The sequence below is a fragment of the Lagopus muta genome, chromosome 1 (genome assembly GCF_023343835.1).
Source record: "Lagopus muta isolate bLagMut1 chromosome 1, bLagMut1 primary, whole genome shotgun sequence".
Taxonomy (NCBI): domain Eukaryota; kingdom Metazoa; phylum Chordata; class Aves; order Galliformes; family Phasianidae; genus Lagopus; species Lagopus muta.
Window position 1 is genome coordinate 25,320,715 of NC_064433.1, and position 72,089 is coordinate 25,392,803.

The 72,089-nt window shown below is 37.1% G+C and overlaps 1 protein-coding gene across 1 annotated transcript; it reads right to left on the reverse strand.

The window, feature by feature from the left end:
• Positions 1 to 9,384: 9,384 nt before the first annotated feature.
• Positions 9,385 to 57,663, reverse strand: MDFIC (MyoD family inhibitor domain containing). The gene is given in 6 exon segments (XM_048956510.1): positions 9,385 to 12,919; positions 25,196 to 25,465; positions 46,620 to 46,751; positions 56,787 to 56,939; positions 57,310 to 57,546; positions 57,549 to 57,663. Coding segments are annotated over 6 exon segments (1,140 nt in total). The 5' UTR covers positions 57,649 to 57,663; the 3' UTR covers positions 9,385 to 12,671.
• Positions 57,664 to 72,089: the final 14,426 nt, after the last annotated feature.

A 72,089-nucleotide genomic window follows, 5' to 3' on the forward strand; every position in this document is an offset into this window, starting at 1 on the left:
TGTCTACTCTGCGACAATCAAACTATGTGTACAGTAATACGTGACAACCACAGCGCTACTTTTAGTTCTAAAAATTGCACACATGCTTTATTAATGCTAACCAGGTACACAATTATCCAGTACATTATTTATTCTTTCATTAGAATTTTTTTGTTGCAAAAAGTTGCTTCAGTACTACATATGGGACTAATTTTTAAAATTTAGCCTGAAGTCAAAAACTGGTATTAGTAAAAAAGAAAATAAGTAAAAACGTATCCTAATAGAAATACAGTTTCTTTTTTAAACCTACACAAGTTTTTCTCTTAGCCTTTTATCAAATTACCTTCTCAGGTCTTTCTAGTTTGCTACCTGAAGGCTGTCCTGGAACAATGGATTTTAAAAACTATTTGGAGGGGAAAAAAGCTTGATTAGCAGGGAATACCATCAAGCAAGCATTGCAGAATAAGAGTCAAAGAAGTAGGATTTATTTTGAAAGCAACTTAAACTATTCTCATTTATGAGGATTGGGCTTAAGTAACAGAAAACAGTTTGTTCCATGAATAGTAGAATTAAAGAAAACTTGCTTCTTTCCAGTTGTACGATTCGCATCTGTCAGCCTAATTCTCTTATGTTTAATACAATGTGAGTTTCAGCAGCAGTTTTTTTGCACAATTACACATTTTTACAATCCTTGTGTGGTCTCTCTAACAGCTCTAAAAGAGCTGAGCAAGTTTTGCAAGTTCCTCATCAGTGGGGTAATAATATGTCTCACTGCTCTATGTGCAGTTTTCTTCATTATGTTTTTTTAACTGCTCCCATTTTTCATTTGGTTTACCTGGGACCAACATGCTTATATTATGTTACTAAGAAGTAAGGAAGGAGACAAAAAAAATGCAAGCGTATATATCACAATGGAATATTAGGACACTTTCACGCTAAGAATAGCAAGAAAACAATTTTTCTATTTGGGAAAATTTCCATAACCTTCAAAACATAGTGTAACAATCTAATAGTGTAACAAACTAATAATTTCCATAGGGATCAATATTCCACTTATTATTTGAGTAACTCAAGAGCAACATATATGTGAAGAAGCAGCATAAGGAAAGCAAACTAAAAAGCAAACAAATAAGGTAGAGTTTGTGAGTTACGTTTCTCCTGAAGTAGGGGAATAGAAAAATCTTGCTGAATCAACTTAGCACAGTGTTGCATTAACCTCTAACTAAGGAGCAGGGAAGTGAAACATGCTCAAAGTCTCTACACACTCCTGACCTTCCACCTGCTCTGTAATTTTCTGCATTGCAACATGTCATGTTAACACACACCAAAAAAAAAAAAAAAGAAAAAGAAAAAGGCCAGCACCCAATTCTTTTCATCAGCCCAGGGGAATCAGACCTTCTAGCTCTGTATTTTTGCTATTTTAACATTTCACAGCAGATTTGTAATGGTTATGATCAGCCCACTGACAGCTCACAACACATCAATCCCAGTGGACAGTGGATTGCATTTTGTCTTGCAAATTTTCCACGAACTTCTATATCATAGATGAACTTTCATTCTTTATTTCAGTGAGAGTGGACTATTTATCTTAACAATGCTGCTCATCTTGCTTTCACAGCCCTTTTATTAACTTTTTTATATTAAGTAAATTCACTTTTTATCTATGATGTTTGTTCTACAGGTAATTCATCTCATCTAAAGTATTTTATTTGGGACTTCAGTTTAGCTTTGCCCTTGAAATTAATATTTAATGTCTTACTTTTTTTTTTTTTTTTTTTTGCAATAGAAATTAATCTTTATTTGAATTATTAGCCCGGAACTATAACCTTCATTCACTGTATTTGAATGTTGGTATTGAAAACATCTGTGACTGCTATGTTACCCCAGACTGCTACTGCAGAGGACATACAATTTTCTGTTAAGGGAATCCACTCCAGCAAAAAAAAAAAAACAAACAAAACCGGTTCTGTAGATTAGAGACACGCTGGTACTTGTCATGCCCACACCAGTAAAGTGAAACGAAGTAAAGAAGGAAAAAGCAAATAACCCACGGGGACATTGCTGAAACTGTTCTGGAAGGATAGCCAAGGAGCAACCTGTCTTGGTGACCCAAAGTACCTGTCCCTGCTATGTCATACTTGCATAGCATGGGGCAATAAACACCACTTCCTCATTAGATTTTATCTCTGAATAAAGGTGTGGTAAGTAGACTGGAATTCTGGTACTTGTATTACAGATCTAGAATACAAAGAGATAATATGCCAATGATAATCTTATGAAAGAACATTTCTTTCTATTCTTTCTACTGTTTGATGAAAGTAATCCTCTACCCATTCAAATACTTAAAATAATGTATTAGCGCTGCTAGACAACAAATATGTGAGTACTACATAGAATCATAGAATCGTTAAGTTTGGAAAAGACCTCCAAGATCACCTAGTCAAACCATCCACCTACCACCAATATTGCCCTTGTCCCTTAGTGCGATACACTACAACCTCCTTTCAGGCAGTTATAGAGAGCTATAAGGTCTGCCCATCATCTAACCTCTCCAGTATGAATGGAAATTAAATTCCAGCCAGTTCAACACTTACTGATTACAAATGTAGGTCACACCAAAAGTAATGCTTCCTATTTGTTTCTGTGGAAACTGCAACAGATACAAAGAACAAAATAACAATATTTGATAGAGGGAATCCCTCAGCAACAAACACTGTTTTTCCAACATAGTCACTACTATTAGACAATTTGCTTATGGAGATGCTCTTTGTTTTGCAGTGTGACAGCTGTGCACGGCTGTCTGGAATGAGGCTTGTCCTACATGTCACTGTCTCCACTGCCAAACTGCACCACCCACCTCTTCACTGTGCTCACATTCAGTGTTTTCTCTCCATAGAGTTCAGCAAGCATCAATAAATGTCAATGAGTGCCACTTTTTCTGCACTGAGGAATTCAACAACACACCTTTGCTTGGTATGCACTTCCATGTCAGGTGCCATTTTGTCAGAGTGCCCCTCTTCTGCCATCTGTCACACAGCATTAAAAGGTAACAGAACATTAGCGGGAAGGTTCAGCCTCTACCATTGGTTGCTGTACCGCCAACATCTTCTTCCGATGTCTTGGGCCAACAGAATAATATAAGAGGCATGTGTGTGTGTGTGCATGTGCACTAATATACATACATACACACATACATATATATATATATATAAATTACATTTTTTCTTTAAGTCATAAGTAAGTGTGTACATAAGCATCTATGCATACACACAGACAGGCTTTCCAGGGTATCTTCCAGAAAAGCACTCAGGTTCGAGCTAAGATTATCAGGAGGTATGTAATCAAATGTTGCCTAAATAGTTTGTTCTACCCATTATATATTCACAGATATAAGCAGATAAGAAATTGGACAATATTCCTTTGCCTTTTGATTTTAGTGCATTCTGCACCTGACAGAATTTAAAAAACCCCAAACTTTAGAACAAAGTAATTTTTGCCTGTGAAGATGCTGGTACAGTATAATGATGTTCCAACTCAGTCTTCTGTTTGATACTGACTAGATTAAGCTCTGTAGTTCTCTCCTTATAAAGCAATTCCATGACACTAAATCATTTCTGTGGGTCTATTTCAGACTACTGATATTTTTCAAACACAAAAAGAGAAACTGGGTTCCTGAACAGAAACGCTTCCCTGCTCTATCTCACTGCACTACCCATTTAAAAGTGTAAAGGTCATCAAGAAAGGCCAAACCATTTCAACTGAAAACCAGTGTTCATTCAAAGAGTTTCAAAATCTTCTTTCTTTGAATAGAAAATATTTCCTTTGTCTTTCTTAACGTGGAAAAAAAACCTCTCAGAATACGTCCCTCCTATGAGATCCAAATTGCTGTAAATGAGCATCTTATAATACAGTACATATTTAATTTACTATTCCATCACGTATTGATTCATCCACAAATTTTGCTAGAAAATTTTCCGGATCATTGATGAAAATGTTGAATAGTGCCAGGCACAGTACCAATCTTTGCAGAACCTCTCTAAAATCACCGGTTTAACAATTATTTCATCTGACAACTACTTCTTGAGACCTAGCAGTTAACTCATTTTCAGTCTATAGCATATGTATGTATTACAGCATAATCTTGCAAATCAGGATGTCATATGAATCCTAAGTCAGATGTCATAAGAACTCGAGTATATCACAGTAATATGATTATTTTATCTGCCAAACTGTTAATCACATTTGTTAATAACAGTCAAGACTTATTTCCCATAAAACTATGTTGACATGTATTAGTACCTTTCCTATAATTTTTCATTATTTCCAGAAAAAAAGTTTCCAGTGATTTTCCCAAGGAATCAAATAAGATTTCTCTAAATTCTTGTAATTCCCATTTTTGAATATGAAAAATATTGTGGTAATCGACACTAATTTAATAAAGAAAACAACATTCTTCATTATAAAGGGTTTGGGTTTTTTTTTCTGTATAGGTTAGTATGCATTATTCACCAAAGAAGCAATGAGAATCAATAGAATTGGACAGGGCATTTCACTAAAAACATGGAGGATGTTGGTTAGGAAAAAGACACTGAAAGCTGAGATGGTGAAAAACACAGAATCAAGAAATGAGGATAAGCTTTAATGACGGGCTACAGACAGTTTCTCTTTTCATTTGTTAAGACAGCAATCCAAATAATCACCCTGGAAACTGTAAAAAGCTTTCCACAAATCCCAATAACATCTTTTCCATATTGCACATTTTTGATTCTTTTGACTGTTTCCTTTAGAGAAGATGGAACTGAAGTAACATCAATTTTCTTGCCCAGAAATCTATGAATGTTATGGACACAAATGTATTTCTTACCTTAATTCTGTGTGCAACATCTAAGCTTTTTATTTCCAGAGAAGTCCTGTTCAAGTTGTTTTCTCAGTCTTGTGATACTTTGAAACGAGAAGCAAAAATCATGCAGTACAGAATGCTTGAAATGGATGTTGTACTGAAATGTTGTACTTAAGAAGAAAGGTTGAAGAAATTAGAGTGGATTTCTTTGGACTAGGTAAATTAGGCAGAAGTACACAAATTAGTGAAAGGTTAATACAGGAAAGGTTATGACAGGAGAATGGTGATTGTTCTACATATCCATTGGGAATAGAACATGGATATGTCAGCATTAGAGAAATAAGATTAAATGGGATCTTAGAAAGAAGCTTTATTTCTAGAGAAACAACTACTATTTCTAGAGAAACAACTATAGCGCTAGTGCCTACTGTCTCTACAATGCCCAAAACTCCCTTCACTGGAGGTAATCACGAACATGTTCATAGACACTCTTTCGTCTTACACTGCAGAACTACAAGTTCTCTAGAAGTTCCTTCCAGCCATATACGTTTGCATTTCCTCAATATTTATGTGTGCATTTCGGAATTAATGTCTTGCAGTATTAGCCTTCTTTACGAAAGTGATTCTGCAAAGTAATTTGCAGCAAAAGTTAGAAGATGGTATTACTTAGAAACACAATATAATTTTGTCCGTTCACAATAATGTGTGAGATACAACTTCAGTATTACACAATCTGTTTTCAGTAACACATACATATACTATAAAAATGCTACAGTTCTAGTTTCAGATGCTATAAAAATTAATGTGAGCGTTAAAGGATGTGAAACATGTAAAAATATCAATTTAACACCCAAAACGCATTTTCACCACAAGTCTTTGTAGCAAGACTTGCATACGCAATACATGGAATGATTTAAAAATCGTTTTGATACATTATGAATCCCCTGTAAAAAAATAAATAAGTGAAGACATTCTCAATTTTGGTAAATATTTATAGAGCCAAACAATATGAAGTCTATGTAACAATCAAATTTCTAGTGAAAATGTGTGCAAGTAGGTTTATTTTGAAAGGAAAATTCCTACTCCCAGTGTCATACCCAATTAAATTCTCCAGGTAATGACCCCATTTGCATAGAAAGCTGAACCCACAAGTGGGAATTTTAATGGGCACACCACCTGAGTACATTAATTGAGAGTGACACTACTTGAACTAGTTTTGTGCTTACCCCACTGAAAATTCTACTCATATTATTTTTAATGTCAAGCTACAAGTCAAATTTCAAGATGATGGATTTGTTCTTTTTTAAGCATTGAATTTGAATAAAAGAAAGCTTTAATTCTGTTATGCATTGCATAGCTTTAACTAATCTGTAGTTCTGATTCTCACCATTGCTTCATTTTTTTTTCAGTGATTGGAATTTAATTTTATTCATTAATTTATGAATAATTAGATAGAAAATAATGCCTTCAGCAGCTAAATTGCATTTGGATTGCTGTTTAATGTACTTTCACCAGAATATGTGTTACAGTTAAGCTGGTGCTAATAGTTTACTAAAATGTAACTGTGTAAATAAGTTTGATTATTCTGTCAGAAGAAACAAGTCAGAATCTAACATTGCAGTCATGGATACCTTAATTTTTTTAATACATAACCTTATGAAAGCATGGTAGCTGCAAAGCAGATTACTGACACACAGACAGCAGTTGTCAACAGTAGCGAAATACTTGTGCAGTGTTTCGCTCTATCCTTCACACACTACTCATAATGACCTTGAAGTTATCACGGATTCTAAACCATCGCTGTTACTCTACATTAAATATGTAATCAAGGTGTCTCCTCATCAGAGAAGAAACAGACAAGTGGAGCTAGATTTCCTAGGGAGGAAAGCAAACCCATGGTTTGCTTTGAACACGAACAAGCATGTTCTTATTAGTCTTCAGAAACTGAAAGTAGCACAGAATCTAAAAGCTTGTATGACACGGCAAAATCTATTAATTTTAAAATAACGTATTGGTCTTACTCTTGTGAGAACTATTTTGAAGACTGCTGGTTTGCAAAACTGCAGAGTACATCTCAACTAACAGAACTTTCAGTTCCTTATTTCATTGAGCAAGGCAGAATTCAAGTTTGTTTGAGGTTTTTATATTCAAATGTAAAACAAATGAACTACAGTAAATTAGATGTATTCTAAATTTCCAAACACACCAGTTTCACAAGTCTTTGATTAGGAGTTGCATATAGCAGTGAACACAGAGAAAAGAAAGAAGTAACTTACAATGTTATCACAATGCCATCACATAAAAGTCCTTTGTCTGCTCTTCTTTGAATAACAAAGATACTTAAAAAAAATAAGTAAATACACAACAGCAAAAATCACAGTGTGATTAATTTAAAGAAACAGTTACTGTGAAAAAAAAGATGGTTATGTGAGAGGCATACAAACTGGAGTACAGCATATTCACTGTGTGGTCACTCTTGCAACAACTTGGAGATGAGAGAAATTGCAGAAGCCTATGCCACTGATTGAAGAGGAATTGTATAGTGCTTGGGCACCAATTACATACCACTGAGATGATATAAAGAGCTCCAATTACAATGGAGTATTTTGTCAGTTAAAACAGCATATGCATATCAATGAAAATTAGTTAAGGTACTATTAAAGGTATAAAAAGGTACTACACAATCTTTCACCTAACATCACATTTTTATGAGTACTGAATGGTAATGTGTAACAATTGCTATAATACATATACACAAAAAAGGCAACCTGGATTGTATCTAGTGTTTTATTAAATTATTTTCAAGAGAGATGAGCTGATATGCTAAAACCTATATAGAGCTTAAGACTACCTAATCAAACTCAACACCTGCTGTTTTGCAGAATGGAAATTAATAGAAAATTCTCATATTCCATCTACAGTAGAAACAGGCCATCACATCAGAGGTTTGTGAAGGAGAGGAAGGCCATTCTTTTATGTCACTAGCATCAAATCATCGGTAAATAGCTTAAGTGTGTGCTTATGAGAAGGTTGAATTTTGTAGAAGCAATCAACTCCACATTTGAGTTTACTGAGTACAGCAAAGAAGTTAATCATGGAACTGGGTGCAGGGTATTATTTATCTTTTTTCAATATACTGATACTAAAGATTGAGGTAAAGTTGAACTGCTCTATTTGTAAGTGAAAACAACTGACAGAAGGTTTAGAAGATTAAAAACAATACTGTAAGATTATTGCCTAAAGCTTCTGTTGTCACTATCAACATTAAGTCCTTCAACATGTGGTGTACACGTATACACATAGAACAAGAGAGAGAAGATAACAGACATATTTCTCAAATCTTTGATTTAATTCTGGGTCTAAGATTAAGACTTCAGATACCCATGTTTCTTGCACAAGGTTACTAGGCTGCTGATAAAAGCTTTTCTGCAGAAATACAGCAATATAAATGGTAATGTTCTCAAAGAATATACATCATTTATTCCAACCATTAAGATAAAAACAACACAACCATAGATAAAATCTTTTCATCCAGAGACTACACCAAAGGATTCACCATACTCAACATGAAGTTCTTAGCATGAGTATAGTAGCTGAAATAGAATCATTCAATCCAAAAGGTCCCTTATGCTGCTGATCACAATCCTTTTTCATAAAAGCCTTTTTATTTTTTGTGGGAGGAGCTGGGGGGAATATTATGTTATACAGATACTGCTTAGAACACTGCAGCAAGTCTCAAGTGCAGCAACTTGTCCAATTATTTACTATGAGAAGTTTCCAGCATCATCTCACTACCAAGAACTTATGGTACACAGAATGTCTGTCTCATGCTACTTGTGAAAACATCTCCAAGAGGTGTATTTTTATTTTAGACATTCTGAAAACCCACATGCACACTGACACAGTAGAACATTCAAAAACCTTAAAACAGATATAGGAAAATGTGCAAGTTAGTACTGTTTCTGCAGTTTTAAAGTAGCATAAATCTGTTCTCATGTGCTTAAGCCACATGAAGAAATACCTGCTTACATCACACATGAAATGGTCTACTCTAAGTTTAAACAAACTGATTTTTAAATTTAAATTTTTAAAATTTAAATTTTCAATTTAAAGTAGTGGTATTGCATATAAACCTTTAGTTTCATAGCCCACAGAGGCTATTTCATCATCATTATCTATTTACAGTATGTTATGAACCAAACAAACCAATACTCAGCTTGTTTTTAGAAAACCAAATACTGCTGCAGCAGCTGTATTTAAATAATTCTCATTTTGATCAAATTTATTAATGACTGGAATTCCATTTATTAATTACACTAAGACATGAATTTGGCCCCTTAATGATAAACTGTTCCACTGCTGTTCTGTATGATAGAGTGTCATGCCAGGACTATCTGAGCTGTTACAGATCCACCTGTAATTCTGCTCACCTACACTGGCTCAACCACTTTGTGCAAAGCAGCCAAAGGCCAAAGCCTTCAATAAGCGCTGTAACAGAAAAAGCACAAATAAAACACTGAATTATTACTCGCAATAAAAACTCAACAGAATAAGATATCCCAAAGTTTCAAAATAAAGATCTTTATTTCAAAATAGTGTTTGAGAATAGCACATCCAGTTAATATAAAATACAAAAAGCAAGTTACCATTTTTTCAAATGGGGCAGTTTTCAGAGCTATATACTGAAACACTGTACAGGTTCACAAGAACTGTTATAAAACACACAGTTAAGTTCTGATGGTTTAATTTTACTTAAACTATATTTTCACATTTGTCTCCTTCTAATTCTGCTTATTTTTATTACACAAGGTGCTTACAAGATTGCCTATGGAGTGAAAATTATAAAACAGAATTTAATAATATAAATACAGAAAGAAAGTCCTTAAACTATGCACTAATATTCTCTGCTACGAAGATACATTTTACAAAAGTGCTAATATCTCTATGACAAGTAGTAGCAGATTACATTTAAATGACAAACAACTCTCACGTTTTATTTTTTAAATTGTCTGTAATACTTTGATAGTTCTAATCACTACAAGGGCAAACAAACACAGCATTTTCAGTTCTTAGTATTTCACAAAGGAAGTGGGAAAAAAGTAATGTATCTGTATATGTGTGTATGTGTACAGATGTGTAGGAGTGTTTGTACACATGCATGTACGTATAAATAGAGCTCTCGTATTTAGAATTTGTATTTTAACAGGAAATAAATTCTTAATGGTAAATACATTTCTTAGGATCTCATAATTTCAGTGAAGGAAAAAAATATCTGAGTTCCTGTAAGTAGAAACAAGGCTTATGTAAACTGTGTGAATTTTTACATAGAAAAAAGACTCCCTGGATTGACATTTACATTTTCATACTATCTTAACGTGTGGTAAAAGTAATTTTTACTAACATCCAGTATTCACTGAAAGCTTCAAATGCAAATGTGCAGTTTTCCAAACACGAAGCAGGAACTGCTCAGGCAGAGACATCCCAGCAGGACAGGAGACAGGAAGTCCTTTTTCCCACCTCCAGAAGCACAAACAGACAAGAAACAGCCATAACTCACCCCTCTGTGATGAGGACACAAGGAAGGACAGCTAGTGTTGCTACCTAGCCCCAGAGAACATGTCCCCATCACCATTGTGTCAACCACAGGCCTCCGATGGGTGAAGCACTGTCTACACTTTTTCCAAGGTGCATCAAGTCCCAGTGCTCACCGTGATGCCCCCAGTTTCCCCAGAGGCATTATGCCTTACAAAGGCAAAATGCCTCCAGGCACTGCCACTCAACCAATGCACCTCTTCCCCCTTCCCAATGTGGTTCAGACTTTTAGGAGTCATAATTGAGCCCCATGGGCCTGATTCTGAGCTCGGGGAATTTATCAATTTAACTATATGATTGCTTATTAGCCTGCCTATTACCATAATACCTTTGTGCTCCCTAACTGGAGCTACACCAATGGAAAATTCTGACATTAATGGAAATGTACTTAGTTAATGCAACACTGATCTGAATCTGGCCCAATATATAGGAGGAAATAAAACAAAACCAAAAAATATGAGTCAAGAAACAGATAAGACACCTTCTGAGTAAAACTGCATTGCACCAGAATATGCCACAATACTGCAGATGTTAAGGCACCTCCCAGCTTCCTGTTATAGTTGAGGATTTGGCTATTTTACCTTCAGTGATAACTTGCAGTAGTAAGCACTACTAGTCAGTGTTCACAGGGAGAAGCTTGGGTTAATATTAGACAATTTGTTGACTTAGCTTCACATTCCTGCAATATTTAGTTTGTCACATTTACATAAACTGAATTCACTACAGTGGAAACAGACATTAATGGTCAATTCACTTAACAGAAGTAAGGTATTGGCTATTGATGACCTTTTAACAAGTTTACTACATACAATAATCTACAAATGGGAAATCTGGAGTGTAGATAGGAAAGTTACAGTATGTGAAATCAAGATGTACAGGTGGTTTGTGCAGAAAAGTTAATAGTTTACAGATGTAGAGGGGAGAAAGTAGCAAATGGGAAAGAAAATGGGTACCTTTATTCCCTAAATCTGGGAATCTCGTAAACCTCTTTATGTGTTGGACCAAATTCATTTCACAGTTTCAATGACAAAAACAGATATTAACTAGAAGCCCTTAACGGTGTAATAGATAAAAAACTGCCAACCAAATCCCAACTTATCAAACATTTCAGATCATGTTATTTTTTTTTGAAAAGGATACATGTTTCCAAAGTATAAATTTTCTACACAGCTTATTTTTAAGTAACACTTAAAAACGTGTATAAGAATACTGTATTTGCTTTTTGCATATGACAACAGAATTCCTTGATTGATTCAGTATTAATTTAGTCTTTACACCGTGTTTCAATGGTGCTATCCTCTATGGACATTTCCTACACAGTGAATAAATATTAAATAATGCAACACTATCTGTGAAACAACAAAAACTGACAGGATCATTTATGTTTTGACTCTTGAGTAAACTTTTGATAATTTCCTTTTTATAGCCAAATTTTAAAGATTTATTAGTCTATTAGTTTGTTAGTGTAAGGATATGTTTAATGTCTACAGAAATTGCCAAAGTCTCTTTCTAAAAAGAAGCATTTCAAGTAATATTAGTACTGAAGTAAAATATAATTTCTCTTTTCTGTCTTGACTGACAGCAACAAAATCCTGGTATCCTAATAGATGGCAAAACCTACATTTACTTTAGTTTGCTAAATCTTCAGGTATTAGCAACAATGGAAAATATGAAGAATCTCACTCAAACCAATGAAATATTCAAAACAAAAGAAACACTGTCAATGTGATGTCGGTAGCAAAATCAACAGTAGATTACTGGTGCTAAGAATTTAACTTAGATTAAAATTATAGGCTGTTTTCAACCCCTAAGGAGACTGAAAAAAGAACTTAAGAATTCCTGTAAAGGAATGTTATGTATGGAGCCACTCGAGCATTTAAATATTAAAGTAGGTAAAGACAAGTACTTAAGGCTTTGCCCTGTAGTCTCTTCTCTGACCAAAACCAGTCACGAAATTCAAATGGCAACTTTGCCCTCATGTATCACCTGCAGCAGCAGGCCTATAGTTCAGTTTCAATAAAATCTTCCCTTTGCAAAGCCAAAAGAAAGCTGGAATGTAGCTTGAGATTCACATACAAAACTATACAATTTGTGTTAGAATATAGACTTGAGGATTGCTTAAAAAATATATTTATGTATTGGGAATGAGCAGTGCAATACCAGTTGGTTGTGTGAAAATCTTACCTTGTCTCTCTTCAAATGTATTTAAAGAAAAGCTGTCTCCAGTTTTTAAGAGAAAAAACTAGGAAAAGAAAGTATTTCAGGATGGGAAGCAGATCCCACAGCATTCCATGCAGATCTCCAAGCAATCTGAAGATTCACAACATGCATCCATGATGCCACAGTCCATATCACATGGGCAGTTACAGTCATCCCCCATCTCATCCCCACAGCAACAGCAGCAGGACTCCGATGTGCAGATGCCACAGGATGCTTGTCCCAGAACAATGTTACAGAGGGTGAGAAATTCACAGAACAAGCAAGCCAGGATACAGTGAACACAGCAATCTTCACGTGTCCAGTAGAACATCACATTAAAGAAAAAAGGAAAAACAAAAAAAAACATTAATATGTCATTTTAAATGCACAATGTCAGATAAGTAGTTGAAAGATAATGATTCAGAGTAGACATAATTGAGTATCATAAAGAACATGTTCCCTATCTTCAAGGTCACTTAAGCAGCCTTACATCTCCAATTCACTACCAGTTTTGGTGGAAGTTTCCTTTTCCTACACAAGTCTCTTGTCAATCCTTTTAATGTTTTACTTTGTTTCAAGAGAGTTCATAACAACAACTGAATATCAAAATGCATCTCCCACAAGTATTAGTAAGTTACCTGAGACAACTGCAGAAATATTCCACAAACTGTCAGCAAAAAATCTGGTACCCAATAAACAAATTTATAGAACAGCTTCAAACAATTCATACATCAATTAGACATGACCAACACAAACCCAGCTGCAGAACCTTGTTATTTTGCCTTGTCAAATGGCATGTTGTTCACATGAGCCTACCTCTTGAGCCTGTCAAAGTCCCTACGGATGGTACCCCTACCCTCTGCTGTGTTGACAGCACCACACAGCTTGGTGTGATTCACAAACTTGCAGAGGGCACACTCAATCCTCACTGTTCATGTCACCAACAAAGATGTTAAGCAGTGCTGGTCCCAACACTGTTCCTTGAGGCACATCACTCATCACTGGTGTCCACCTGAATATTGAGCTGTTGCCCACAACACTTCAAGTGAGACCATTCAACCAACAGTAAGCATAAAATATCCTCCCATAAGAAACGTACCATCAATGAAGATTGTAAGAGGCAGTGAACAATTATCTTTACACTAGCATGCACAAGTACAGAAATGCAGTTCAAAGTTCAACATCATTTAGAAGATCTTTCCCAAGAATGAAATGAACTACCTTAGCCTACGCTACCACTGCAATGCTGCAGATGGATTTCTCTTTATTACTACAGTCTTACATAAACTAAGCTGGGGAATGCCTGTACTGCAGTGTTGTCACAGTCACGATACACATAATGAACACAAACAATCAAAAGAAATGAAAAGCAAGAAGAACCCTGCCACAAAACTCATGTTACTGTGCAGGAAGTAAAACTGGGAGGAAAACACAGGAAAGACTGATCTATTTTTAAAGAAAGTTGTTGCCTGTACTGAAAAGCTGCTTTTTCTAAGTATATGCTGTCACTAAATAAATGACCTTCACAGAAAACCCAGAAGATACGTGAAAAAAAGCTGGGGAGTATCAGTTCACTGAAGAGGACCAAAGCCATACCAATAGCAATTAATTAGCTGGTTGTCATGGAGATGGTGTTAAATTTGTTCAGGTACAATCTCCTTTCAGATTTTCTTTTAATGTGAAGGAGAAAGATAAATAAGCCAAGAGTTGTATCTAAGAAGCCTTCATATTTGAGGAACTGAGATATCTTCTGTTTTGCGTGTTTAAAACACAGCTGCAAGAAGCTAATATAACAAATTTTCAACTGCAAATATTTTTTTAAATAAAATTCCTCAATAAAACTTTCTGAGTATCAGTACTGAAAATAGGATGCTCAAATAGATAATGTCATCATGTCTGCTTCACATAGGGATATATAGAATTGTAGGGTGAGAAATGAAGTTTTACATAAATTCTAACACAGGTATTTGTTACTGGACAAGAGAAACAATCCATAAGTTAAAACAAAAGCACATGGTGGACCTAAAATATATTTTCCCTGAAATATAAAAAATCTTCACACTAAGTCAGTACTGACAAGGAGAAGCCATGCTAATTTAAATGATGATAATTCCAAGATAGCAACAGACACAAATGTCTTCAGTGCCATGACGCAATCTCTGTAAGTCATTTTTTCTTTACTGACTGAAACACTGTAAGAGTATTTTCTTACTTTTTGATTTCCCTGTGCCAGGACTGTAAAACTCATCTTTACCTAACTATTTTACTTGAAGTGCATAAGCATTTATTAACATGAAGATACCTTTTGTTGATCTCCTCAGTCTTCATTTGTACAGTGAAAATAAAATTTGATCCACATTTCAATGATAAAATTGAAATAATCATGCTTTTATATTCTTCATATATTGGCTTTTAATAGCTAACTATGTTAGCTATTACTAAGCACACGACAAAGCATGTTCTTACCTCACCCTAACTAACCAGCTAAATTCAGAATCGAAACTGTATACATCTGCAATATCTTTCTTTCTGGGTAGATGATCGGAAGAATTTCTTCCATGCATTAAAACTACATCTTAGCTTCTCATCTACTGATATAATACTAGCAAGATGAAAAGATATCAGGCTGGTTTTTGCAGCAGCAGTAATATGAGACCTTAAGGTTTCCTAACATATTACATAAAACTCACACATCCTTCTACAGTACCCTCTTCTGCAGTACTCCAAACTGTCCGCTCCTAAGAACTCACATGGTTTAAAATGCTTTCTTTGGTTGCTGTAGTGGTGTGCCACAGCAAAAGAGACATGGCCATGAAGAAGATACTATAACACACTCACTCCCAAAGAGATAATGACAGTGATATCAGTACCACCTTGGAGACAACTAAAATACACCTCAATGCTTGCACAAGCTGGTAATTCTTCCCTGGTTCCATGACGAACTCTTTTAACACATTAAGACTGTACTTAACTTCCATTCTTTGACCTTACTACATAAAATCCTAACAGTTTCTGCAGATGAGTGAGAAGTGGAACACTTCATTCAAACTGGAATTAAACTTCATTTATTATAGCTGGGAAATAAAATGTAAAAAAGTAAATTTGATGCTCTTAAAGACTACTAACACATTTTCCAGAAACTCTGAACATATTTTAGTCTTTTCTGTTCAGGAAATGATAAAGCAGTATCAGTCATGATGCAATATCTACGTTAATTTGAAAGGTTAACTTTTTTATTTTTTATTTTTAGGAACCAGACTTGTTTCCATTCTTCTTTTTCCATTAGGTATAGTCATGCAAATAAGAATCAGGGGTGCCCTTTTATCAAGGACCAGACTCCATGTGCCCTGCTGTTGATGATATAGCACAGCTGCTGAACAGCTAACTTACAAGTTTTTTGAAATTTAAGTTTTCACCTAAATACTTTCAAAGAGAGAGAACTTAGCCTATTCTCGTTATATAAATCCATTAAGATAAGATTTTCCTCATGACTTACAAACTAAACTGTAACAGTCTCAAATTTCCTTTGCTTTTCAATTCTTCTATCACACTTTTCTCTAATTAACACTGAAGTACTGCACTACAGATGAATGCTACACAAAAAATATGGATGTGGGGTGTTAAACACTAAACAGATGTATATTTTGCACATTAAAACAGAAAAAGGATACGTCTGCCCTTGCTCTTTTATCAAATGCATTTATGATTTCATCACAACACTATCACATTTGTTGACTAACACTCAAGCTCCAAAGGCTCTGCTGAATGGCATAAATTATGTTAGGCTTGGTCTCTCAGCTGAGAGAGTATCTCTCACTAGACCAATCCACAGTAAAGAGAAAAAAGCAGATCCACTTTCAGATATGCAAGTTCATTCAGAGTTATCCTTTCATTTTGAATTGGATGAAAGTAAGACCCAAATTAAAAGAGTCATTCCGTGAGGCATTTTTATACACAGATTTAAGTAAAGCTGTTTCCTTAGTTCTTTGGCACATCTCCAAAAGTGACAGATTTGTTAGGGAACTTTAAACAATGCCAAGGCAAACAGAATCTCAACAAACTCAGTCAAGCTTAGATCACAGATGCAATTCCAGCTACTTTGTGCTGGAGCACAAAAGCGTTTATGTTACAAATAATACTTTAATCGGGATGCACATATCTCAGATATGCTACACTAGCATATTAAAATCTGACCTTAAGCCAGCAGTGTGCCCTTGTGGCCAAGAAGACCAATGGTATCTTGGGGTGCATTACAAAAAATGTGGACAGCAGGTCAAGGGAGGTGATCCTCCCCCTTTACTCTGCCCTGGTGAGACCACATCTGGAACACTGTTCAAGTCTGGGCTCACCAGGTCAAAAAAGACAGGAACTTTTACAGGGAGTCAACATAAAGATGCTGAGGGGCCTGGAGCACCTCCTTATGAGAAGAAAGGCTGAGAGATCTGGGGCTGTTCATCCTCCAAAAGAGAAGGCTGAGGGGAGATCTGACCAATGTTTATAAATATCTGAAGGGTGGCAGTCAGGCTTTTTTCAGTTGTACCCAGTGACAAACTGGAACACAAGAAGTTCTATGTGAACGTGAGGAAAAACTTATCTGTGAGGATGACAGAGCACTGGAACACGCTGCCCAGAGTGGCTGTGGAATTTACTTCTCTGTAAATATTCAAAACCCACCTGGACACTTTCCTGTGCAACACATTGTAGGGAACCTGCTTTAGCAAAGTGTGGGTCTGGATGATCTCCTATGATCATAGAATAGTTTGGATTGGAAGGGACCCTAAGATCATCTAGCTCCAACCCCGTTATAGGCAGGGACACCTCTCTCTAGACCAGGCTGCTCAAAACCCCGTCCAGCCTGGCTTTGAACGCCTTCAGGGCACTAATGGCAACCTGTTCCAGTTTCTCACCACCCTCACAGTAAAGAATTTCTTCCTAATATCTAGCCTAAATCTTTCAGTTTAAAGCCATTTCCCCTCATTTTGTTACTACCTGCCCTTACAAGAAGGCTCTACCCAGCTTTCCTGTACGCCTCCTTCAGGTACTGGAAGGCTGCTATAAGGTTATAAGGTCCCCCCAGAACCTTCTTTCCTCCAGGCTGAACAGCCTGAACTCCGTCAGCCTGACCCCACATGGGAGGTGCTCCAGCCCTCTGATCATCTTTGTGATCTCCCACTGGACACACTCAAATAGCTCTATGTCCTTCTTAAGTCAGGGGCCCCAGAACTGAATGCAGTGCTCCAGGTGGGGTTTCATGAGAGCAGAGTAGAAGGGTAGAATCACCTCCCTCAACCTGCTGGTCACAATTCTCTTGATGCAAACAATGCAATTATTCTATGATTCTGTGAGTCTGTGAAAAATATTTATCCACTGATACTCAAAGCTCGTAGACCCCAACATTGTATCTTACTCCACTGACAAAGTCACGCTCTGTTAGGGAAAAGAAAATATTAACAGTAAAACAACTTTAATTTTTGTAAGTATGTGTCTTTAAACATTTGTGCAAGTACGTACGTTATTTATTTCTAAGATATTTGTGTACACGTTGCTCTAATTTACTTTAAATACTGAAACATACATTTTTTTTAATTTCAACTTCCTTTTTATCCTCTCATCTTCATTTTTATTAAATGGTGCAGTTCCAGTTAAGAAACAGATTTTAAGAGATTTAAGAGATGTGCATAAACTATATAAGATCTGCAGAAGTTAAACTGAAAAAAGTACAGAGAGACGCAGAGGCAGGCTGATCTGTGCTGCTTTTGTAACATCTGACACTAACCTCTCACAAACTGACCCAATACACTTTCATTCCAAGCAGGTCACACGCGATAAAAGGTCTCCCCCTCTGCAATGGTAAATAAGCTCACTTACAGAATGGTGACCTTGGTCAGCTTTTTACTAACTATATCCACCGAGTTGAGACAACTCAAAACAAATCTCCAGGCACTCCGCTGTCTCACAGCAAGAATCAAAAAAGCACAAAACCACAATCAAAGAGGACCTCAGTGGGGGATCGCGCCAAGCCCCTGCAGCGCCCTGAACAGAAGCCCCAGCAGGCACGGAGGGCTTCCTGCTGCCAGCACAGGCTGGGATAACCCACACACAGGGATAGCCCACTGCGAGGGATAACAGCCCTGACCAGAGCGGCACAGCACTCACCTACCAACAGGAGTGAGCCATGGAGAAGCACCCCCAGCCCAGGTTTGCAGGGGGTATGTGATACCCACACTGGGATGTCAGCTTAGAGTGGCTGCGTGTGTGCACGAGCAACACTGTGGCCATAATGTATGCAGATTCTGTGCAGCTTCTGCTACCCATCCCCTTTTAGAAAATTCACTACACCTGGTAAAACTCTGACATGAAAATAAGAAATCTAGAGAGAACAAACCAACGTGTCATGTGGAATATAGCTATCCCTAGATAACAGAGCCACATTTATATGGGGGACAAGAAAGTTACACATTATGATAGGTGATATTTCAGCATTTTAAAATATAAAATGATCATCTCTCTTGATCAAGAAAATTAAAATACTGCTTGAATGGTTAAATTACATTTACAACAAGCATGGAAACTTTCATCAAAGCCTATATTTTAAACTCTTAATATAGCCATAACCTCAGAAGAAAAATGATCCAGCTGGTAAACATACTATGAAACATGCAAATTTCCAATACCTAAGGCTTCCTTTGAATCTGCAACTTTCATTCCCATTGCTCATCATGGCAAATACTGAGACTAGTCAGATGCCAGCTGGACTGTGACCTTATAAAACAGATGCTGTGGAAAGACCTTTCTTCATTACAGGCCCCGTGTTCCACTTGCTCATTTAACACAATGTGTAAATCACCTGCCAAGATTTCTATGCAAACAAAACATAACCACACTTAAAATACATCACTTTTCAAAATGCCTTCTTAAAAATTATGTTTTGATCATATGATGTTATTTGCACACCGACTGACAACTGCCTTCTGCTACAACATTGTCTAACAAAAATACTGTTAGAAATAATGAAGTACTCAGGCAGAGCTCCAGATTAAATCAAGTTCCAAAAGATAACATTAGAACTTTTGGCACAAGTAAAGAGGTTAGAAAGATATTTAATTAAGTAGCTGCCTAAATGCTGGTGGTATGGATTTCAGAAGTGTATATAAGAAAAAGAGAAATGAAAAGAGAGAAAGGGAAAGAGACGAAGGAAAATAAAGAGGAAAGGAGGGACTTTAATTGCTACTAGATATTTCTGCAATATTAGGATATCTGTGATACCAATCTAGAGACAGAACAATATCTCTAAAAAAAAACCAAAAAACTACTGCATTTGAGAGACAAAAAATCCTCTTCAAAATCATACGCCCAAAAGGAAAGGGAAGTTGACTGAAAACTATGTCAGTTTATATAAAGTTATACAAACCAAAACAAGATCCACTACTTCAATAGAGGTCTGTTATCCTGCTAAGACAACTACTCACTACTTTCTTTGTATATGCACATATTGGTTCTTAAGACTGCCGCTATAAGACTGTTCATTGGATTTGTTTTGTTTTCAGTTAAGACATCAGTATCACATTGGATATTCTAATTAATGTAGACAGCAACACAAGTCAAATAGGGCCCATCACATCCAAATCTAAAGCAGATGATGAAGTTGATACTAAATTGAAGAAAAAACTGTTACATTCAAATGCATCCTGAAGTGTTGAATTTTCAACTTCTAATTTTAAGAAAAAAAACACACATATTGGGTGAGATTGTTGCATCTCTAATGCAGGATACACAGGATATACAATCCAGAAGACTTTTCTTTATTCGTCTGACTCCAGCAACCAGGCTTATCTCACTTCCTATAACCTATCTTTATTTAAAAAAAAAAAACAGAACTTGGAAAGAAGATGCCTTTTCCTGCATTCCTGGTTTAGATGGCCTGGGAAGAAAGAAAGCAAAATCTACTGCATATAAAGCAATCAAGTTCACAATCTGCTCATCCTAGTTTAACAAGCTGCCTTTCCAGATGAGCATAGTAACTGTGTATGACCTCGACCCTGACTATGAGTGTCACCCTAAACTCAGATTCTGACAAGCTGTTACAATTGTGGTAACTGCCCTAAGAAATGCAGTGACTTGTGGACTTGTGTGGTCACAGCAACCTGACCACAAGCAAGAGATCAATTTCAAAACCAGTATTCCCTCTGTCCATCATTTACTTTTTTTATCAATAATTGCTTTCTCAAAAAATAAAAATAAAAATGAAAAAAAAAAATATCATGAAGCTTCATATGTTTCTTGTAGAAAAGCTTGCTTTTTATTTAACAAAATAACTTGTGTCTAACTCATTTTATTGCTCCTTTCCATCACAGTAAGTTCTTCTTCCACCCCTCCCACATGCTTCTTCTCTTTCCTTCTGCAACCCTAAGTATGTCATTATTATTTACCTTTCATCATTCTGATACATGTGTATGTACTCAGTTATTAATGCTCTCTTCATTTCCTAGATTTATCGTACAGCTGCCTCACTGCTGTCTCCTTTAGACTTCTTTCCCTCTTTAAGTTGCTTTGGGCAGAAAAGAGTTTCTTCTCCCCTTTTCTACAGATAAACACAGGCTTCTAAATACAGCAGCTAGACTTTTTTTAAACTCCTTTTCAATTTTTTTTTCAGTTTTCCAAGGTTCCTCTGTGCTATGCATAATAGCCACAAGAGTGACAATGCACTTTGCCAGTGGTCTGCAGAACACAGCATTGGAAGAACTGCAACACCTCCAACACAGATCATTTTAAATATTATCAATACTTCTTTGAATTAAAAACAAACAAACAAACAACTTTCTTTCCCAACATGCAGCAAAATCTATCCAGTCCCTTCGAAAAATTGCTAGAACTGAAAGTGTTCAGAAATGTTTTGGGTTTTTTTAAGAAACTCCTTCTGCTTCATAATTCCTTTGTTGTGGGGTTTTGGGTTTTTTTTTTGGTAGCGTAAGTCATCCTAACCCTATATAAATATAACCCTATATAACTACAACCCTATTTCTTCAGGGATGATATGGACTAGTAATAGACGCAGAGGAAGAGCTCAGCTATTGAGTACTCTTACATCCTCCTAAGGCCTCACTGTGTGTGAAAGTATTTCTAAACAGCATATCCTGGTATGATGACTTGACTCCATAGATGATGTCCTCATTTAAAAAGACAGAATTAAGCTTCTGTGCCACTGCAAGTTGTCTTTCACATTTTAAGCACTTCCAATACAACTCACTAGATGTAATGTTCAGTACAAGTGAAACTTGCAGATGGAACAATTAATAAGCTGTTAATTATGATGACAGGGGTATTTTGTGGGGAGTAGCACTCTATACTGAATTTTAATCTGGCCACTTTTATTTACTTAACAAAACCAGTTATCTTCCTGATTGGCAATAGTGCAGAGGACTCAAGATATCCTCTGCGCTCGGTAGGTGAAGTAAAAACACATGGAATGTGTTTCAAAGAAAAAATGGGTAGAGTGAAGTGAAGCAAAGCAGAGCACAGAGGAGCAAAGTGATGCGAAGGAAAGAGAAGAATAAATATAAATTAAATCTATACATTCCAAAGTCAAACAAGGAATCGCATTTTTTAATTAAAGTGAATTAGAACATACACGTTTACTCATATTTCTTTCTACCAAAATTGTCTGGATACACTGGTAAGTTGATACGGCTAAGTTAATTTCTGATGACATTATTAACATAATTTATTTCTGCCTAAGATTGCATACCAGATCACACAAAGGCTATGATGCTATACTGTACAGATGTGCACATACACCTTCAAGTAAATGCAAATCCAGCAGCTCTTCAACACTTCACTTGGCTTGTGAAGTTAGTATGGCACAAGTTAAAGAAAAGTCAATCTGATAAGAAAAATACAGAAGCTTTCAAATTGTTTCTTAACCTTTGAATCTTTCTGTAAATCTTTTCAGTAGTTTCTACAGATCCATGTCACTGGATCAGAAAGCAGAGCTGCTCACAAAAATAACGCTACCCACAAAGATTCAGAATGAATAAGTTGCAGAAGTTATGTTTCAATTAACTGACCATCTTGAAAGAGTGTCTTTGCAATCCCCATCTTTAGAACTTGTTAATGCACTCTTCCAGTAGTGTATAGTTATATGCACTCATCTAGCATATGTATTACTGTTTCAAATGCAATAAAGTTATTTTGAACAAATAACCTAATTATATCTACTTTTTGTACATAAAGATTATAGTATAGATTTCCAGAAGTATTCACAAGGAGTTAACACTTCTTAAATTCATAAGCATTTTTTTAATATTATGGATAAATTATTTTTCTTAATATTATGATTTGTTCCTTGCGTTATTTTTCAAATGTCAAGTGACCATTGCCAGAGTCACTGATTGAGACTATTACTCAGAGCTTACTTACAGTTCTTCCACACAGACTCACAGGGTAAATTACTGAAAAACTGAAGAAACTATCAGAAGGCTTGCATATGTGCACTGTGTAGACACAAATTTAAAACACGTCTGCACATAACTGAAAAGCAAAATACAATTTTTTTTCCCCAACGACTATTCCCTTTTTTGGCATATCTGTGTACTCTGGATACACCTTAACCACCGCACAATACAACTAATGTTTCACTTGTGTTGATGAACAGAAAACTCAGAGCAACAGACATTTGCAAGGTGCATCAAGCTACTCAGAACGCATGTCCACCTTACAACAAAGAAAATGAAAACACTGCAAGATTACATGTATACTTCTGAATATAATCAATCCTAGCTATTACATAAGCCAAGAAACTGAATGTTATAGTAAGGATTACTCTGCATTTCCATATATTCTGTACAATGCATGAAGGAACAATGTACACAAAAAATATCATGCTGGACGGTGAACCAGTTTTCACAAAATAGAAAGAGACAACAGGAATATATTAAGTTATGATTTGGGAAAGAAATTTTAAAGGACTGGAAACCCAACTGAAAAATAACATTAAGTTCTTGAAGATATATATGAAAATAGGCTACAGCAAGGAGGACCAGCCCATGGCACAGTACAAGTGAAGCTGCTCTACTTGATATTATTACATAGATTCACTCAGTAGGTTTGATTGAAGTAGTGGAAGCCAAGAGAAGTCACTCCACTGAAATCAGTGGGATTCACTCAGGCCAGTACATACAGTCCTTCTGATCCCTTTTGCTTTCATCCCGGCTATGAATCCTCCCCATTTCACTGAACAGTACAGTCTCCCATTTCTCTGAAAATCTGTGTCTCTACTCATCTCTTTTTTTTTTTTTTAACTGGTAACATCTATGCATCCTGCCTGCACTCTGAAAGCCTGTATCAAACAAATAAAATGTATATAGCTTCTGCACCCTTGTTGTAATGGGCAGAAGCAAAGCCCTCTGAGTATATCAGTGCTAATGGGACAGCAATGGATTGAGGAAAGGCTTGAGAACACTGGAACCATTAGAGTAATTGCAAGCAGTGAAAACACACCCAGAGCTAAAATGTAAAGCAGAATTATTTACTTTTGCTTATTTAAGCTGTGTACTGGGAGTATGAAGCTTCTTCATGCAAATTATTTACAACATAAAGCACATTCATTGTCAAATACAGGTCTTAATTTTATATGATGTTCAAACCTCACAGGTAGTCAGAATATCTACTAACACAACATTCTCAAAAGCAAATTCTACTCTTCTGGAGCCTGCCATTAATGCAAGTAAGTATTTCACAGAATCACAGAATCACCCGGGTTGGAAGGGACCCCAAGGATCATGTAGTTCCAACCCCCCTGCCTAGCAGGGCCACCAAACATACACATTCAGATCAGGTTGCCCAGGACCCCGTCCAACCTGGCCTTAAACACGTCCAAGGACGGGGCATCCACAACCTCCCTGGGCAGCCCGTTCCAGGGCCTAACCACTCTCCTAGTAAAGAACTTCCCCCTAACATCCAACCTAAATCTTCCCTCCTTCAACTTAAAACCATTTCCCCTAGTCCTGCTGTCGTCAGCCCTTTTGAAGAGTTTACTCCCCTCCTGGGTGTAGGTTCCCTTCAGGTATTGATAGGCTGCAATGAGGTCACCCCGCAGCCTTCTCTTCTCCAGGCTGAACAAGCCCAACTCCCTCAGCCTGTCCTGATAGGGGAGGTGCTCCAGCCCCCTGATCATCTTAGTTGCCCTCCTCTGGACCCTTTCCAAAATCTCAATGTCTTTCTTGTACTGAGGGCTGTACTATTTACTGTGTTTTCAACTACTGCTTTAACTTTTCCCTGATATAATTGTGATGATGTTGACAGGAGTTTCTGTCAGTTCATGATACTAACTACAAAGAAGAAAACATCACCAGACTATGTTGGCATAATATTTGAAAGCAACAAATCTCCCATTGCTTCAATTTCCTTCAAATACTTAATAGTTTCCTTTGGGGAAGTAACTTGCTTTTTATCATAATGATTTCTATTTGCTTCTGGAGCATGAGTCATGCTCTTCAATTATTTTCAGTTGATTGTGTAATTATTAGTGAGAATAGGGTTTGGCTAGTCTTCATTCCATTTGTTTTTTTAATAAGAATTTCTGCTTACCTTCAGGTGAAGGCTTTTGAGAAAACGCAGAGCTTATTTTACTCTTCTTGCTGCCATTGCTGTTGACAGACAAGGTGGACTGAATTTTCCTGTGCATTTTTTCTGAAACAGGAGATGAAAGTTTTCTGTTGTCTGCAGATGCATGCTTGACCCCGTTGTGCATTCCACTTCCATTACTCAAGCCTGCGTGGCCATTTTGCACTTTGCCACTTTCTTCCTCACCCCTTTCCAGTGCTGAAGTATTTGGCTGAGGCAAACGTTGAGGTTGTGCTTAAAATGAAAGAGAAAGAAAGTGTTAATTACAACTGTAAATTGAACACTGAATACTTTAGGCTAGACTGGGCAAAAATTAACATCCCCAGACAAAACAAGAAAGATTAACAATAATTATAATTAAACATTTATGAAGTGCCTCACTCATGTCTAGATGAGGTCTAGCTCAGCACTGCACTTGTATTTGGTTCTCTGTGAATCGGGCAGAGAGAACAAGGCAAGCAACGGGAAGAAGGAAAAAGCCCAGAGTGGGATTAAAAAAGAATGAAAACTGAGTTAAAGGGAGCCCAAAGAAGAATTAGGGAAACAGAAATTAAAAGAAAAAAAAAAAGTATGGAAGAGAAGGTAGAGTCTGCAGTAACAGAAGTGAAACTTCTGGCTGGGCAACCTGCCAGTCTCTAGAAAATAACCAGAGTGACAAGGGAAGGCCACCCCCAAAGACAGCCACAAGAGACCAGCATATTAGATATGAATAAGAATATTCAAGTAATTAATACTAGTTAGAAACTAAGCTTGTGGATTGCTGGAAAGAACAAAAACACTCAAAACTGTCAGGAAGTGGGGAACACAGCACAAAGCCATGGCAGGCTAGAGTCCCCCACTGTATTTCACAATCATGAAGTTACAAACGGCCATAATGGACATATTAGGGTTTTAATGACAGCAAAATGAAATGGTCAGACAAAAAAATACAAAATCTGTCAAGGTAGGAATCTGCAACGTCCTGGTTAGGACTCCAAGAGAATGTGTTATAAAATCATTCTAATGAGAGGTCATGAAACTTGATCGTTCCTTTCCTTGTTAAGCTACAGTATCATAAAGGAGTCTATTTTTAATAATAAGGTAAATACTTCGTGTATTTAAAGTCTATATATCTAAATAAAAGAGAAGATAAGTTTTTAATGTGAATCTCTGTAATAAAAACACTAGTTTCCAATTAAGGATTTTTATTTAAAAAAGCCAATTTGCTTCTGAAACTAATTAAACTATACAGATAGTAACACAACAAGATTTCATAATCAAAAAGCATCAGCCCAATCACCTCTCCTAATCAAAATACTACTTTATCATGCTTGGACATAAAGTGGTTTTCAAGCAGGCCTATCTTCAACCATTTTCAGATTTTATGCAGAAGAAAAAGCCCATATTCTTCTGAATGCAGCAAGATTAAACAGAATCAATAGTAAAGGAAAACAGTGCTCAGAACTGCAGTTCGTTTTCTTTTCAAATGATTCACATAAATTTTCTGATGATTTCACATTGTAGCTTTGTTTGTAGATTACATGTAAGATATGTGTAGATAATTATAGTTAACTTCCTTTAAAAGAAACAGCTTCATTGATCAGATTGATATGACTAAACTTAGACAAATACTACAAGGACACGCACAGCAACAAAGTCTTTAACAGAACTCTGAGTTCTAAACAGGCCTAACGAAGTTTCAAGGACTTTTATCAAGGACATCGATACCATCGTCAGATTGCTCCCTCAAATGATTACCAACTCACCAGATTAAACTTCAGACAAGTCTTAATGTAAGTCTTGGTCACACTCATAGGCAGAGATATTTTTAGAATAGTTCAAATTTTGAAGAAAAAAAAAACTGGTTGATTTTTTACTTTCCATTGGATATTTTTGTTGGATATTTTTAGCTACAACATGCCCAATTTTAAGAAGACAATCCACACTGACAACTTCAGAGTAGGACAAGGCAATCCTAACAGTACTCTTACCTTACATAAGTGAGAATTGTATGTTACAGGAAAGAAAGGAAGTGCTGGGGTAGACATGTATATTATTAGTCTCCCCAAAGATGTAGCAGGGACAAAGGTGACTCCCTTCCATTGCCAGCAGTAACTGCTCCAGAGCGGCAGCACAAAGCTATCAAGGAGCGCTTTAACTAATTTGTCCCAAAATACTTTCAATGGCAATATTGAAGCAGCTGCTCCTTTCACTGAAAATATCTTTGCATCAGTGCATAGAATCATAGAATCATGGTTGGAAAAACCTCTAAGATCATTTAGTCCAATCACCAACCCATCACCACCATGCCCACTAACCATGTCCCTAAGTACTACATCCACACATTTCTTGAATACCCCCAGGGACTTTTCAGCTCTGCACACATGTTCTGTTAACACTTCCAAACTATCGTAAGAGTTCCAAGACAACTGTGAAACAGGAGTAGATTCATTACAAATATAATACAAGGAACCCTTTGTGTAGGATTTTCCATGTATGCGCAAAAAAAAGCTTTTCCTTCCATTAAAAAAAAATCTTAACACAGACCTAACTTCAGTCAATAATGAAATCAATAGCAGCATCAGGAATCAAAATTAATACTCTCTAAAGTCTAGTGTTCATGCTCCTAACTCCTCATAGCTTTATTCTCATTTTCCCATTCAGATTTAAATGTTATTAAGGAAAAGCATTTTTCATGTTCCATCCAAAGACACTTTCTTCATACTGCACTTCCTATGATTCTCAGCTGTGGAGCGGTACTGATAGCCTGAACGTGATACAGAGGGGTTATCCTTCCTCAGTACATTCAAGCAACAGACAGTACTAAAAATTCTGTATGCCTGGACATGCAAACATGCAAGTTTCTAAAACTGACAGTTATGACCTTTTCCAAGCCAGCTAAATTGGTGGCTGCAGTTTGCAACTGTCTGTGTACCTCTGGTACTCTATTATAAAGCAATAACTTAGGAAACTACCCCAAATTCAATCTACAAAATTATGAGATTTTCTATCAAATTTTGGGTGAATAGGAATCTAAGAAGTTAGTTGGCTTTGCTTTCATTATTTCTTTTACTAAGGTGGGCAGGTTGTGTTTTTTTGTTATTGTTAGGTTTTTTTTTTGGGGGGGTGGGAGATGTTGTGCTTTTTTATTTTTTATTTTTTGATAATCCTGTTCCCAAAGTACCCTTACTTCTGTCTTTTTTCATTACCACACAACTTTTTAGCTGACTGACTTTACAGTATTCACATGTGATATGCAGGTCAAGTCAGAACGGAACAAAATCCCAAATGAATTAGTTATCTCAATTTAAATTTATTTTAACTTTATTGATAATTTTGCATTAGGGAGACTTGAATCTTATGGTTAAAACACTTGAAAGCAATTAGGAACCATATGACCGCATTCTAGTATAAAGAACAAAAGCAACTGACAGTTTCACGATTAAGCCACAACCACTCCGTTTAAAACCGAAATATTTTTACCTTATTTTTTAAAGGTTGTGTCTATCTTAAAAAAAAGAAGTGTAATATGGGGAACGACACAATGCTTCTTAAAACACAGTGATACCCAGGGACTCTCACTCTCTCTTTAATGATCCACTGCTCTCATTCAGCTGTCTTTCTTTTTTCAAATCTTTACATATGTGACAGCTCTCAAAAGTAGACCATAGACCATCTGGCATTTTCAGAGGTGTAACTTGTGCAAATTCAGCTCTACTGGGAACACAATGCTATCTTCTGCCTGCGTTATAAAAGATACAATAGAATGTAGAACTTATGAGTTGTTTTGAATTATTCATTTTTTGCCTGTATATTCAAGAAATTTTACAAACTCTGCATTTTGTACTACATAATCACATGCGTTAAAGGTACAAAGAAACTTTTTGACACCTCTTTTCTACAGAAAGATGGCATTTTGTTTGATATGTGAACATTCAGCGCCTGTTATATCATTCTAAACAGGCCGTGTGCTGCTACAAAAGATCCCATTTTACACTATGTATGAGCAAAAATTTTATTCTTGATAGTCAGTAACAGCAATACACATCGAAATTTCAAATATGAGTTGGATGAATGTTCAGCATCTTCAAATCAGGATGGCATTGGTCACTTAGTATATGTTGAAGACTTTTTTTTAATTCCTTCCACAACATAGAAATACTGTCAGTTTAAGCATCCACAATGAATAGTTTCAAATGTACTAAAAAATACTGTGCTTTTTAGGTTAATATGTTTTTAATCTTTAGCAAAACCAGTACATTTAAATCAATATTTCATACAGTACTAACACTAGTGGATTTTCAATAAGAATGATAAATACTGGATTAATGATTCAATACACTGAATCTTTTTTGATAGAAAACTAGCAGATAATGTAGCTAGTAATAACTATACATGAATCTGCTGCCTGTGGAAAAGCAATAAAAAGGCAATATATTGCTATAGCATATAATCTATTAGCGCGTTTCACTGCTTCCCTGTCACTGCAAACTGGGCCTTAACACAGTCACTTCTGCTCTTATTTAATTGTGTGGTTACTATCTGGTGAATATTCACATACTAAACATTTGCTGTGATTCTGATGGTTTTGGGTGAAGTAAATATGCACATTCTGACTGTATAATCCTAAAATGGATACGTATGCCCACTGACAGTACGTTGCTTATACCTCTACAAAATAACAGCTACTCATATAAGAAAAATCCCGACGTATGCATTTAACAGAAAAATGTATGTAAACACAGGGAAACGCTCATCAAAAAGAGGACAGTTTAAGCTATCATTAGGGATTTTAGATGAAACAAAAAACCACACATGCACAGAATACAGGCTCCTCAGAGTCAAAGCGAATCAAAAGAAAGCATCAGGAGGGAGAGAAAAATTGAGACAGCTAATTAGTAGCCTAATCACATCAAAAGCAATTCCAAGGCAGCTGATACAGATGCCCGTGGAGTTTATAGGCCGGCCAATGCCACCGATGGAAAAAGTACTCTCCGGTTACAGCCTGGTCATCTGACACACACCCAGAGAGTTAAGAGCACTTATTTTCTTCATTTATGACAAATCAGTTCACGACATCAGATCAGGTCAGAAAGGCAATATTTTTCCAGGTGGACTAGGGTGGAACAAAAATGTACAACTGCTGGGTGTAAAAAAATATAACCTTTGGCATTTTCAAATATTGGGACAATACAAAATAGGATTTCAGTTCAGAATATCCTTCGAATTTCTCTGCCTCCCCCAGAAAGTTGCAGTTGCATCTGCAATAAGCAGATGAACTCTTTTAGGAAACAGAGAGGTCCTGCTTTGGTCTGTTAATGCTGAAAGCCAAGATCTACATGCTAATTTGAGCTTGGGAAATTGTTTGATCTCAGTGGTAGCTGCTCCTGCTCGCTCTGCATGGATCACACTGAAGAGACCACATGCGAGGAAGGTAAGAATCAGGCCTCTGTTCCTTATCAGTACTGCTTCATAACACAAACCCAAGCTTGAGGGGAAAAATAAAGCACATGACAGATAGACATGAATTGTACAGTAAAACCAGGAGCTGCCTGTATTCTAGAGTAAAATTAAGGTAATTCCACATTGCTTCTGGAAAAGACATAAATTCCTGAAATATAAAAGGCAACATTTCAAACTGACTAGAAAAATCTCACCTTTTCAAAATTATTACAAATTATATGTATGCATTTATATGCTCAATAAGCATAAAATTTCAGTGAAACTGGGAGAACTCAAATATCTCAGTCTCTCTCCCTCCCCACATTTTAACTAAAATCCTGACTAGTCTCTATGTGGATCTTCAAACTACATCAATAGTTTCCTCTGCCTAGCTATCCAGAATATTAACATTCAGATTACAAGATGTGCCTCTGAGTCAATGTGTGAAGTGGCTTTTGTCAGCAATTATTTTTGAATATTTTCTAGGACATAAATGGCATATACTGCAGCTTCCATATCATAGAAAGCATACATTAACTAAATAACAAGGTACCATCAAGGTACAATCTATCTTTTAAAATCAATTTTTCACACTGAATTTTTTATACCATGCTGACTTTACAAGGAAAACAAAGTTCAACTAACGGCATCAACCACTTTTTTTAGAACTGTTTCTTGTAAGACACGAGGACATCTTCAAAATGAATACAATATATTATTATGAAACAGGATGCCCTTTGTAATGAAAATACTGCAGTAAAATTGCTGGTATGAGTTTTGCAAGGCCCACACTGAGAACACCTTGTTAAAATACGCCTGAGAACATCCAGGGAGCGCGAGGTATAACAGAAATGGGGCTGGAGGGGGACAAAGGGAAAAGGCTGTCAGTTCTCAATCTGAGAAGGGCCAACGAGAATGCCATGTGTGCATGTGTGTTTATGGGTTGAGAAGGTGACACATGTGCACAAGAAGGTGCCAAAGTACTCTTCAATCTGTGCAAAGACACCTGCAGTGCCTTCCTCTGGAAGCACCGCAGGATCTCGCACATTGTTTGAAGAGTTGCAGAAATTGTTTAAAGACGTCTTTGACATACTCCAAAAGAAGCAGTTACCACAGGGAAGCATGAAAAGGGCCAGTAGCCAGAGGTTTACAAAGTTGATAGGCAACTGAACACGTGGAGTGAATTCCTGTATTTACAAATCCTCTTCCCTGAAGTGTTTTCTCAAAATGAAGAAATGCCTGCTGATTTTTTTAATGACAGCAACATCGAATTTTCATCATTGCTAGATTGAGTAAAGCCTTCACATTTTTTTAATCACCTGTCATCTAACAGCTATCTCAAAACTCTGAACATCCTTTTGTCTTCTAATTACCATTAGGTTATCAGCAAACTCTGCTTCCTTATCATACACAAACCTTGCCACCATCCGCAGTGTTTCTCAGCGAGTCTGAAAATATCGGCATTTATGATAAACTGTGCAGACGATAAAAAAATTCTTTCTAGAACGTAACATAGAAATAAAAACGATTCACATAATGCAGTGATTGTTATACTAAATCTACATAAAGTGGGACGCAGCTCTCTCAGAAGAATCACGAGAACAAACAGCTGAAGCTTGCCATAAAAAATCCACAAGAACCCAAACACAAAACAGGCCATTGTAGGTAACAAGCACTCAGATTTCTGGGAAATAGATTCCTATATAAAGCTGTGTTCAGAAGTGGGAAATTTTACTCCAAGCTTTCCCCTTAAAACAATTATCTACCCATTTTCTACCTCATATGTTCTGCTAGGGAACTGGGAAAGAACTGCAGTGTATTTGCTCTTATGTTTCACAGCATTCCAACTACTTACAGCAGTGGCAGTCATGGCACAGACATGTGCAATACCGGATTAATTTACAGTCATCATTCCAGCATTCTGTGTGCATACTAATGGTGGTTTACATATTCACTGATGACTTCTGAAGGTGATTTTTTTTCTATTTAGGTAAAATGCTTAGGTATTTCTTCCTATGTTTTCCACATAGCTTACTTATTTAGAGGCATAATGATTCTCTTTATTTTTTTGTTGTTCTTGTTAAATGTTGCTTTTTAAAGAATGTTGTCTTACAGAAACCGGATATAAAAACAAAATGATACATAGAATAAGAATCAGAGTATTAGTTTTTGTTAATTTCTAAAGTGGCAAATGTGATTTATTCCCTGACCATAAATAATTGGTAATTCAATAAATGTGAAGACAGTCCCCAATGCTATGAAGGATACAAAGGGGTGCAAAACCAATACAATCCCATGTCACTGAGGAACAGCACTGTTTGCTTCTGGAGCTCTAATTTTGAAAGGAAGGTTAATTAACCACCAGGCGCAAAAAGGTAATCCAAGCTGTTGGCATGACAATTACAGCACTTATGCAATTAGTACATATTACAACATATGGTTATACCAATGCATAAAGGCACACTGGAGTCCCATGAAACTAACACATTAAATCAAATATTTGGAAGAGTTTTGATGCCTCTCACCACTGTGTTACTTGTTCCCAAATCAAACAAACTTCAAAGAGAAGCTACAAACAACAGGATATCTCTTGCTGGGTATTGCCTCATAAGCGGCACAACAGGATGTACCAGACAGGAGAGATAACCTGAATGTCATTAATAGCCACAGGCTATACCAGTGCACAAACAGGTCCTCTTGGCTCCAGCATCTTCTACTCCCTTCCTCCAAAGGTCAACAACCACAGACAAACTAGTTATCATTGAACTGTAGGAAAGAAGATGGAATGGTGAGGCAAAGAGCAGAGCTGGCTTCACAGCCAAGCCCTTTCAGCACTCACCTTTGAGAGACAAACACACAAAGGTCAAGTTTATTCACCACTGACCCTATATACAAAATTTCCCAAGACTCCAAAAAGTGCTCCAGCTCAGATATCTCCAGCCCCTGCTCTTACCGCTTTGTCTTGCATCATCTCTGTAATTCTAAACGCCTCACAGAATTGCTATCAACAAAATTAACAAGATGCACAAAGATACAGGATTAAAAACAGGACAACAAGAAGAATGGAGAATGCAAAAAGGTAGTGAGTGAAGATCATAACAAGAACAGTAACATATAAATTGATATCTGAGATTCTGACCCCTCTGCTGCACTCATTTTCTCTGTGCTATTATTTCTAGCAATCTAGAGCTGATGCAAAGTTTGGCATCAGCTATCAAATACCAGAAATCCAAAGGAAGAAAGAAGTAAAGCACAGCTGCGAGGAGAATGGAAGAGGAGAAGCACATGGGTAGTAGCCAAAAGGAACATGCAAAAACTTGGGATTTTACACTATTAAGCCAATAGCAGGGGAAAAAAAACTTCAAAAGGAGCACATAGTAAACACACAGTAGAAGACAGCACTGGAGGGGAAGAATATAGGAAAGGGAAAAATATATGATGAGATGAGCCCTCTTGATCTGTGAGGGCAGAAAAGAAGAAAAATTGTAAGTACAATCCACTAGAGATGAAGCATTTGCTACAAACTTTACACGTAAGGAAATAATTAAATGATAAGCCATTCATTGATAAGCAATGAAATAAAATGAAAATCATACTTCCACGGTGATTCAGATAGAGTTGAAACAACAGTTCCCCTTCTGCTAAAGGTCAGAGAGGCTCTAGGAGCCTAGGCCAGCAATCAGCCACATTCAGCAACACATGAATGATGGAAAATGGAAATCTCGTGTCAGCAGCGACTGGATGTGAGGTCCGCAACAATGCTTAATTTTGTCTTTGCAACAGAATGGTTGATTAACAAAGTGACTGTCAGTGGGAAAAAGAGAAGGGGAAACATAGCAGAATGTATGAGGTGTCCAATTCCCAATCCTAAAAAAAACAAAAAGGGAGGAGAAAGAGAAGCAAGATGTATCTGCATAGTATCTGCATTTCTGCCTGCTGCTCATGCACACAGCCCTTACAGAAGAGCAAATGTCAGAGTGCTGACTGTGTCTGGTGAAGACTGAACTTCCTGTAAAACGATGCACTAAGTTTCCTGAAAGGAAGCAAAACATAAGCTGCTCAAACAATTCCCAAGAAAGCTCTGATATCAGAGTCACACAATTGCAAATCTGCACTGCTAGAAAAATATAGCGTCGCATTAACAATCACCAGTGACGAGCACAAAGATTCAGAGAAACAATCATATTAATTTAAAGGAGAAAGTACCAGATCATATGAAGGAATAGGTAAATTATCTCAGTTGTATAAGACAATCCATACAACTTTTTTTCATTTCACCCTGCAACTGAGCTAAAACTCTGATTCTCCTTTCTGTTCATGAAACAAGATATAAATCTCTGTGAAATTATTATGCTCAAGCCATTTCAATATAGTAGAGGCCAGTAGCACTTGCAAGTCCTTATGCTACAAAATTGATTGAATAGCAGTAGAATACTGGGTTTTATCTCTAACGTACAGAAAGCGAATTTTCTTATTTCAACATGTTCAAAAGCACTCAGCATACATGGGGAATCATTTTCGTTCTCTATTAAATATTAAAAATACTTCTTCCAACTTATAAAACTTTATTTAGTTCACCTATTATTTAGAAATACTCCTATAGCATTTAAATTTGGATGAGGTCCATGCTTTGAATCAGGATCTTTTATGATAAAACCTTCTGCTTTGTCTTTTATTTAGAAGACACATTTCCTTCTATTTGGGGGAAAAATAAAATTAATTATCACACTAATCACAATTACTTCTTTTAAATGGAGTGCAGGTAGAAAAGTTGAAATTTGTGCTACATCAGCTGTATTTATACTGAAAAGTACTGGTTTTTACGTCTAAGAACTCTCGGTTATATGTTATATGTTATATGTTTTGCATATAAGCAGAAGGACTCATAAGATCGAAACAGCATTTTAAATGAAAACATAACAGTTTAAGTTATGTCTGTGTTTTTTTTTCCTTTCACAGTTCAAGAGCTTCAGTAAGTCACAGCACAAGCAGGAACCCTTTCTTTCCCAGAAGGATCAAAAGGCCAGCAGCAACCCTCACTCCACAGCAAAGACAGCAACTACATTACATGCAGACAACCTTCCTCTGCTTTTTACAAAAACCTTCAGCCCCATAGAAGCATTCATGCCTTCAGCAGCATCAGCAGCTCAAGTAGTTTAGCCATCAACAAGCCAAACTGATGCCTTCATCCCTTTGTGCTTTGCAGCTCTTTGGCACTGAGGGAACAGCTCAGCCTCTCTCCTTGCATTTCTTGGCCCCAAGAAGAAAAACTTTAGGAAACAACAAACCAACCGCCAAAAGGACACAACTGCAGCGTTTTTGAAACATCCTTATCAACTCTACTGAAGTTTCATGCCATCTGCCATTTTATTTACACTGCTGCCACAGCCTTGCCTCTAGGAATTAACACCAGCACCCTTTATTGTCCCTCCACCACAACTAGTTACATTTTACTGTGTCACATTGTTTTCTTTGGCTGCTGGGATTAACAGAATACAATGGGAACACCCCCAGGCTACCTTATATTTAATTAGTGTCCTGCTTATTTAGACAGAATTCCTGGTTTATTTCCAGCACAGTACTGCCAACTCAGATTATGTAAATACTATCAATCATTTTATCTTTAAATATGTCCCTTCTATTGGCATTCTCAATTTTGAGTCTTTAACTTTCAGCTTTTGTTAGAAACTACAAAGATTAAGACCAAGTCAATGTTTTTATTTTATGAAAATTTAAATCCCACATAATAACATGACTTCAGAAGCTGAGATTTTCATAGTGCGCTCTTATATTTAACATCTGGTCTTTTTCCTGAGTCCACCATACCATACCTTTTCATAACTTCAATTTACTGTTCACTCTCCAGTAATAAAAACAATGATTCTAGTAAGAAGGTTCTCATTGCTACTTATGAAGTTGTATAAAATGTTGATGTTAACACACCAAGTCAAAGCAAACAGGACTTTATACTGAAGCGCTTTAGAGTTTTCCAGCCACCCTTTAAACATGACCCTCCTGTCACTGCTTACAGTTGTGTTATTGTAATAGAGAAAGAAGTGGGAAAACACTAAAAAGGACTGGTAATAATTAAAAAAAAAAAAAAAAAAAGTGGGTAAGAGTGTGGTAAAGAAAACGATGCAGAGAAAAATGCCCCAGAGATAGTAACCAGAACAAGAATGGATCATCCTTTTCTTTCTATTCATAATTTATAAAATTAATATGGAAAAGAGGGCTCTGAACATGGTTTATTAAGAATGAGAACAAACCTTCAACATCCCTCCAACCCTGACTCTACCATGATAGCCATGATGTCAAGATCCATATTCTTTATTTTCCTTCAAAACTACCATATATAAAGGAAAGATTTTATGATTAAAACTTTCGATTGCCATTCCTTTATAGTATCTGTGAAGATTATTTTTAACACTAAGTTTAAGTTTTGAGAGCAAAGTAGATCCCTGCATGTGCAAGAGCTAAGAAAACAAGCCATATTTCCCTTTCCACAAGGACTTGTTCCACAAATACCTGAAAAAATATCGATAATGTGGGCCATAGTTCTCACTCTATTCCACCTATTCCAGCAGAATCTCCAGCGTGGATGCAGCTATGTCAACAATAGAAAGTTTTTGCCAGGTTATTCGCTGTTCAACAGGTGAGCATAACAGTAAATAAGGTCTCCCCATTAGAATGTTTTGGTCACAGAGCAGATACCATGTAATACACAAATAGTCAAAACAAACAAATGAAACAGAAGAATTTATTTAAAATAAGAACTGAGTTTATCACTTGAATTACAGAGAAAAGATTCCTTAGGTAGAACATTAACATACATACCGAATTAGAAAATCAAGCAGACACAATGCTAAATTAAACAACAAAGGAAATAAGAAGAGCAAAGAACAAAATAGTTAACCACTAACAAAATTCCTCCCTTGAAATTTCTCCTGTGCTGCTTCTCCCCCTCCGCATCTTTTTGAAGTTAAACACTGTCTTCTTTGTTTTAAATAGAAACTCACACAGGATTGAAGTTTCCAAGTATCAAGCCTGAACAGAACAGTTTACAGAATAGCTGTGATGAGGATGGTTACGAAACATGGGGAAGAATGTTATGACTACTTCAGACACAAAAAGGTACACAACAAAACACTTCCTAGAGTGGTTTGTATATAGTTCCACTGAAAGGTCTATTTCCATGTAAAAATATTTATCAATACCGATTTTACACTACAAATACAATATTAACTATTGTCACTACAAAGGGAGAATATACTAATATTAGCATTTATTTAAGAGGGAAAAATGTTTATTTTTAAGTTCACAAAGTGAATACTGAATTGTTAAATGAGTTGGCTTAGTTTAATAGAATTACTTATATGAAATCTCCATATGCATTATCCCAACTTAGCTCTTTATTTTGCCTTATCATCTGAATTATTTTTTTTTTCAGTCACCTCTCCAAAAAAAATCAATTTGATGACTCTGACAAATCTTTCCAGTCAGGATGATCCCAAATCACCTCATCAAAACACAATATTTTCCTTGTGTTGGAAATTCAAGCAAAATGAGTGTTATTCACTAATCTGTACAGAAGACTTAAAAAGTGTTCTCCAGTTTAACTGCTCATACGGCCAATTGTGGTCCTCATACAAATCTTTCATTGCTTTTCTGTTAAAATACGAATTTTATTTTAACTTGCAACTTACAGAACAGCAGTCAAAAGATGCATGTCTCCTAATAAAGAGGAGTGCCTTCTAACCAGATTAGAGGTCTCAGTTTTCAAGAATGATGCATTTTGGAGCCACCCAGACATGAAGGCAAGCTTACTCCTGCTCTGCTAAGGAACAGGCAAACAGCATGTACCATCTCCCTGGGGCAAAAACTTGCCCTGAAGGTCAGATCTGACTCACAGGACACATATTTTATGGGCTTGCCTAACAGTTTGCTCTACTTGACTTGTCTCAAAAGCAAACTTCATAACACTTTATGCAAACATTATACAACCTTAAGTCTGAGCCATAAATCAATAAAACTCACTTAAACTTGAGGAATCTCTGTATCAGGAAATAGTTTCTTACTTGAAATTCTCCTGTAATTAATATTAACATTGCTCAATCTTACAATTTTCTCTAAGCAAATGTCACAGTACTTACAGCCTTTAAGTAAAAACATGCCAAACAAGACTTTGCACAGACTCAGAGAGAGGCAAGTTTTCAAGTAGAATTTGTCTCTTATTTCCATGTGCCCCAATATAGAACTTGGCATTTGAAAACTCTTGTGTTACAATGCTGCTAGAATGCTCTTAGTACTCATGATCACAAATTTCAAGAGAAGTCACCACAGAAAACTGTATTTCCTACATGCCAGAACACTACAGCTCATTTATGAATAGCCAAGACTCAGGTGGCAAGTATTTCATCACTTCCTCAAATCAAACCTCAATATTTCTGGAAGCATACCTCACTAGTATAATGAGTTAAAACCAGTATTAGAAATAGCATGAGTGACCAAACAGCTGTTTGACATTTGAATGTTTTTCAAAAGGATCTTCTGGGTCTGGGTCATGATTTTTTAAAATATTTTTATTTTTAGGAGAAAACAGAAAACCAGCACAACAACATGCAAATAGGCCACAGGCCCCTGTTTTTGCTCGTCCTTTACAAAAATACTTTCAGGGAAATGGCACTTGTGGGCACTGTAGATATTACCAGAATGCAGAGTAAGTAAGCAGTATTCAGACCTTACTTTCCTCTGGATCGCTATTTAAAGAAGAAAAATATTTAACCATAATTACTTAGGTAAGTCTTCTGATGTGACCTTAAGCCCCTCTTCATCTTTTCCTTTTATATCAGTAAATACAGCATTCAGAAGATTAGAAACTAGTTTGGCTCTCTAAATTTTGAAGAATTAATTTCAGAATTTTGATGTACACACAATGTGCACTACTATTTTCCAGGTGTATAAAATTACTCTGAGTGATCCACACACGATAACAAAAATAAAACATTGGAAAAAAAACAAAAAACAAAAAACAGATGTTTTGCCATGGTTTACATTCAAGACATTTATACAAGAAAACAGGTTCCCAAAAGTACAACTGGTATGACGATACTCCCATGCACTTTGTAATTTGGTGTTTTTTTGCTAAAACTGGCTAACTGAATACCATTATTACTGAAAATAGCAGACTGAAACTACACTGACTCATTGGCTTTGTATTATCACATTTCATGCAGAACCCACTCAAGAGTTCTATTTTTCCTTTTAAGGAACCACTACAAACATATTGTGCTTTTTTCCCTATATGAGGAACTAATCAGGAAAAGAATAAGCATTACTCTGCACTAAGGCACAACAGAACATGGGTTCTGAGACTGTACCGATAGAACAAAGTGAAAATATTCTGAAATTATGATACAACTTACTTCAGACCAAAACACAGTAAGCACAGTCATCTTTACGTTACTTAAAGAACTTCACCTTTATCTGGCACTGATGATTACCGCCATCCAAACCTCTCCAGCCACAGACCATATATTCAGATGATGTTCTCAGAGTCAGAAGTAAGGTAAAAAAAAAAAAGAACGGCTTCAGGTAACTCTGGCTATCTGTGATATGCACAATATTGTATTTATCACATGGTCATCTGGTGCAGCGTAAAGTTCTCACTGAAGTTTAACTACTGTTCTACAAACCAATTGGCAAAAGCAAAACTTTTATTTCTTAGTGTGGATTCACCACAGGGTGTACACATTTCTTACCAGTCACAGTCCATCATTAACTGCACCGCTTCAAAACTGCAGCAGTGACACTCAGATCACCAATGGCTTCAAAAAACACTGAAGACCCATTCTCACACTGCATTCTTTTCAGTCCGAAGGAGGCTCAGAGGAGACTTTATTGTTCTCTAAAACTACTTGAAGGGAGGTTGTAGTGAGCTGGGGCTTGGCCTCTTCTCTTCCAACTAGTGGTAGAACTAGAGGGAATGGCTTCAAGCTGCACCACAGGAGACTTAGGCTGGATGTTAGGAAACACTACTTTTCTGAAAGAGTGATCAAGTACTGCAATGGGCTGCCCAGGAAGGTGGTGGAGTCACCAACCCTGGAGATGTTCAACGAACGTTTGGATGTTATGTTGAGGGATATGGTTTAGTGAGAATTTCTATGGTTTAGAAATGGGTGATAGGTGGATGGTTAGACTGGATGATCTTGAAGGTCTTTTCCAAACTTGGTGATTCTGTGATTCTGTGAAGACTGTAATTGCATCTTTCTGATTAGAATGGTATTTAATGAAAATTACATGAAAACGCTATGGTTGTGTAAGACTGGGAAGAAGGACATAAGCATTATCATTACACATTAAAACCACAACAGAAAAACCTTAACAGTGTCAGCAGAATCATCAAATCTGAGGTATGCGTGCACCACCTACAAACTGCTAAAAATTACTGCCATCCTAATAGTAGCTACTTATGCCTTCCTATTTGCACTTCTCAGCCCATTTCAAGAGCTAATCCTTATTTTTCTCTTCAGCCAAACAGGTTCATCTTCAAAGCAAATTAAATCCAAAGGTCCTGCACAGGTGTTATAGCTTCTGTGTGTTCTAGAGGCATTTAATGATGCATATTACCTTGAAAGAAATTTTTCAAAAATGCATATATTGCTTATCATCTTACTACAATATGTTGGAATAAAAAATAATAATATAAATAAATATTAAATAATAATAGAACATCAGGCTCATTGATAAGCGTGAGAATAATTGAGGAATTTTGGAACAGAAGCAGTAAGAGATCTGCCAGGTCAGGGGGAGATTGACACAGGATAGCTGTCTGTTGGAGAAAGGATTAGAAAATCTTTCTGGGAGGGGAGTTTGTATACATGCTTCACACTACATTAACTTCTACAAGCCAGATTTCTCAAAGACTTGTCTTTTTTAAAGAAGACAATATCAAATACTGCATTCCTGTATTTCAGTGTTTAAGTATTGAATTGACTGAAGCCCTATTCATCCACAGCCCCCCTCACCCCCAAATTTCTTCACAGCCAGATGAAGCAAGTACCTGCATATATAGGGAACATTATGCTTCTTGAAGTAAAAGAATATACCCTTCAGACTCAGCAAGATACTTTGAATAATTTCCATTAACCTATTCTACACAACTTCTATACTCACACATTTGGTTACAATGAAAGAAGTCTGTAAGTGTCATACTTTCTAACTTTGAAAAGAGCCATTTAAGTTATTTCAAGAACCGGTACTATTTTTCAGACAGTATGAACACAGTCATCTGAAATAATCACAATCACAGTAAGATGACTGTGCTCTATACAAGAAAAGGTACTTTTGTATGCTTATCACATGGAACAAACAGCTCTAACAACAAACTATCTACTTGATTGCAAAAACAGTCCCGAATCCAAGCTTGCATAACTATGGAAGTCACCCACTTAGCCAGCAGGAAAAGGGAATCTCCAAACATTATAATTAAATAAATCGCTGTTATAAATAAAAACATCAGTGTAAAATATATCAAACAAAAATGTAAAAAGATCTAATTTTAGATTTCAATAAAACAAAATGCAGGAAAGTACTAATAAAAGAGTGAGCACGGGAACATGCTAAATTGTTTAATTCCCACAGAGCTGAATGAAGCATCTCCCTCCCTAAAGAACCACTCTTATCAGGAGGCTGCTTCCTGGAGGAGAAAGAGGCAATTGAAGCTAGGAAATGATGGATAGCAATGACCTTTCTATCTGTAAAACATGGGCATATTTTAGGTATTTAATCTTGAGAATTGGATTATTATTAATCAATTATTCATGACAATTTGAATCTATGGTAGATGTTTTTTGTTTTCTTAAATATCACATAGCTAAGGTCCTCGGAAATGAGATTAAATCCTCACAAGCAAATAGTGTTGGCACTGGCATTTTCTTCTCTCCTAAGCATTCCTTCCCCTACGTAACTGGCAGCACACACTGCCAATTACCTACCCTCTACCCTCTATAGAACTTCTGACTAAACATTCTGAAATTCACCTTTACCACTTTTTTTTTTTTCTTAAAGGACAAAATTATGTTTTCTAGAGAACAAAGCAGGTCATTGTGGTAATGCAGAGCAGCAAAAACTCCTACGTCTCATTCCTGTTGCCGATGGCTATGCTGCTATGTGGTTTAACATTTGCTCTTTCTCACTTGCCAAAGGTGAGTGATAACAGAAGCAGAACGTCTCCAGTAAAGACTACCAGATCATAAAATGAAAATAAGAAGAAGGTGTTTGCAGATATTTAAAATATATTGCTGAAAACAAAGAAAAAGCAGATGGAGCTATGTAAGTCTAAGCTCTTTTTAAAAGCAAGACCTCCACAGTCTTAAACAAAATGCAAACTATATATGCATTTATGAAGGGTAGGGAACAGCACTGCTCCAAATAAATGAAAAAAAAACATATGAAAAATCAAGTTATTCCAGTCTGGAGAACTACACTGGAAACGAGACTCTTTCTCACAAAAGTTTTGAAACTGAAGGATCTGAAAAGCAACGGTCACTTCTCAAGGTCAACGCATGTAAGGAATATCTGGCAGTTCCAATGGTTCTCAAATATTCTTTAATTTAAACTAAGTAAATGCACCTTATTTCCAGCCCAAATGAACTTCCATACATTCGATCTAGTTCTCCCTTTGCTGTTCTTGTCTGCTACAGTCAGAGCATTTACCAGATTTACCAATCTTACTGAATTTCTGTTCATTGTGGCATCATGCTTCTTAGGCACTAAGCAAGTCTGAGACATAAACCTGCTGGAATGCATCCAGGGAAGAACCACAAAAATGATTCACAAAATGGAACACCTCTCCAATGAAGACAGGCTGAGAGACCTGGAGACTTTCAAGGTGAGGCTGGATAAGGCCCTGAGCAACTGGTCCTAGCTGTGGTGTCCCTGTTCACTGCAGGAGATTTGGATTAGATGGCCTTCAGAGGTCCCTTTCAACTCTAAGGATCTATGATTCTATGATTCTAAGTCATTCCTTGCTAATACTGAACAGATTGAACTCCAGGAGTTTTTCCACAATAAGGCATGTTTTCAACCATTCCTGAGATATTTGTGGTTCTTCCCTGATCCTTCTCCAACTGAACACAGTATTCCAGTAACAGTTATGAAAACCATTAACAATTAATACTGAGAGATAATATAAACACTTCCATCTTATTTAGCTCTCCCTGTTTACATGTCAGTATACAGTAGCCTTTTGAAGCACAGGGTTGTACTGGAAGATAATTCTCATCCAACACGACTCCAGCTCTTTTCAAAGCCCATTAATTCCTTGCTTAAATAAATACATAATACTTTCCCAAGATCAGCCATTTGATCAGAATATTATGATAGTTTTCATTCTGAGGATAAGGGATGCTCCAAAGCAGGTTATGGAAGGGGTAATTTGGGGGAAGTCTCATAATCTAGAAACTTTTTTAAAAGTGGCTTGAGAAAGGGACTGTGAAGTAAAGGTGAACTGAAAGTATCTTCGTGTGGAAAATGAGTGCAGTATTTCAGCTTATTGATGTTGCCTGGTAAACTGAGTTTACAAGTGCAAATAAGAAATCATACATAATGAAGTCATTACAGAGTCTCTAACACTGGACTTCGTTGTTGGTGTGCCAGTAAAACTGACTGATTAATCTACTTCCATATAACAGCAGGATAAAACAGCTGCAAACAAGGAGAACTTTGGAAAATAAATGCTGGAACCATTTATGAAGTGAAAACTAACTAACACTAATGGATTAAGTATCAGCTGTGGGGCAGGAAAACAATGTGTATGGGAAAAAAAAGAAAGAAAATCCCTAGGATAGTAGCAAATAGTTGCTTAATCCTTGAGAAAACTGAAGTGTGTCCTGTCTAAAGCAGCTTAAAGGAACAGTTTTAAGACAGTTTTGAATGCCAAAACACTGTTTATTCCTAACCTCAAGTTTCTTTCAATATGTGATATTCCACAAAATTTAGTCCAGTGAGACAACAGATTTGGTCAAATGAAAGCGACTCTGAGCTACACTGCCAGTTATTTAAAATTAAGTGTTTAAGTGATAAACCAACTTCTCTCTCTCCTACTTCTGTTGTTCTAATTTTAGTTACCATACAGTTTATTTTGTAGACCTCCTGCATGCTACAAGAGATATCTGTCATTCAGTCTTAGACTGTTCCTCAATTTTGACTTCTCTACTTGTAGACACACACAAAAAAGTAAAAATTAAAAAAAAAGCTGCATTAATTTCTTCATTTTCAATTCTTCCTTCCTTCTAGAAGACCTTGTTTGCTGATAGGAACAATAAAGGGTTAAAAAAAAAATAATCAAACTTGAAACAGAAAGTAGTGTGCCACAACAGCTACTCAAACTCATAATAAAGCCACTAGTATATTAAACAATGATCAAGACAAAGAGTTACAGAAACTTCCAGCTTTCACCTAAATTTGCTTTCAACAAAGAGAATTACCATGTATCTAGCTTTTCTATTTTTTTTTAAATTCCCATCCCAGAGTCATACAGCTGTACCTAACCGTTAAGCCACTTCACACTTTTTTCACTACCAGAGACTTGCAAAATCTGCTGCAAATTTTACCATACACTGAAAAATGTATGCAGTTCCTTGGTGCAGCCAATACACACCCTTGCATCAAAGAGATCAGAGGAAACACAGCACTGCCATACTACTGTGCTTGATTCTTCCTTCCTTCCATAGTTCAGGCACTCTGTTAAACCACTACCAGAAAATTTGCTTTCCCAAAGGTCTGGGACTAAGAAATGGGGAATTAGAATAAGAACACTCCAAAACGAGCGAACTCCATACCTGCCTTCCCACATCCTCAACAAAAGCACCAGCCAATTGTTTGTACTGGGCCTAAATTAATAATCCTTAGGGATTAAGGAAACTCCCAAATCATGTAAAACAATTTTTTATTGCCCATGAAGAAATATTTTATAAATTATGAGAAGCCGATCACATAAAGAGAAAAATAAACTCTGTAACTCCAGAGAAAATGAACAACTGCAACAATGGGCTCAAAAACTATGAATTTATCTGACTGCGAATAGTGGAGTGTATGCTCAGTGTAATGAAAGAGCGAAGCATGTGGTCAAACAACGATCTCAGACTGGGATCTGGAGCACCACTCTGCTTTCAGCCCATTTGCTTCCTGAATACACCCTACAATTAAGAAGAATTTTTCATGCTGCCTCTCCCTTCAACATCCAGATTCAAGAATTCACAGAATTTTAAAGTCGCATTAGCTCTGGTAACTAAAATACTTTCTCCCCAGGAGAGTGCAATTGTAGATGATCTTTTGGACAACACATGATCCTGGAAAGACAAAAATGGGAATAATCTTACACTTTTTATGATTCTAAGCACCTAAGACATAAACTAGGAATGTGGGAATGTGAAAAAAAAAACTGAAAAAAAAAACCCTAGAACACCTAAAAACTCCAATCCACAACACTTTAGGTTTAAAACCTAGTTGTGCCACATTCTTCAACTTCTGAGAGCTAGCTGCCTGAAGATTCAAAGATTTTTTATAAAATTACATCTGATTCAGTATAACTGGAAGAAACTGCTTTCAGTATGGTATACCTCCATAACCTGAGAAATCTGAGGTGATGAGACTGAGCACAGCTGCATAGTGCAGTTCCCATGCCTACTAAATGATACAAATTTTACCAGAGGAATATATAATTAAGAGTTAAAATATTGATCCTGTAGAGGTATATAATATATTACACCATACTCATCACAATGTTATTTCAAATTGTTTCTTAGAGATGCTGACAGAAGTCATTCCAGGAAATAAATTCTCAGACATGCATGACAGTTGCAAAACAATTGCATTTGACACACATTTAAGGGAGTCAACAGGCAGTATCCCCTTTACACGACTAAAGCAAGCCTAAATGGCAGCAATTTGTTCTGGAAGTACTTACTTCTGATGAGGTCACCATCAGTGCGATTTCCCCAGACAGACTGCTCTTGTATCTCTGGCTGTATACGTTGGTTACTGGAAGACTGGTTTATGTCTTTATCTCCTGCTGCAATATTCTGTTGGTCAGTTTTTTCTAAGGCAAAAGAAATGTGAGCTTGTTAGTTTCTTTGGTATTTTTCTTCTGGGTGAGCAAATCTTATATTTGAAAGTTAAAAACTAGAGAATATACAGTGCAACTTTCATTAACATCTCATACATTTTCCTTAGATATAACTCCTAATAAAGACAATTTTTGTTTTCCTAACCAGATGAAAATATTCCCTCCTTAAAAAAAAGTCTTTCAGTCATCATTTGTTTAGTCACACAAAATAACAGTCAGCATCTTTTGTAACAACAACAATTGAGTTTGATTATGTTCAGTTACATTCCATGGTATTTTCAGATAAAAATTTCAATCTGTCACACACACACAAAAACCTTACTTCTTGCCCATGTGCATGTGCCTCTGCCTCTGGCATATAAAAGCTACAGAAATTCCACAAAAGTCTGTTTTCCATTATTTACAATGCAACTTACGATTGAAGATCAATATTTTTGAAACGAAAATGATGACTACAATTAAATTTATTTTAACAGTGTGCCACTAAAAAATTAGATTTTGAATTAGTGATTATATTCAACAGCCTGTAAGGAAAAGAAGAATTATTTTCTCTCTCCAAGTATTCACAAGATGCAGAGAAGTTTCCAGAGAAGAAATTCTTACGCTTACTTCAAAAGATAGCAGATATTTTTGTTTTGACGGCCTTTATATTCTCAAGCCAAGGTGAGTGGCAGCTTTCATATTCATGAAATAGTTAATATTCATGTAGAATATTAGCTTATATCATTTCAATGTGAACTACTTTTCAGACATGTATGAGATATAATGCCTGCTGTAAAACTAAAGTAAAAGAACAACTGTTGAAAACTGTTAGATCTTTTTTTCAATCTGTTTATAAACTATACATATATGTGTATATATGTATATATATCTATATAAAACATTTATCACAATGTAATGATTTCATATCCACTAGTAAAGCAATTGTTCTGGTTCTGAGATGCAGAAAAATCACTGATTTCTACAGCTGCTATGGTTAGTTTCTTTATGTAGCCAACAGTAGTCTGACTTTAAATCCTAACTTTCTGCCTTTGTTATTCACCCTATTAAACTGAGCCACTGAACATCATTCAAAATAATATATGCCATATTATATGTATAGTAGCATGAGCCTTCAAGCACTGCTGCTCCTCTTCTATTATTTTCTGCCTCTGAGAATTCTGACCCTGCTACCTGTATGTTACCTCTCTCTCAGTGCTCCCTCATAACACCATTTCCTCAATACCTTGTCAATATCTCCTCAAGTCCATCCTAAGATGAATAGTTTCATCAGGATTGGTGCAAAGTTATCTCACTGATTGGAAAGATATTCATCAACTTCAATGAGTTTTGCATACTGCCCTTTATAACCTAACTTCTTCTAGACACTCATCCTCTCCAAACCAAAACCAAAATCAAACACAGATTTTCTTGAAGCTCTTTCACAGGCCTCAGTCACAAATTATTTATCCCAGATATCTATCAGACACAAATATGACTGTATTAAAGTGTAACAATTTTGTCTGTGCAGTTGGGCATTAGGTGCAAATGTCTCTCAAAAGTGTTTGAAAAGTGCTCTGCAATAGGTTGAATGAAAATAAGTAGTGTCCTGGAGAGAGCTAGCGTAAAGAACTGCAAGCACAGTACAATCTCCTTTTCATACAGAGTAAGCTTAAATGAGCTACTTTAAGAGATTTTGCTCTTGATCTACTTTACTGCAGTAAAAACACTTAAGATTAGAACAATATCTACCCTGCAGCTGTAGTACAAAACGGGAGAGTTGCTGTATACAATTTTCTTGTATAGGATACATGTTTGTAGTGCCTTGCTATTTGATGTAGTAAACAACAAACAACTGTAAGGAAAGATTAGTATCAGCATTTGTGGGGCTGCTGATGTTCCAGATTACATTTTTATCTACAAAAATTGAAGGAGTGCAGAATGCAACCAAAACATCATTATTCATAGGAATTTAGTTTTCATTCCTCTGCTTGTTTTCTGCTCAGTATATATATAAACATTTTTCTTTATGGGTTTTACTTGTGTTTTCCATGTTTACTTCCATTGTTCTAGCTGGATATGACAAACAGCCAGTCAAAACCTTGTAAACAATATTATTAGTTAACAAGAAAGAAAACGCACTATTAAGAAACAAAAACAACAACTGCAACTGAATACCAATTAACATGAATTGAGTGACTATTCTTTGATTTATTGAATTTGTATTAAATCTTCCCCATGAATGTTCCTAGCAATAACTTCAAAGTTGCACCAGTGACATTAAGCATTTATTTGATATTTTACTTCCCACTTCTTCATCACCCAGCAGAGAAGCCAGACTCCTGTCAGATGCTTCCATAGGGATGTGGTAGGTCAGAGCTAAGCACCACACAGCTGCTCCTACCCTTCCCAGTGAGGCATGGGGGAGATAGCAGAAAGAGTAAAAGGGAGGAAACCTGTGGGTCAAAATATACTAGTAATAAATGATGATAAGGAGAAACAAAGCAGAAGCAAGTGATACAAAGGCAATTGCTCACCACCTCCCACGGGTTTTCAAGCAACAGATACATCCCCCCAAAAAAACCTTCTCTCAGTTCCTGCTGAGGACCATGAGGGTACATGGTATGGTCAGTTCAGTCTAGCTATTCCAGCTGGCAGCCTCTTGCCCACCCCCAGCCTCTCACCAAGTGAGAGGCAAGCACGGCTCAGCAACAGCAAAACCACTGGTGTGTTATCAATGCTGTTTTAGTCAGAAATCCAAAACACAGCACTGACTGCTGTGAAGAAACCTATTTCCATCCTAGCCAGACTTGGTTTGGTGGGGATTTAGAAGAATGGTGCCTTAAGTTGTGTGTATTTTTTTGTAAGTTCACACTACTAAAAAAACTGATGTGCAGAACACTGAAAATAAACAAATACTGGTGTCCCAATTGTTCTTTCTCTCTGAAGTGCACCAGGCCTGAATTTTAGTAGAAAGGCATTTCTTTTATTATTTCCTTACAAGAAACAACTGATGATGGGATCATAGTATCTCTCTTTTTATTCTTATCCCTTTTGAAGTGCAGCTACAACATATCAACAACTGATCACACATGAAAACAGCCTCAAGAACAATCTTGAGTCTGTATTTTGTTGATGTCATTATTTTTTGATTTCGGTGTGTAAGAATAGTTACGGATACTTTATAAAAGGTAATGAATTCATGAGACCAGTAAAAATCCACATAAAAACCTTAGTTTTCTCCGATGTGCCATGCTTGTGGCAGAACAGAGTTAATAAAACCTGCAGCAAGCACCAGTACTAATGGCTGGATACTGCCATAGTCAAACATGTCATTTTTCCGCTGTATTTTCAAATAAATTTGTAACACTTCTCTGCTTTAATTAAGCTTAGCCTTAAGAAATTTTATGTAGTATTTATTTGGTATGTTAGCTTCTGCTTCATCTAGAAGCACTCTTCCACTCTCCGGTGACTAACCTTCAAAACTGACAGCCAAGAAGAAAACCAGATGCTCTTCCTAACAGTTCAAATAATGGAAGGAAAAGAATCATTATGTTCTGCATCTGGCTGTGCTTGGAAATCCAATCTCTCCTCAGAACCACTCCAAGTTACTCTAGGTTATGTCACAAAAGCAACACAGGCTTCTTACCCAGATACTTGGTTCTACTGACATATTCAGCCTCCTGATCAGTAACCTGGATGACTATATGCCTCCTCTAGGCGAGCAGCAGTCCCTGAGCTGAGCTCCTAGCCAAGAGCCCTGTGGGTTTGATAGCCACACAGATCACTCTGTGATTTATCCTGAACATAAGCATGGGCACAAACTCTACTTGTGCAGGGAATAATGCAAATGTAAGGTTTAAATAAGGAAAAGAAGGAACACGGAGGCCAAAGGGACAATTAACAATCTAAATCATATCTATGTTATGGACAAGATAAAAATTAAAAACTTGATTCACATCTAAAAATGTGTTTCATGAAATAAATGAGTAAAGTGAACTCTTACTTCTGAGTTATTTGGAATTATTAAAGCATATATAAATTTGTTTTATGCTACAGTAATTCACTGTACCACAATCTTTTTATATTTGTTTCTAGAACTACACAGCAATACATACATATTTCATGGAATAAATCTTTGTATTTGCAGTTGCAAATGACTGCAATATTGATTTTTAAGTTCAGTTTTGGTTTCATTAGCATGCAAACTGACAGAAAACACAAAATAAAAACAGGTAAAGGATGTGCATTCGAAGGACACACCTCAGTCTTTGACAAACACCCACCTCTCCTTCTTTAAGTGCTTGTCAATTCATATCTTTACCTTCCAGCTGTCTCCAACCACCTACCATCTCTCTAGAGCTCACACAGAAATGTGTCCCAGTGAGTTCAAACACAGCTACAGCAAGACTGAGATATCAAACATAGAAACATACCTTAATGCATAGAAACTATGTACTATCCAACCCCTCCACAAGCAAAAAAATGAAACTGACTTCCCATATTGAGTGTGTCAGATAACCTCATACTGTCACAGGCAGCTGATTTCTATTCATTATATGACACATAATACCATAAACTGATATAGCCCTCTCTTTCAAAAAGCTGAATGATGAAAATGGCTAGAATTGCAACATGACAAACTTGACTTCAGAAACTAGTTCAAAGTTCATGTACTGATACAGGGGTGTGGTAGACAAAAAAAGTTAAAAATCCTGCAGCTGTCACAACTAAAGGCTTTGTTGTTATGGCATTCATTTTCTGTTCACCAACACGATGGGAGGCAGCACCAAATAAAGTAAAAGCAGCTGCTGGGAAAGCCTTCTGGAAACCTTAGTGCATCATTCTCATCAAGGATGCAGGAACAAGCAGAATGGACTTGCATAGCTGACCACCATGAAGAATGCAGAAACAAGAGTAACTCAACACTATCACTATATAAGGACAGAAGAATGATGAAAGCGTGAGGTAAAGCTTATTTAAACACCTAGATATGACACTGCTGGGATGCATAAAGGCTGCCCCAAAAGTAATGCCTCCTATTTTATTATATCAGCCCGCAACGTCTGAGGCAAATGCTGGTGGTATGGCAGTAAGGATTGAACCATCCCATCAACATTCCTTAGCAGCGTCTGACATGGAAGGGTGTATGAAGAAAAGGTGTGTCAATGAATTCCTGCATGTGGAAAAAATTGCGTCCATTGAGATTCGTTGATGCTTGATGAATATTTATGGAGACCAAACAGTGGATGTGAGCACAGTGAGGCAGTGGGTGGTGGTTCAGCAGTGGTGACACTGACAGTGGGTCACCTCTGCTGATGCAGACTTTTAGGAGCACAGCATGCAGGCTCTTGTTCATCACAAGTGAAAATAAAGAGCTCATGGTGGTGACTATGTTGAAAAACATTTTTTAGCTGAGACTTTTCTGTATCAACTAGTGTTACTGTATTCTTTGTCTCCGTTGTAAATCCACAGAAATAAATAGGAGGCATTACTTTTGGAGCAACCTACACACTCTAGTCTAGTACTCTAGTCTCAAGATCATTTCTTGGCTAGGGTGCATCAGGCACATTCCTACAGTACATCTTCCAGATTGTTTAGTTTAAAAGGAATCCAGCCCAGGTCACTCCCCAAGAAAGCAAATCAAAGCTGGGGTGAACAGGGTGTTCAGTTCAAAACAGCACTACTGATTGAAAACACTAGCACAGACACGGTCATCGCTGCATACTACTTAACAGGAAGAAAAGTCAAGTGTTTAAAGTGAAGCCTAACTTCTGAAGGTCTAAAATAGAGTTTGAGAAACATGACTGCAATATAAAGCTTGCCTATGAGATGGAACAAAAATATTTCAAATTTGATGCAAGACCTTAACAGTCAGCTCTGTGAAATACAAGTCTATCACACCCATGTAGACATGAATCACTTTACTGGAACTGCATGCACATGAAACTGAAAGCAGAAGTGTATTATTATGACTAGCTAGAGTCAGACAATTCTGGAAGTTTTAGGTACTGTAGTCAGTAACGTTTAATAAATGCTTTACTGCTGACAGAAAACTATACAACTAACTAACACAGATTCTCTAAACTCTCTTCACATTAAGTAGAAATTCAAATAGGGCAAACCCTTCCTAGGTTTGAGCAATTTGTGTGTATAACTTAGCCATTAAAATGAAAATCCATTACTCTCAACATTGGGGCATTGCTAGTAAAGTGCAACAGTCACAGTGACAGTTATAGGTGTTGCTTCAAGATGTTTCCAGAGTGAGTTTTCTGTCACCTCATCTTACCTAGCGCTGTAGTGCTCCTGGTCATGAAAACAGTTGAAGACACAGAATACTAAGGGGTTTGAATCACATCGCTGAAGAAGAGAACACTGTTTTTGTGATTTTCTGGATGGAGGTTCTGAATGAACTAATACTGCTGTATATGGTTTCTTCAGGCACCAAACCATAACTGCATCTCCACTCAGCAACAGTGACATGATTTGCACAGGAGAGAACAGCCACTTACAGAATCTCTTAGTACTTCTACTAGACTCAGCCATACACACCCATCACCTAATAAAGAAACCTAATGGATTTCCATTGTATAAATGGCTATTAGAAATTTCTAATAGTTTGTGTGATTATCATTTTTTTTCTTCATTTCTTTAGATTGTTTGTAAATTCAGAAAGTTAAATATTAATTGACATGTTATTCTACTCAGTCAGTTGATAATGGGCAAAAGTAGAAGCATTCCAAATACTTCATAGATGATAGTGTTGCATCTTTTAAAATGTGGCTTGATTCCCAAAATACAGTTCCATGTTTGTTGAAAGTTCTCTCTTGTACTCTCTGGTTTATTCAAATGCAGAGGATTTAATGGAAGAAGTCTACCCATAGTCCAAGCAACAACCATGGTGTGACCTCTAATATACAAAATGTTCTCCTTAAAGCAGAAAGGCTACTGGTCACAAATCGTCAAATTCCTTGCTTAGGGATGCTGAACTATTCTGGCATTTGCCAGTGCTGAAAATACTTGATCACAGTCAAAGTAAACTGATATAGACACTATGCATTCTGACTACGTTGTACTGCACACAGGCAGATGTAGTCATATTTTGATTCCAAGGCCTATGGAGCCCAGAAAAGCAGAGATGATGTGAGCAAAATCTTGAACAACAGCTCACAACTACACTTACGCTTCTGCAAGGACGTGGCAAAACACAAACCCAGTGTTTGCAGAAATTAGGTTAAATCTGTCATCCTCTTTCAGCTGCACACTTTTCACACAAATAATAGTTTAAAGACTGAAACCGAGTATTGATATTGCCAAAAAAGAGCACCATTTCATCAACTATCTCTCACAGTATGGAGGGGCAAAGTCCAAAGATTCTCAGAAATATTTATATATGCGTTAAATCATAAAATGAACTGAAAAAGAACAGTGGCAGTGGAGAAGATAAGAGAGTCTATTGCTTAAGGCAATGCATGAACGTTCTCTGAAGTTGAGAAAGTCAGAGAACGCCACCTCTGTAGGCCAAGCTGAATCTCAACCCAAAGTGAAGTTCTTTTGTTTGTTTCCTCCACATTGTAGCATAGTTATTTGCTGAGTATTTACAGTTCAGTTAGTTTCTTTTCCTTTTATGAAAAAGAGAGCATCTGAATACTTATGAGAACAAACAAAACGAGCACCTCAAAATTTGGATTTTTTTATGACACCTCACCAAACTTCAGAAGAAAACAGAAGTTTGTTCTCAGGATGCAAGATATCTACAGCAGGTAGACAAATATAGAACACATGTTAAAGTATGCTGCTATCAAACAGAAAGTCTTGCTCATTAGGGTGTGCTTAAAACTTTGCTATATGTAAATTATTTTTTTCTGATTAAAGATTTTTTATTCCTAGGTGGACACAAACCAAAAAGATGTCATTGTAAATATAAGGAGTCATCAGCTATCTATTAGGAGATGATTCCAAGTAAATTAATAATTATTTCAACTTACTACAACTCTAGCCCATTTTCAGAAATAATGAAAATTTCAGCCACAGCTTTTACAATTATCCCCAAATTCTACAGTAGTCAGTATACTTTGTGTGTCCTGTGGGATGGTACAGAAAGTGCTGCAGGGTGTTGAAAGTTCCAGATATATTATCTGAGATCTTCAGTCCTGGAATATCTCAACTACCTAACCCTGTAACCACACACTGCAAAGCTGACAACAGAAATGCTGGAATATAGACTGGAAATGTTATGAACTCACCTCTTCCTCTTTCCACCCCCATTTCCCCAACAGAATTAGACTTGAAAAAAGCAACAAATATCCACTGTTATCCTTAAATCTAAGTTCACTAGAATTTTTTTTTTAAAAGGCACATTTCAATGCTGAACTGAGTAAAAAAAAAATGAAAAAGGCTTTATCTTTCTGTGAACTATGCATGTCCCTTAAAACTGAGCATGTGCCTTGAAAGGTGTGGCCAGTGAGCAAACCTCAGTCAACACATTACACTACTTTGTACCTTAGTGATCCCTGAAAAAGTCACTCTACAACCTTTCACTTTGACAACTCTGAGCTGAAGCTGTGCCTTTCAGGCTCTGCACAGAACTTGTCTGTGTGCAGGCCGCTGCTCTTCTCCTTACCTTCCATAAGAAGAAAGAGCAGGTATTGAAAATCTTATGGAAATTGAACCATATACAACTTTATTTCAAAGTTAAAACACAATTCAAAGTGGTACTGTAAGAAGACTGTTCTCTAGGCTACTTTGCTCACTGGCTTGAAACTCCCCTAACTCTGATGTATGGCCTACACAATGCATTTAACCAGGGTGGCCATTGGATCACATGACAGAGAAAAGTGTGGAAAATAAACATGTATGACAAATACTGTTCTTTTCTGGCCAAAACGTGATTCTGAGAGTTCTGTTCCGCCTGATCTTCTGTATCTAATCTTCTTTTATTATTTTTTTTTTACTGTTTAGAAGTTATGAGTCATTCTCCAGGACAAAAAAAAAAAAAAAAACAACAAACCCAAAACAATAAGATAAGTATAAGCCAATTTAATATGTCTCCCTGCCAGACTTTTTTTTTTTAAAAAAAAAAAAACTTTGCTGCAGATACTTTCTGGTTTCTCAAATGAGTCTTCAACTTTGATTTCACACAGCTATTGATTTTCCACGTTACAAAAGCAGAGGCTGCATCTTTAATCCGCTGTTGCACAACCGAGTTACCAGGCTCTGCTAAGTTAACCTCTTATGTATAAAGTCACAGCCTTTGAACAACCTTATTTGTCTGTTCTTCAGAGGCAAAAAACTGCTGTCAGAACTCTGAAAAACAAAGCAGTAGCTGTAAATGCAAGAAAAGAAATAAGTCTCATCTTCACAGGCCAGAACTCAGCAGGCAAACACACTGCCCTGCTTTGAGGACAACCTACAGAACACCTTGTCAAACTCCTCTACATGAAGGTGATCAGAGCATCAATATACTCTGTGCAAGTGCAAACTGCACACAGTTTGAAGAATTTCTCGCTATGATGAACATGCTTCTGAAGAACAGTTGAGCAGTAAACACAAAACAAGTGAACAGTCTATGAACAGGCATTAGGCGCAGCACCAACATAAACTAAGAGGAGAAACAGGAGTGCGCCCTCCCACCTGCACAGCAATGCTGGCCCAGGACTGCCCTTCTCAACTCATTGCAGGGCTGAGAATTAGAGCTTGGCAAAGAGCTCCAAAAAGCAAACGCCAAAGCTGAGCAATGTGGAGGCGTTTTCAAGGAGTAGCATCTGCCTCTCAGTGACTGCAGTTTTTCAAGCAGTGAGAAGCAGCGCTGACATCAGTACATCCTTTACTTCTTCCCATTTTGCGTTTTTTACATAGAATATTTCTGGCTAAAACAATAAGGCGGGGTAGTGAAAGTGTTACAGAGGTACACCCAGGAGGGGCCGGGAGCGGGGAGCAGCGAGGGGTTAAAACCCACAGAACGAGTCAGTAAACGCATCATTCAAATAAAAGGCGCAACAATTACCGAGAAACTTTAAAGCGACTCACCTCGAGGGAGCGAGATCAAAGCGCCGCCGTCACTCGGAGCCCGCTCTGGCCCTTCAGGCCCTGGAGGAAGAGGTTCCCTCACTTGGGACATCTGCCAGCTCTCACCGAGTAGCGCAGAGCCTGCACTCCCTCCAGCCGAACTAACACGCCACCCTGCAGGAACAAGCACGCGAAAGGACTCGTTAGCGCGTTCTACGCAGAAAACTCACGGCTCGGGGCGCGGGACCGCGGAGGGACAGCGACGGAGCGGCGGCAACTTCGCGGCCAGGCGCGCCGCCCGCCCCCCGCGGCGACACCCGCGGGACCGGGGGGCGGTGGCCGCGGGCGAGGGGAGGGCGGCGACGGCGGCCCGGCAGCCGGAGGGCGCGGGGCCCCACGCGGCGCGGAGGGGCGCGCCCTACCTCCGCATTTCCTCCCGCTCCGCCGCGCAGCCCGGCCCCCCTCTGCGTCCCCGCTCCCCCGGCGCCCGCCGCCTCGCGCGCCCCGCGGGCCTTCCCCCGGGCACACGCGTGCACTCACGCACCCGCACTCGCCCCCCGCCGGCCCCCCGCCGCCGCAGTCACTGCTTTGCCATCATTTCCGGACGATGAAACATCCCACTCCGGCTGGCGGCGAGCGCGGCTCGGGGCGGCCGCTGTGCGTGTCCCGCCGCCCGCCAGCGCCGGGCCGCGGGCTGGGCCGCCCCCCGCCCCCAGCCGGGCCTCCCGCCACGGGAAGTCCCCGGGAGGCTGAAACCCGTCAGGCAGAAATAGGGAGAAAGGAAAAAAAAAAACAAAAAAAAAAACAACCACCACCCTGAAAGGAAGGCTTTCATGCCTGGACAGTGCTTGCAGCTGTAGGGTTTGGCTGAGGCACTTCTCATGGTGCAGCCGCTGCCTCAGAAGTTGTGCGTTGCGGTGGTTACTGTTTGCCTTCACCCCGTCGCGCCTCAGAAAGCGGGCAGCCTGGTAGCCTGGTCAGGGCTGTGGGCTCTGCTGCCTGCCCGGCCTGCCGCCCCTCACACCTGTCCTGGCCTGTGTGCCTCTGCCCACAGCACGGGTATGTGAGGAGGAAGGACTGGACAAGTATTTTTCAGATGCAGAAACCCAGAGAGCAAACCACTCCTTCCGCTAGTACCTGCCTAGCAGCCTTACCTGTGGTTCTCTAAACACATTTCTTTCCCATTACACCAATTGGTTTGGTTGGCTTATGCTCTGCTGCTGCCCACACTATGGAGTGTTGCCACTCTGCACCAATGTACCCGTACATTAAGATACCTTGCACATCCTACTGCAGCTCTGTACACCTCTCTTATTACATGTTCATCTTTAGTCTGTAATTTCTTTAAAAGATAGAAATTCTAGCATGATTTAGTGAAGATGATTTACTGCTGTCTCCCATCACAGTGGACAAGCAGGTACCTTCTAGGAAGTTGGAACTGGGAATTAAAAATAGCCAAGTTATAAATTTGGCTGCATCCTAACATGGGAAAAGAGAACTGATGGTTATTGCTTCTGATATCATAAGTACTAAGTAATGTGGTCAGATATTAAGAGTTTTCTTCTTAAAGCTGAGCATTTCCCTGCAATGCTCACATAGTGACTGTACAGCGTAAATACCTGAGTAGGAGCCATTTCCTTTGGGACACCACCCACTTTAGGGCCTCTTCTAATTGCAAAAGCCATCACTGTTCAGCTTTATTATTGGTCACTATTGGTGCAAGAGGTAAGTGTGATGCAACTAATAAGAAATGCTATTTCAGGTTTATATATTTTCTGCCGAGAAATACGATCATTTTTAAGTATTTCAGTAAACTAAGATGTTCTTTGGTACAATGTAATATTTCTTTAAGCTTTTTCATGATATAATGGAAAAAAAAGTGCACTATGTCCAGAAGAAGCCAAGTAAAAATTCCATTTAGTGTACACAAACTTATATGGCATTGCATAATAATAATATGGGTATCAATATCTGCACTTCTCATCTAAGAAAACATTGCATAACTTTCCACAGCACCAGTATACAACAGCTGCTTCTCTCCTCGCTGCCCTGAAGGCAGAGCACTTCAGGCATAAGGTAGAAGGACTTACCTCAAACTCACAAGTGAGTCAGTAGCAGAAGAGCAGTTATGACTCATCCTCAACGTCCAAGCCTGTGTTTTTCCCTCTGAAACTGGGAAACAGCACGGAACAGTGGGAGGAGCAACAACTTAGCCGGCCACACCCTGCCTTCAAAATGTTTCATTGGATAATACGTGTCTATCTAGCAGATACCATGCAGGTTTTATGGTTGATTTTTTTTTAACCTTATCTATAACACACACATGGTGAATGTCTTGGTGTTCAGTTTATCTTTTTCAAAAAGATGATGGCATGAACTCACTGTGTGAAGGTTCTGCTGAAGGTAGCTGCCTGTATAGAGATTGAAACAACCAAATGAATGAGCTGAATTGGATCTTCAGATGATGTTGCCGTACTGCCATTGATGCAGTGTACAATAAGCCCAAGTAAAATCAAATAAAACAAGTTCAGATAATTCAATATGCAAAAAGTTCAGTTCACTGAAATAACATTAAAAATACTGTGCAACACATTCAACTACATTGAAAAGCTGTGGTGCTGCTTGTACCACAGTTGTTCTACTGATTGTGAAAAGATAGATCTAGATGTGGTCACTGTTAGTGAGATACCACAGGTAGGCAAAGTTTATTGGCAGAAGCCAACAATATGGCACACTCCTGGCAGCCTAACACTGCTAATCTAAACTGATTGTTTCATACTGTTTTTTAAAGTTTAACTATTATTAAAACTTCTGAGGGAGTGGGCAGCCTAACAGCAGCAGCCCCTCAAGTATATTACAAACATGAGACGCAACAGATCTTACTACAGGAGTCAGGGTACAGGTTGTTGCACTATTCCACTACACTCTTTCATTCATAGAATCATAGAATCATAGAATCACCAAGGTTGGAAAAGACCTAAAAGATCATCCAGTCCAACCGTTCACCTATTACCAATAGCTCCCACTAAATCATGTCCCTCAACACAACATCCAGCCTTTCCTTGAACACCCCCAGGGTCGGTGACTCCACCACCTCATTGCTAGATTAGAAAATTCAGGTATGCTTTTCAAGATCATAATGGCAGATCTGGGAGGTGAATGTGAAGGTAAGCTCAAAACATTTTAAAATGCAGTAAGTATGGTTTGTAGTCAGGTAAAAGTTTTCTAAAAGCCTTCTCCGTGTTTCTTTCCTTATTGAACATTTCTGGAAAACAAAATCCTATTAAAAGTGCACAAAATGCAAAACACAGTCATATGTCTTTGGGACAAAACTGACCTCCACACAAGACATAAAATAGATATCACCTCCAACCAAAATAAGGCTCATTACTAAGTGAAAGTATTTTAGAAAGACACAAGTTGTTATTTAAACTAAATCCATTACATCCCAAAATAAACTGCTCCAAATTTTAGGATATTTTTACTTAAATTGTTAAAACCTTAAGCTGTATTGTAGCTTGAGTTTTCCAAGTAAAAATTTCAGTCTGAATTTTTTTGAATATCAGTTTCTTAAGGAAGAAGTTCTGGCTAGCAGAGTTACTTTTCTCAGCAATGCTGCAGAAAGTTTGTGTATAGCTTCAAAGAAATATTACTGCTTACATGATAAAGAGGAGCGATTGTTGAATAGTTGGATTGGTACAGGTGTAGCTGCCTGGATTTGCTCCCCATACCTTTATTTCCTTAAGATTACTCTTATACAGATGTTGTCTTTCTTCTGTCAACAAGAGCAGGGGAAAGTGCAAAGATTTTATGTCCTTAACGTTCCATGTAACTTTCAGGTTTCTGAAAGATGAACAAAAATAGTAAATCCATGACTGATAGCTAGTACTTTAGTACCTGTGAGCTCAAATCATCCTTCTCCTATACTTAAAAGTGTAATTCCCAATTTTGTAAAAAGCATTTTTAGCATATGTTTATTATTTTAAACTTCACAACTATTTTCACTAGTGGGATACCGGCAGGCTCTCTGCCCTAAATATTCTGTAGTGTGGCAACACCAAAATGGAAAGACGGCTATAGTTGAGAGGGATAAAAAAAGAGTTAGTTTTAAAGATAAGCTATGTTATAAAATAACAGCGTTTCAAATTAAGTTTAAAAATTCATTTTAATTTATATTGAAATCAAGAATATATGTAATATAAGAAGTTCAGCAGAAAAGAAACACACTAAAGGGCAATTTGAAGGATATTAGCATGCCTGAACTGGTTGGGTTCTTGGTTTTCATGGCCTAGTTTGTATATTACCCTTCTCCAAAATGTCTTTAGAAGCCACAGATAGCTGGATTCTGCCTGCAGATTGTTTTAGATTAGGTTTTGTACTCCCTAAAACACAACCACTGAAATACAGTGGGATTGACAGCACTTTAAACATCAGCTGGTTATAGCAGGGCAACCAATCCCTTCTATTCCAAGGAAATCCATCTCCATAGAGCACAGAGAGAAAAATAAACACTAGGATGCCAAAACGAAATTGGAGGCATACAGATTTAAGTCCTTCCACAATCAGAAATAGAGTCAAGAAATGCAGAGAAGCAATTAATTCCAGTAATGCTGCACTCTGCCATTTGGAGGAAGAAGTCTTTCTACCATAAATGATTCTTGCCCAGGCCTAGTGTTTCTCTGCCACGGGATGGACTTCTCAGTGGGGAGAAAAAGAATGTGAGGCTTAATGGTTGCTTTGTTCAGACTCAAGCTGGCAATTAGAATTACAGTTAAAGTAAATATGAATTTTTAAAAAAAGGGAAGGGAAGGGAAGGGAAGGGAAGGGAAGGGAAGGGAAGGGAAGGGAAGGGAAGGGAAGGGAAGGGAAGGGAAGGGAAGGGAAGGGAAGGGAAGGGAAGGGAAGGGAAGGGAAGGGAAGGGAAGGGAAGGGAAGGGAAGGGAAGGGAAGGGAAGGGAAGGGAAGGGAAGGGAAGGGAAGGGAAGGGAAGGGAAGGGAAGGGAAGGGAAGGGAAAGCAAGGCAAGATACATCCTTCTTCACTGTGCTGATTTCCTATTTATAATGAACTATTTTCTGTGAAATAGTATAGCAAAGATTTCATTAAAATTGATAAATTGTAAAATGAAACAAAATATATTGAGAAGAATTATTCCTGATGTAACTCTAGTGAAGCCAAAGGAGTTGTATGAAAGATGAATGCAGCTCAGCAAGCTTTATCCTACTTAGGGCGAAGCACATCACATGATATGGTTTATGGTAGTTTCAGCTATTGCTTAGCAAGCTCAAGCAAGTAGCTCACTCAGGCAAATAATAGATCTCACATGAAAAAGTAACAGATCATGTATTGAGGCCTGCAAAATGACGTTTCATCACAACAAAACGGCAACTATAATTTATTACATTCCTACAAATGTCACGAAGAAATATTCAATATTCAATTAAAATTAAATCTGCTGGATTGCAACATATAATTTATTTGCATATATTCTTTTCAGTTACTCAGCTTTTCACTTTGCAGTTAATATTGCACCTTAATAAAAAACTTATTTAATTCTTCAGAAGAAACTTGAAATTCAGCAGAAGTGAACGCTTCAAACACTTCAAAGGCTATTCAGACTCTTCAGTGCGTTCAAGATTATTTGGAATTTCTTTTGACGTTACAGATCATCTCTGCAAAGAGAAGCGATGGACAACACCATCTCTTGAGTTAACAGGATAGTTAAGCAGTTTAAGTGAATATGGATTAAAAATTGTGGCTAACTAAATACAAAATGTAGGAACATGGAATACATAGAGATTTAATAAATTTAGAATAGCTTACTGAATTTACCTATACAACACCTATATTACCTATAATACAATATTACCTATATATATATAGGTATATATATATATATATTACCTATATATATATATTACCTATACATATACAATATTACCTATATGGACACCGAGTCTTGAAATGATGTAGGTAATTTCCTCCTCACTCTTTCTGGTTATTCCAGTCAGTCTACAGGATAAGGTGGGACGAAGCCAAGTCTTCCCCAGCTTTTCTTTTAATTCCCGGGGGAAATCCCCATCCTGTGGCATAGACACAGAACTACATTAGACCTGGTCCCAGAAGCTTCGTTTATAACAGGTGAAAGTAAACCGAGTTAGCAAGGCTTCTGTGAGCTGTGCAGTATCTTCATCTGGCATTATTCTACCTTAGTATTTTATGCACATTCTTAACAATTGTGACTATTCATGAAACTTACATTATCATTTCTCAGCACTACCAAACTAACTGTCAATATCAAATGAGGTTTGCAAAAATACCATTTCTAGAATTTAAAAAAAAAAAAAAAAAAAAAAAAAAATTCCCATTTAAACTGAATACCTAATCAATCCTTCCCAATTATATTAAAAAGAAAAATATTTGAACAAGCATTTTACATATAAGTAAATAATGCAGTGAAACAAAAGACGGTATGCTACTTTGCTGTATGACATCATGGAATCACATCCAGAGATCTCTAAACATTTAGCTAAATTTGTGCACCTTCAATACGAATTCATAATGCACAGTACAGTACAGGTGTTTCTTTGGAGATGTCAGTATGCTATGAATCAGATATTAAAGATATTGTGCATCTGTGTTACAGCTCTGTAATACTGAATGGTCTTAGTTATGTATTGCATATTATTCCTAATGGCGTATTTGGACCATATCTTATAAAAGCTCCTTTGGAACCTCCAGCATGCATGCTGCTACTATATGTTAACCACAGAATGTACTTGCATATTATGAGTCCTTAATGCTGAAAGCACAATCGAATCTTTGAGAAAAAAATTGTTTCTCTACTTACAAGCAGAAATTATTTGCTCATGCTTCTCACTCAAAGCTGTGCACAGTAATTTCTCTCCCTGGTCTTTACAACTCACAATAAACAAACAAACAAACAAACAGATAAATAAATAAATCCACTTGCAAAAATTCTTCAAACTATGGCTTTCTTAAAGTAAAATATTTCACGATATCTCTTTCTCCACTATTTTTTTCCTATCTGCTAATTATAATCGAAATACTGGTTTTTTAATTGCCTGAATACGTGCTTTCCATTTCTCATTTTGGCATCCTTGTAAGTGACTGGACTAAGGTCTTAGCATCAAGTGCTTATTTGAATACTAAGTATACATACAGTTCTTCTGCTTACTCAGTCAGCAGTCTGGATTGGAAAAGGCTCTTTCTTCTACATCACAAAATATGATGATTTTTGAATCAACAATTGTTTTTTTCTGCATCAATAAATGAATATCCTGGCATCCTATGCAAATAAAGATGGAAAAAAAGGCAGGGAAGTAAATAAAGTCTTCTGCTTCAGTTTCTTGTTACCTAAATGAAAGTACTACAGATCTTGGAATCTTGAGTCCAGGTCTACTACAGTTCTGTGTCTGTTCCCACAGGATAGGGGTTTTTCGCAGGAAGCAAAAGAAAATCTAGAGAAGACTTGGCTTTGTCCCACCTCATCCTGTAGACTAACTGGAATAACCAGAAAGAGTGAAGAGGAAATTACCTACATTTTTCAAGAACTAGATAGCATCCATGGTGCAGAGTGACAAGTAATAGCTTTTAAATATTTTCAGTGTATTACTTTAGTAAGCAGTACTGAGAAGTATTTCGTGGGTTTTATACTAATGCAGATATTAGCTCCAAGTGTGTGCAGATAGGCGTTTTGGCAATTAATGGCAAGTATAAACTGAAAACCATGTAAGAATTAAATATTTATGCCCTTACAGATAAACATTATAACATCTCATCTAAAATAATAATAAAATTGGAAAACTCAGATTAGAATCAAAAAGTCCCACGCATGCAGCACCTTCAGATCATGCTTATGGAGATATGTTCCTACCCACTGAATGATGGGTGTGATTATACTCCCTGGTACAATGTGTAATGTCTGTTACATATCAGAGAGAGAGAGAGTGTGTGTGTATGGACATAAAATCAGTGGAATTTTAGTGATTTCCTTTAAAATAAATGGTTACATTTTAGTATAGTGAGGAAGGCTATTGCCATGTACAAATTTCTCCATTTCTCTTTTCTTCTTTCTGTGGTTTGTTTTAACCATTTTAAAGTATTAATGAAAATACTGTAAAAGTTATAATGTTAAAGTATAATTTTATTTAACATTGTTTTACATATAAAAGCTATAAACAGGCTGTAGTAAACTTATACAACCAGTTATCTTGAGGTCTGAGCTGTTTTTTTCTTTCTTTTATGACTGTAAATAAAAGTAAGATAGTTTGTACTCAGTTATTTTAGGTTTCTAACGTGCTAGCTGTTCTGTCTCAGATTGTTTCAAGATACAAATGCCAGCAGTTCACAAATTACTGTGATCGTCAAGAATCAGAAAAAAAAATTAAATAAATTCCGTAGTTTTCCAAGGTGACTTTTATATCTCTGCTATAAATTGTTTGTATTTTCATCCAATATGTTTTATTATAATAAAAGTAAAGTTCTGGTAACCATCTCCTACAGCCAAGTAAAATTGAATCAACCTCAGCACTGTATCGCTGCTGGTTTCACTGCAAAGTAGAGTCACTGGTTTTCCAGTCCTGGAAATCTATCCATTCCTCCAATTTTTGCCCAATTTTGTTTTAGTAAAATGGAAAAAAAGATGTTGGATTTTTTAATTCAGTAGTACTGGACCTATCCTGAACTTGATCCAATACTTTACACAGACTAGATTAAGTTTTGCACACCTGTTTCTAGGGTCAGAGATATACTTCTAATTAGTTTAACCATAAATGTAATTAAGACAGAATATTTTTTCACACAAAGAGTACTGCCATTTTTTTCTCAGCTATTTGTCACTGGCAGCAAGGACATGAGACTTCCAGCCCACTCCATTTTCCATCACTATCAGTCTGTTCTGTGGCTGTAAGTAGGAGTTCTTCTCCTGTGGTGACCCTGCACTCCAAAGCAGTAAATGCTGCTGACTGTCTGATGATGTCTTGCCTCCTCATGTTACCATTTGTGAATAGTTCTGAAAAAAATCGTAGCTAATTTAGAGAAGAGTTTTTGAAGTGTTCTCTCAAAACACTGTAGCATCACCACGGTGTCATTTTCCTAAGGGAAAAAATATGATTTACATCAAAAATTTCTGTTGCAGAGCACTCAAACTAGTATGAACTCTCCTACTCATCAGCAGCTTGGAGATCCAAAACATAGCACTAGTTCAAAAATGTATGCATGATGCTCTTCATCCCATAGCCCAGGTTTAGTCATTGACTAAAGTGACGGTAAAGCTGTGCAGCAAAGAAAGTCTTTTCAATGTAGGAATGTGTCTTCTATTCGATATGTGCCTCGTTATGCCTGATGTAGTAATGGAATCAAGTATACTAACAAATAAAATATTTAAAAAAAAAAAAGAAAACTTTTAAATTATTGCAAATCATACTGCAAAAACATGCACAAGGATTAGTATCCAAAAACTAAATCTTTGGAAGCATCTGGGCTGTTGGTCATCAATTTCTCCATTTATAAAATTGAAGCTAGACATACAAAAACATAAGGGTAGGAGAAACACATAGATAAATAATTTTTTCCTTTATGGTACAACAGAAAAAACAACAGCAAACCCTCTCACATAACATCTGCTGCTTCTTATGTCTTGTAACACTTCAAATTCTATTTCTGTATAACATTTGTTCTGGAACGTGAAGTGGTGAATACCAGCGACCATCTCCTGTGACAACAGAGACTTCTTAAAATAAAGCAGAACACATTGGATCTTCCCTACTCAACATAAATGAGTGAACTTGAGAACATTACTGTGACTCTTGCCTCTCTGTGATGAAAACAAAATGAGAATCTGGGTCCATGGATATAGCAATGTGCAAAATACAATATTAACTTGCTCTGCCAAGAAATGTGCTGTGTGGTAAAATAAGGTGGATGTCTTAGAAATACGCAGCAGACTTCTGTTCATATACATTAATGTTTGTGTAAGATTCTGTCTAGACACCCACAGTTAACTATACTCACATTGTGTATGTGTAAAGGACCACAATAGACCATGAGATTATACATTTATCCTCATTTGTGAAGGTGGAGGCCTAGAACACTTGAATGGGAAAAGATATATTATAAAGTATTTAATCCTAATCAATATTTATTAAAGGAGACAAAGTAACAGTAAGGCAAAGCTTACAATATTTAAGAAAAAAGCAGAAAGCTGTATTTCTTATCTTAGTAGTTAATGAAGTTCTATGATTTATTTTAACCCTGAAGTTGGTTTCAAAAAACCCTAATTATATTAATGTACTAAAAGAAATACAATTGTCACTTAGTTTCATTAAGCATGACAGGTGACTGTTCCAAAGATAAATGCTGAAACATGTGAAAATTGCAAGTTCAGGTTGAAGTGACAATAATATGGGATTAAATTGGGCTGCTCACTGCATTAATCAATACTACAATTTATTTTTTAATGTATGAAGAACATTTAGGCTCATTAATTTATGACAAGGTTCTTTCTACTTTACTTTTCCATTCAGTCTTCAGACTTTGCTCTCCTCTTAAAATACTCTGGCTGTTTATAAACCTACATTCAATCTCATGAAATACCACTGTTGGAAGAGAATCAGCTTTCTGCATGCCATGTGCAATTTGGCAAATTGGGAATATAACTCAATTAAAGGAGATATGGCTCTATTGAGTTCAGAAAAGTTGTAGAATCGTCACCATCTGAGCAAAATCAGAAAAGATTTAAAACTGTTCAGTTTATGATATCTCACTTTTCTTCACAAAGCATAGGCTATGCCTCCAAGCATACAGAAAGCCACAGATTTTTATTTCCAGTTGCTAACACATACAATACTGTACCAAGTCAGCATTATACTTAGATTATTGCAGCCGGAATTTGTGACGTGAACAGGAACTGAGAGGATCCTACCATAATGTAATTTCGTTGCAACTTTATGACTCAAAACACAAACACTCACACACTGTGCTGCCTCATACAGCTGTGGTTTGCTTATCTTGTAACTCATGATAGTTCACATTGTTGAGTTTTAGTGCTTAGGGATAGGCAAGCTGTTAAAAACTTTAATTTCTTAATACAATTTATGAGCAGTGATCACGTTTGTACACTTGACTTTTATGGACAGCCATCAGCAAGAATGCTTACAGCATCTTGTATAAACACATATTCAGGAGACTTTTTATTAAAAATATGATTAAATGACATACATACAGCCATCGATGCACAAATAAGGGTGTCCAAAAAGGGCATAATGCAGCACTTTACGAAATCTCCTTCACAGTATTGTAGAATACATAACGGATTTAGCTCTGATTTGGAATATAATACTTCTCCCAAGTAAAAATACTGTCAGTATCAGTGTATAGTTTATCAGACAGTATTGAAAATTAGACTTGTTAGCAGGTCTAAATTAGTTGGGTTTTTTTAAACACACTTACAGATTAAAAATAACGTAAAAACTTAAATGCTGGAATAAATAAATACATCATGTGTAAATGAGCATGAACCAGTTAGTAGCCTTTTCTATTAATACCATGTATTTTTTGTTCTGTGCATATTGTATGAGCTCTAAGTTAAGGACTTAAACACTTTTATTGTTCTTTACATCTCCTGTGCATCTGGCTCATTATTCTTGTGACCTACCAAAATCCACATATAAGTGGGTAATGTCTCTTAAACTTATTAGTCCAGTTTGATTAAGAGACAGTGTTCATAGTGGAGGAGTATATGAGGCAATTTATGGCTTTTGACGGTGATTAAATGCTGAAGTGGAGTTGAGGCATTTGATAATCACAGGAGTTATTTATTGGTAGAATATTCTAAGCCACACTTTTCTCATCAGCCAGCAATATAAGAACATTCAATGGACAAGATTAAAAAGACAGATTTTGCTGGGTAAATGAAACTTTGAAATACTGTGATGCATATGCAGGTGAGAGCTCCCACTTGTTTCATGTGAAGGGCAGGTATAGGTAAAGCACATGAAGAATTCATCAGGAACACGATCATTCCCTAAGAGCTGAGCTGAAGTGAAATCATTGTGCGAGGGAGTTACCTGTGTGGAAATTGAGGGCTGAGACTCAAGTGAGAATATATGTGATTTGAGTCAAGATTTATGATTCATTTTCATTTTGCTACTGTAAATGAGTAACAACTGTCATCTACTAAGCTGGCCTGCTAGCCCATGTTGGAATCAGGTTCAAAGTGGCTGCAATTCTCCTGTCTTCTGAGAATGGGCTCATTTCATTTATACCTCCAAAAGTATAAAGTAAGTAAGGAATGATACTGTAGAAGTAGGCCACTATGGAATTAGAAGAACAGAGGCTCTGTTGGAAAACCCTTATGAGAGCTTGGAGAGGAAATAGGAGTTGAGGAATTGGGGGATTTTTAATTTATTTTTTTTTAGTTAATGCTGTGAGTCATGAGTAAAAACACCAGTGCTGAGAGCCTACTCCATATTTATTTAGACAGTGAATACCAGGAGATACAAATCATTCAGAGAACCCATGTGGTAGTCTGCTATCGACAAAATGACCATGCTTGTTGTGTTGTTTTTTTTAATTTTTATTTTATTTTTAAAGAAGGCATCAGTGGTACTCTTGCAGAAAAAGAAAAACAAAAAACAAAAAAAAAAAAAAACCACAGACAATGTCTTCTGCAGCTAAATCATTAAAACCAAGAATGTGACACTGTAATCTGTACCAATCTCATCGTGGTACTTCTGCTCAGGATACTCCTTTGTAGTATTCTGAGCTCACATACCTCAGTCTAGAGTGGGAAGAAATTCAACCCTCTTTTCATTTAGTGGAATCAAAGGAAAAATTGAAGGGAAGATGCTAAAGAGTCAGACAGACTGTTTTGGAGAATGTCTCAAAGATTACATTAGAAGCAGGTGACATTGCTTCCGGTGGTAATCTGTCATTTCCATAAATGCTAATCAAAAAGAAATAGAAAATGTTTTTACTTCTTACTGAGCAGTAGGTAGAAAAAGAAAGATCTCATTTGCCCCATCAGTTTCCTGCCTTTCAGTTTTCTTCATATGTACTAGTGATGATCTGCATGGGTAAAAGGAAGGAAATCTAAATTGCTGAACATACCTAGCAGATTTTTTTCAACAGCATCCTAAGAGAAACTGGAGAGGACTACTATTCAAAAGTAAAATACACAAGTACTTCTATATACAACTGTTGGATGTCTAATTCTTTCTCCCTAAAGAATTTCAGAAAGTAGATAAGAAATAAGCAGAGAAACACTGTTGTGGGGGACCCTGTTTTTCACTCCCCTTCACTTAGAGGTGCTCCGTAACACTTCTGCAGTGAGAGGGAAGGAGGAAGGAACTGCCATGTTGGATCACTCCAGAAACTCTCCTAGAGCCATCTGCTCTCCTGCAGAGCAGTCAGCAGCAAGTATTCCAGGGAAACATACAAAAACTTAGTAACAAAATGTGCTCTAATTCCTATACTGCTACGCATCATGAGATCTTACACTAATTTGCAATAAGTTGCTCTTCCATTACCTCTGACATCAGACTTCATCCATTTAAGAGACTATCTGTACGCCTAAGTTGTTCATACAATTCAAGTCTTCACAAAGAAATGGATAAAAATCATATTTTAATGTGATGAGGAATTTCTTTTTTTCCCTCTAGGAATTGCTCAAGCCTCAGGGTGAATATGGTCTCAGTGCATCTAAACTCTGAGTCCCAGCCATGTTTCCATAAATACCCAGCTTATTCTGAATCTCGCACTGTCTACCATTGTTTCTTTTATTTTTTCTTTATCTTTGTTTGTTTGTTTGTTTGTTTAATATAATGTAGGAAACTTCAATTCTCCTCTAAAACTTTCATAGCTTCAACAAGCAAAACAGTCTGTGTATGCCTTCTTTTTGTTGCCTATGAAGTAAGGATAGTAGGATTTACTTCCTAGGAAAGCTATAGCCTAGCTTCTCACCAGCAAACTCCAAGCAGTAATTCTTTGTTAATAATCTCCAGCCCACTATCTGGGAAATTAGCAAATGTACCTGGCAGCCATCCTGTAGAGGATGTCAGGAGGCTCCATTAGGAGGCACCATTGCTGGATTTTCAGTTTTGTTTCTGACTCTGGTCCTCAGTTTTGGCCTGTCTTACTGGCAGAATTATTGACAGAGATTGCTTTACCCCCTTTCTCTTTCCTCAAAGAGTTAGTGAAAATGTGATGACAAAATAAGAGCTACCACTGCGACAGCAGGATAGTTATTTCAGAAAGCATACCAGGGCACAGTTTCAGAACAATCCCACAACACTATTTAGAAGTTGACTGACTTCTTGTTAAGGACATAACAAATCAGTTTGTTCATTCTTGGGATGATAATGCCATTTCACTGAAGTACAAGTGAGCGCCTTTTACATTTTCTGTGCACAGCAAAAAAAAAAAAAACCCATAACAATACTGTTGAGCCTTCTGAAATGAATACCTCTTGAAGCAATAAATCTGTTAAAGGAAAAATGGTTTCTGGGCACCAAGGCTATGTGTTTAAGGATTTGAACTTTCTTAATGCCTAAAACCTGGGAAAAAAGTCCAGAAAGGACACCCAATTAGAAAGATATTGACTCATCCTGACAAAGGGGAAGGGGGAGGGAGCAAGGGAGGAAGGAGGGAAGAGATCAAGGCTCCCAACAAAAGGCCTATTCATTTATAACAGCTTGGCTGTGGAGCCATTCCAGCATGCTTAAAAATACTTTATCCATTAGTTGAGAACTATTTTCTAAATGCTCGCTTGCTGCCCACATCTGACCACAACCAGGTTCCTTTTCACACTGAGGACAGCAAGGTTCACGTTGTCAAAAGCTGCTTGCCGCCTCTTCTGGACCTTGTGCAGGAAAGATGCGATGTGAAGCAGAGGTGCCCTGTGTGAAACAAAACCGCCTGACCTCCAGCATGTATAGAGGGGAAGTACAATGCTGCTCAGTTCCTCCCAGGCTATTTTAAGAAAAGAGGACAAACGAATACAACATTTAACTAGAGCTAGCCTTGCATGAAAAAAAAAAAAACAAAACAGGAAGATCATTTTAGGTTAATTAAGTTATTAAGAATAAGGTCATTTAATGCATTGGTATACAAGCTCAACAGGAATACTTTGCAATTTTATATAAAGCTGCTTTATGTTAAGCTCTGGTCATACACCTGAATAAAATCATTGAACATATAGCAACAGAATTCTTATTGGTAGTGGGCAACAGATGAACATTTTTAATTACAAATGCTGTGTATTTTTTGAACAGTAGAATGTTTAAATCAAATGCTTCTCTCTTGT